The sequence below is a fragment of the Crotalus tigris genome, unplaced genomic scaffold (assembly GCF_016545835.1).
Source record: "Crotalus tigris isolate CLP2741 ecotype Arizona unplaced genomic scaffold, ASM1654583v1 scf7180000017969.2108049, whole genome shotgun sequence".
Classification (NCBI taxonomy): Eukaryota; Metazoa; Chordata; class Lepidosauria; order Squamata; family Viperidae; genus Crotalus; species Crotalus tigris.
The window spans coordinates 58484-130218 of record NW_024096751.1 but is presented as its reverse complement, the minus strand read 5'-3'; the positions used below and the strand labels follow the sequence as shown (position 1 = coordinate 130218).

At 43.6% G+C, this 71735-nt stretch overlaps 1 protein-coding gene across 6 annotated transcripts; it reads left to right on the top strand.

Moving 5' to 3' along the window:
• The first annotated feature begins 22877 nt into the window (after positions 1-22877).
• Positions 22878-55185, top strand: GATA2 (GATA binding protein 2). Of its 6 annotated transcripts, none has more exons than XM_039345642.1 (6): positions 22878-23019; positions 38841-39304; positions 40452-41075; positions 44158-44336; positions 50257-50382; positions 51479-55185. In XM_039345642.1, the coding sequence occupies exons 2-6, from the start codon at positions 39076-39078 to the stop codon at positions 51776-51778; spliced, it is 1458 nt and encodes a 485-aa protein (XP_039201576.1). In that variant the 5' UTR covers positions 22878-23019; positions 38841-39075; the 3' UTR covers positions 51779-55185. The 6 variants fall into 6 exon arrangements, with proteins under 6 accessions (XP_039201576.1, XP_039201575.1, XP_039201578.1 ...); XM_039345641.1 differs by lacking the exon at positions 22878-23019 and adding an exon at positions 27675-27879; XM_039345644.1 differs by lacking the exon at positions 22878-23019 and adding an exon at positions 31533-31736.
• Positions 55186-71735: the final 16550 nt, after the last annotated feature.

Here is a 71735-nt window from a genome sequence, read left to right as displayed (position 1 = left end):
ATTCCAGCTGTGTACCTAATGACTGGGATTGCCCAGGTGTTGATTGCCTTTATGGTATTTCCTCCATTGAGTTTGGACTTTAAGATCTTCTTCACTCTCTTGATGTATTCACCTCTAATCTTTTTCTTGACTTCAGTGTGCTTGATGTTGTCAGCTTGAAGGATACCCAAGTATTTGTAGTAATCTTCCTCATCCAGACTCTTAATGTTATTTTCATGGGGCATCTTGATTCCTTCAGTTTTCATTATTTTTCCTTGTTTGATAGTAAGTGTGGCACATTTGTCCAAGCCAAACTCCATAACACTATCTTGGCTATATATACGGACAGTGTTGAGCAGCGATTCTATTTCAGATGATGTTTTTCCATACAGCTTCAGATCATCCATGTAAAGGAGGTGGGATAGTCTAGCAGATGTTTTTGATGTTTGATAGCCATGTCCTGAGTTATTCAGTATTGTTGACAGAGGAAACAGTGCAATAACAAATAGTAATGGTGACAATGAATCTCCTTGAAATATTCCTCTCTTGATATTAACCTCTCCCAGTCTCTCACCATTGATCTGCAACTGTGTCTTCCACTGTGCCATCGATCTTTGCACAAATTTCCTGATGTTTCTACTGACTCCTGTTATTTCTAGGCACTTGATTATCCAGTCATGTGGCAGAGAGGAGTATTATTATTATTATTATTATTATTATTATTATTATTATTATATCCCCTCTTAACTGTTCTCTTTCAAGGCAAAACACACCCACCTCCTTCAGTCATTATTCCAATCATTATTTGTGTTGCTGTAGCCCAAACCTGCAGGACTGACCAATTTAATTTGAAAGCAACAGATCCAGGTTTTCTCTCACAAACACCAAGCATTCCGTAGCTTTACCATTTAGTCTAGCTATGTCTATTTAGTGTTTGTCTATTTAGTGTTTGTTTTCTAGGTGAAAATATTTGCACTTACATCTGTTAAATTTCATTCTTTCAACCCATTTCTCTAACCTCTTAAGATGATTTTGATTTCTGTCTTCTGTCTTTTTTTTCCTAAGGAGGCACCTAAAGCATTTGCACTGAGCTTTAATACATCTCAAAGGGGGGGGGACCCTATTTTTTTTATTAAGGAAATATGACAAGGAAAGGAAGCATGTATAGCAAGTTAGATATGGGAAAACTTCTGCACTGTGCAGATTATTTGTCAATGTGATATTCTTCTGGCAGGACAAAACAAAAGCCTCAAAAGCCTTGAAATATTTGTCACAGCATTTTTTTTATTTTTTTTATTTTACAAAAGTGGCAAAATTCTGTCTTTAGGATATTTGCAGCAAGGCCTTTTCAGAACGTCTGGATGAAATAACCTTTACTTTGACTTAATAAACTTTCAGTTTCTGAGCCTTCTTCTCATTGGTTTCTGGGTTTTTGAAGAAAATACTTCCCAGAATCCAGTTACAGTCTGGAGAGAAATGATTTCCTACAGAGGGGGAAATGAGGGAGGTGGAGGGAGGGAGAGAAAAAGAAAGAGGAAGAGAGAGAGAGAGACCCCACTAACCCAGTTTAGGGGTGCTTAGTGTTTTCCTTATCTTATAGAGCAACAAATTGCTTAAAACAGTCACATTCAAAATGAATGATAAAAATCTAATCCCATTTGAAACACTCCCAGGAGATTATACAGATCAGCTGTCTGTGAAATGAATTATAGTTCTGAAAACTCAGTAACTAAAGACAGAAGCAAATGAATCTTGATTGGCTCATGTTTTGTTTTAGGCTCCTTTCTCATCCCCTCTCCCTTCCTGGGATGTTTTTTTCCCCCTTTTAAAGTGGAACTGAAAAAGCCAGGGAAACATTGTCGGTTTCTTTAAGTGAGACAACTGAGTCTGGCCCAGGCACACACCTCAAATACACGCAAGAAACTGATTTGGAACGGAGTGGAGAAATTGCACACTCTCTCACAAACATAATACAGGGTTTCAAGCTTTTGTATCACAAGGACAAGGTGCTGGCAACATTACAAGCTGGAAGTTATTGTTGGCATGGAAAACTTCTCTGTTTGCAGAAAAGAAGGCTGGGTGATGGGGAAGGAAACATTCCATGAAATGGGTATCAAGGCAAAACTGCTTTCCCCTGAAGAAAAGGAAACATCAGGAAATGCCTGGTCTCAGAAATTCAGAGAGAAAGACAACTCACTTACCAAAAATAAAAGCCATAGTCGGTGACTATTGACTCTAGAGAGGAAGTGACAGCTCATGATTTCTTCAATACATCCAGGGACCCAAAAATGCCACAGTTCTTTGTTTCCTCAGCTTTTTTCCCCATTGAGGATTTTGCCTTGAAAATGTCAATTGTTGTGCCTTGGAGGGAGTTTAAAAAACCAGGATGAATCGGTCAAGAAAAAAAAAATACTATATATCTGGAAAGGGATTTTTTGTACACAGCTATTTTCCTATTTTGGAGAGCAGATCAAATCACTACTCTAATTTGGGCTGGACCTTGAAGTTTATATAGTACGTTTGGAAGTTAATTCTGGATTTCTCTGGGAAGATTGTGGGAGATGAATCTTCTGTCAGGAACCTAGAGTCATCCTCACTATTTCTGTGCTGGACAAGCCACTCTTCTGGCCTTTCTTTTTTCGTCTTTATGTGGCAAAGATACAGGCAGTCCTTGACTTACAACAGTTCGTTTAGTGACTGAAGTTACAAAGGCACTGAAAAAAGTGACATGACCATTTTTTAGACTTACGACTGTTGCAGAACCCCCACGAGGGTCACGTGATTAAAATTCAGCCACCTGGCAATTGCCTCATATTTATGACCTTTGCAGTATCTTGGGGTCATGTGATCACTTTTCGCAACTTTCTGACAAGCAAAGTTGGGAAGCTAGATTCACTTAACAACCTTGTTACTAACTTAATAACTGCTGTGATTCACTTAACAATTGTGGCAAGAAAGTTTGTGGAATGGGGGCAAACTCACTTAAGAAATGTTTCACTTCACAACGGAAATGTTGGGCTCAGTTGTCGTCATAAATTGGGGACTACCTGTATTCCCAGATTTTATCATTATCACCAGGCTGTGGCTTGATCTCAGTTCCCCACATGCAATCTGTTTTGGCCTCTCATGGGGATCTGCAAGGAACTAAATCTGCAAAGCACCCAGCACTGCAACCTTTTTCTGCCCTTTTGCTGTAGCCTTTATAATCAGGCAGGCTGAGATTCTGGAAGCTGCAGCACATCTGGAGGACCTAAAACTCAAGACATTTAAGACAATGCCAGGTAAATGTATTACCCCCCATCTCAATTTTATGTCACTTTTTCTTGGTAGCACAGGGCAGAGCTATGCCAAATTTAGGCAATGTCATCAAGTCAAATATATTCACTTCCTAGTTCCTTAGTTAAGCTCCTCTCTTTTGCTTCCAGTGTTGGGGTGCTGGCAAACTGTGAGGCAACTATGAGTCAATCAGTGATCCCTCCACCAATCAATGGCATTTAATTAGTATCTTACCCCGCCTACTTTGTCCGTGATATAATTTCATTCTGTGTTGATTCCTCAGGTGATTTTTCTCCAACATCCAGATAATGGATATATGAGGAGATGTAAGCCAACCTGTCACACTTCTGCCCTGTTTGTTTCATTTTCAATTCCTGTGAAATAATAACATTGCACCTTGTGACAAGATGCTAAGTGTAGGGAGACGTGGGCTGAATCCAGAGGAAAAGAGGTAGTGTAACTTTTGAATCCCTGCCATTAGTAAATTGACCTGCTTACAACTTCTCCAGAGCTTCACATTTCCAAAGGAGAATCTCTTCAACTGCAGATCAATGGACCACATCTCAGCTGAAACTGAATTTGTCCAATTGGCAAACAGAGACAATGGCATAAAGTCACAAAGGCACAGCCCAATTCAAGAACCGTGCAAATTCTTAAGCTAAATGCTTTATCTGTTCTGAGGGAAGAAGGAAGGGGGTGGCACCAGTCATTATAATATTGAGCTTTGCTTGGAACTTGTTCTAAATCCCATGTATCAGTTTTCAGTGTTAAAACAACAAACTTTGTAATAGGGGAAACTCACCCTATTTTGGTTCTAGCAAAAGTTCTGAAGTCATTTTGGGGCTTATGCTGAAAATATGCTAAAAGCTTTATTTAGTTTATTTATGTTTTGATATCTAATCTGCAGTGTGAAAAACAATCCACACTAACCAAATGCTTTATTACCAAAGGAACAACTTGAGAAGAGCTGTGTAAGAATATTATTCAGATAAGTACAAAGAAAATTGCAGCAACCCGTAATACAGAAAGAAAGAAAGAAAGAAAGAAAGAAAGGAAGGAAGGAAGGAAGGAAGGAAGGAAAAGAAAGAAAGAAAGAAAGAAAGAAAGAAAGAAAGAAAGAAAGAAAGAAAGAAAGAAAGAAAGAAAGAAAGAAAGAAAAACTGTCTGTGGAACATTTTCAATTACATATTCATCTTCATCTACAACATACATTCAAGGTCTATAACAGCCACTATGTAGAATAGGCAGGAAGGAAATTAGTAGAGTGTCTCTATGTGAACTCCAGCTAGCAGTCAGAAGACACAATGAAAACTCCTTAATCTGACAACACATGGACAAACTCAACCATAGTTTTAAATGGGAAGCTGTGAGCATCCCAGACCCAGTTAAATCCAAAAATGCTAGGAAATTTCCAGAAGCCTAACATTCAGACAAACCAGCCATCAATAGACACAGAGAGGAAAAACACACTTACACATCATTTAAAATAGACAATTAAAAAGTTAAGAAAGAAACAGAAAGATCTTATTTCTCTCCAACAACCAATGCCCAGGTAAACAGGGATTAACACCAGACAAACAATCGAGCAAGCAGAAAACATTATCCTAATCAAGAAACTACAGAGAAAATCACCCCCCCACTAATACTAACAAGGCAAGTTACTAAAGATATAAAGAGGGAGCAAACCCCATGTTCAATAGCACTGATGTTATCTAGGTGGGCAATGAAACATCTGCAAGCAAACAATCAAGCTCATGGACTTCACAGTTCAACCCTGTGCTACAAATATTATCTTCTATTGGTATCTGAAGCTGTAGCTGTGTCTGTGTCTCTATCTCTAGTTCTCTATCATCTATGTATCTATTGTAGTACTTTAACAAATACCACTTTAATCCCAGCTCATCCCAGACTACTGAAGCGTGGCCAGAATGATACATCAGCCTTATAGAAAGAAAAAGAGATGGCAAGACAGACATAGGCGGACATCAGTTGGCATATATTCATGGATATGCAAATTATTTAGAAATAATAATCAAGTGTAATTTTTAAAAAAAGATTATAGGGGGGAAAGTAGTGATTGTGTGATGTGTGTTCAATCTGCAATCTACATGCTGTTGATAAACAACTGGAATCTCTACCATCCCTTATTAAAAATCACTGATGTTTCATTAGACAGTCCTTAAAGTAGAAAGAGACTTCCAAATAGAAGTGTGTATGAAAATGGTATTCATGGCCTCCCTATGCACAACTTCTGATTCATGAAAATAAGTTGCTGTTGTTGGTCCTCTCACAGAAATACAAAACACGTTCTTAGGGCTTGGGTTTAGAGGTACAAAACTGGGGGCCCCAGAATCATCTGGAGCCCAAAATGTAAAAATGTTCTTCACTTAACACATGCATCCCACTACAACAGAATTTGCTATCACAAAATATTTATTTATTTATTATAACATAAAAAGCTCACATTTTTTAAAAAGAAAAATAAAGGCAGTTTGATTTCATTGGGCTTTCAGCTGTAACTAAGTGTGATTCCTGCCCATGGAAAGGTGACAGTATGGCAACAGTTTAATTTCTAATGAAAGGCTGTTTCTAGGTGTGATTTGTTATTGCTGGCTTATTATTACTAATATTTTTTATTATTTTATTTTGTTGTTGCATATATAATTTCAATTTGTTGTAATCTGCCAAGAGACTTTTGAGTTGGGTGGACTATAAAAATTGTAAATGAAATGTAGCAAGGGCCACCAGCTTGGATAGTTTAAAAATGAATTCATTTATACCAGGGGTAGGCAACCTCGACTCTTTTACGACTCGTGGACTTCAACTCCCAGAATTCCTGAGCCAGCATGGCTCAGCTTGGAAATCTCTCCATTTCCCTGCAGCATGGCTGGCTCAGGAATTCTGGGAGTTGAAGTCCATGAATCATAAAAGAGCCAAGGTTGCCTACCCCTGATTTATACCCTTATTTTGCAGTACTAATAAATCCACCACAGTTTCAAAAATCTCTGGGTTGTGTCCAGAAGCAGACCCACAATGAGACCAAAAAAAAAATGTAATAGTAAATAAATAAATCAGGACAATGTCAGAACCCGAAAATAATCACCAAAAAAAGCAAGACAGCCTTCAGATAAAACTCCCAGTGACTCCTCAGAGGCAACTGCAACCAAACATGCACTTAAATAACACTTTTTAACTCATTTTCAGAATTGTAGCAATGTGATTGCATATTTTGGAGGGGGCATGGAGAGTATTCCAAACTGGCAGGGAGAGATAATTTGGTCTAGGGCAGGGGTAGGCAACCTCGGCTCTTTTATGACTCATGGACTTCAACTCCCAGAATTCCTGAGCCAACCATGCTGAGGGGAAAGGGAGAGGTTTCCAAGCTGAGCCATGCTGGCTCAGGAATTCTGGGAGTTGAAGTCCATGAGTCATAAAAGAGCCGAGGTTGCCTACCCCTGGTCTAAGGGTTAAGGCACCAGGCTAGAAAGCTGAAGATTGTGAGTTCAAGTCTCTCATTAGCTCCGAAAGCCAACTGGGTGACTTTGGACCAGTAACTCTTCTCTTTCTCTCAGCAAAACCCACCTCACAGGGTTGCTGTGGTGGGGAAAATAGGAGGAGGAAGATATATTGGATATGTTCGTCACCGCAAGTTATTTGTAAAAACAATAAATAATCACGAGCCAGGCATTAAATGCCTGGATTGCAATCATATGACCGTAGGGATGCTGTGACAGCCAGAGTTCACCTCACAAGTTTGCTGTTGTAGGGAGGAGGAAGAGGTATTGGATATGTTCATCACCTTGAGTTATTTGTAAAAACAATAGAGGTGGGATACAAACAAACAAAAACAAAAATCCACAAGCTATTCTTGAGAAGGCCTGCCTTCTTACTGATGTTCTGTGGATCTCACAAATTTGCCTCTCTGGCAACTGGACCAGGTGGACAGATTCAATTTTAGGGAGGCATTTTGAATCCTTTTGCTGCACCATTTTGGCCTCTAAACATAATAGCAATAACACTTAGACTTATATACCGCTTCACAGAGCTTTACAGCCCTCTCTAAGCAGTTTACAGAGTCAGCATATTGCCCCCAACAATCTGGGTCCTCATTTTACCGACTTTGGAAGGATGGACAGCTGAGTCAACCTTGGTGAGAATCGAACTGCTGAATTTCTGGCAGTGGGCAGAATTAGCCTGCAGTACTGCATTCTAACCACTGCACCACCATGGCTCATAATAATCATAATAATCAACACTTAATTAACACTCTAAACATAATAGTCAGTGGAGCCTGGAAGCCTTCTGGCAATTAATGCAAAGATGAAATGTGATTCTACACTGGCAGGGCTCTCTTGCCAATAACTTTGGAACCAGATTCTGTACCAGTTTTCAGCTTCTGGGTTGTATCCACAGGCAGACCCACATGGAACATGTTGCAGTAATCTAGTCAAGTGGTAGTCAGGGCATGAGTATCAGCATTTCGCCATAGATCAGAACAGTACTTTGATACATGAACAGAATCTTGCATGTCTGAATACCCTTTTTTAAATCTACATGCGAACTAAGGAGGGTCAAGTCTGAGACACTTTCTTACATTTTTGTCTTGGATTCAAATTTCTTTTATTGGACCACTGTTCATCGTGTTCATCAAGTTTATTCCTTCTTCCCCTTACAATAAGTTTTTGAAGCCAGGGTTTCCCAATCCAGTGAAGCTGAAACTGGGATACTAGCTGAATTCAGTTAATGCATGGAAAATCAATGATTTTTAGGAAGAAGAGCTGCTACCAAAACAGTGGTCAGATAAGAGGGCTTGAGCCCCCACCAAGAAATTAATTTGTAAAGTAAAAAGTAGGAAAGTCATTTCCTACTTCACACAAAGATAAAATAAGGGAGGGGAAGCACATTCAGACTTGCAAAATTCTGTTACTGTAGCTGTTATCATAAAAATAGTCCTGGCCCATATGGCATTGTTTCTTAATCTGGGCTAATAGCAGGAGTGTGTTACATGCTGAACTAGCATTACTTTTGGTCTGAACCTGCACAACTCTTTTGATATTGTTAAAAGTGTTCCTTTAAAATTACTTTAGATGTAGGCAGAAAGCATGCTTTGGAACTGAAGGCTCTCTTCCTACAACAGTCTGAAGACTTACCTGATCCAGACAGACTCTTTACACTTCGCCCTTTTATTGATGTTTTTTTTGTTGTTGTTGTTCCTGGCATCTTCCCTAACAGTTCTCATGAAGCCAAGACAGAGTTGTTTCTTCATGCAGCTGCCTTGTAAAGAGATTGAAAAAAGGAAACAAGAAAAATAAACATCTCAAACAATGGAAGGACCTTTTTTAAAGTCAATAGTTACTGCTTGTTCGCTTTGAGTAACCGTTTAAATCATTAGCTGCTGGTGGCTGTTAGCAAAGCCCATTCTCCTTAGCTGTGTAATGGGTGACTAATGGGGTCAGCTCAGCACCCAGCCTAGCATTCCACAGGACAAAAGCCAGCCAGTGTTTTCTGGGATGGGTGGAAATGGCAAGGGAGCCCTGAACACAGAGAACACCAGATGATGGATTGGCCTGGCAAGGCTGATGTCTGATAAATTTATTGATGGAAAGGAAGGCTAGAGAAAAGCCTCATTTCAGAATGAAGCATCCTTTCCTCTCCCTTCTGCCACACTGTAGTCTTTAAAATGCTACCAGGCCCTTTGTTTTTTGTGGCAACAGACTACAATCTCCATCTCTCCGTGTGGAATGTGAGCTCATGATTTTAAAGTATTCTTACCTCAGTCTTCCTCAACCCTGCATCTTCACAATGTGATAGACTTCGGCTCCCATTATCCCCATTCAACTAGGGTAACCATTTTGGAAGGGAATTTTGAGCTTGGAAAATGCTGTTGAACAGGCAGAAACTTCTAATTAACACTTGCAACTGATTAGTGTAGGCCAGGGCTGAGGAATTCTGGGAGTTGAAGTCCACAAGTCATAAAAGGGCCAGGTTTGAAGACTCGTGGTGTAGGCTTTCAGTTTAGCCATGCTACTTGTTTGCTATTTTTTTTTTTTCACTTTGGGCCTTATTTCAATCAATGGCTGCAAAGATACACTGTAAGTCAAAGTTTGCTATTCATATATTACACTGTCAGGGCCTATGTTCCAAAGTTTTTCCCCTTCCTATTAAAGAAAATTGAGGTCCTACAATAAAATTAGTTGTCTACAAAGTTAGTGTCTAAAACATTACAAAATGAGAGTGCTCTCTAAACCCTTTCACACACTCATTTATGAGACTTATAGAAAGCAACTATCCTATGCATGTATGCACATCCCTGGGTAGACAAACCATTGCTTGCCACAGGCTCACTGATGGGATTCAGCCGGTTCGCACCACTTTGGCAGACCCGGTAGCTAATTTTTTTGTTGCCCAGGCCCAGAATGGACTTCCAGAAGCAGCATCCACACAGAGAACCGGTTGTTCACATCTTTGAATCCCACCACTGCACAGGCTCCAGGAATGATCTTGAAGGAAGAAAGAGTTATGATCTTTATGATTATTGAAAATTCACGGCCACTGAAATAGATGGCCACAGCTTGCCTACTGAGTTTATGCAAAATTAACACTAACTCTCCATGAATGGGTCCAAAGTCATGACTGGGGTGATGCCTGGTCTTGTTACCTGGGACTTTCTTGGGATGATGGACTCCAGTGAAATGGATAGTAAGCTGTCTTTCAGCTGTCCCCAGAGAGGGAACATTGGGAACCTGACATGGCAGGTCGTTTCTGGGAGACGGTCATTGCCTTGCTTTAAAAGGGGGTGTTACTGCAGGGCAATCTTGAAAGAGACTGTGGTACGTCATTCTGCAAGAGGCCCTTCCTGGATTTTTCTCTACTTGATAGTTATCACTCTGTCTTTAATCTTCAATTCTTATTTTTTTTTATTTTTCTTGTTGTCAGAGCACCCTAGAAGACCAGGATTATCAAGATAATGCACCCAACCTGGTTCTCTTGGGCCTGTCCACCGTCTTTGATACCATTGACCATGGTATTATTCTGTAATGCCTGCAATTGGTAGGGATCAGAGGGTCAGGTTTCTCATAGCGCCCCACCTTCGTAGTGGGCAGTTCTGAGTATTGGGGAGGGATAGAGCAAACAAGCAGTTGCCTATCTTTGAGGTGGCCTAGAATTTGGCCCTTTTTCCCATGGTCATTTATATGAAGCCATCTGTCAGTTTGGGGTAAGATAATAAGAGAGAGCCTACTTGTGGCTTCCCCACAATTTCATGAAAGAGATAAGTGAAGGCCCTGCTTTTCTGGGACAGCCTTTCATTAGAAATCAAACTGTTCCCATGCAGTATTGTTGCCTTTCTACAGATTATTAAAAACTAAGCTATTTTAAAGCTGTTTGGGATATGAAAGTATGCCAATTGTTGGTTGAATGTATGTGTAACAAGAGGTTGATTAGATTGTTCTGTTTTACTCTTCTTTGATGCAATACTTTTTCTGACTGCAGTGGGGACAAATCCATTTATCAATCAAACAGCGAGTCCACAGAGGAGCCTGGAATTCTATCTGAGCATTTGTTTCATCCAATCTAGTCTTAATTTCCGTCATTGGTAGGATTGTACAAAATCAAAGGCAGAAGTCTAGAATCTGGAGATGCCAACAACTAGTTCTTGATTAATTCAGCCAACTAGATATTCTAAAAATGGTAGAACTGCCTAATCAATACACAATATTCCCTGATAGTTTAATTTGTAAATTAAACAAGACCAGCTCATCTTCCACTGGTGTTGTCTGATGTCTTATTGTTTGGTTTGACTTAGCACAATGTATAAATATAATCCTGTTTACATGCCATTGTTAGTGCTATAGTGCTTTATGTAAAACTCAGGCTATTAGATATTGTTCAGCAAATCATGGTTAAAGCAAAATATGATCTAGCTGCTAGCACATTGTGTGAATCTATGACTGTTAAAAGTTATGAAGAAGAAACTCATAGATAATGATGACAATAACACTGACAATGATTGTACCTTCAAGTCATTGTTGGGTCCTTGTGACTGCCTAGACAAGTCTTTGCAGTTTTCTTGGCAAGCTATGTAGAAGTGGTTTGCCATTGTCTCTTTCCTAAGGTCAAGAGACAGTGACTGGCCCAAGCTCGCTTGATGCCTAAGGTGGAACTGGAACTCAAAGTTTCCTGGTTTCTAGTCTGATACATTGAACCAAACTGGCTCTCTAATGGTTTAGATATGATCTAATCCTTTCTTCTGTTAGGCAGATCCTCCCAGTTCTCTTTGCACAGGTCAAGGATCAGCCAGGGAAAGTTAAAGATAGTGGGCTAATAGCATCAGCTCCCTAGAGCCTCTATTCTGAGCAAATTAGCAGGCTCTCCTTCCATACTATCAAGAACAAACATGATGAGTTCTGTCATGGGATGTCCTCATCAACACTTTGGGCTGCTGTCCCTGTCTCTCCTTCAGCAAATTCTATGAAGAAGCATATGTAGCTTGTCCCAGTGTGATTGTAAAATGTAAGATCTATCTGACCCTCCAGCAAGGAAAAGGAACTCATGAGATGTGCCAGATATGTTGGTGCAAGATTATTCAGGCCTTCCTGGTTCAAATCCACTGTCTGGGAATGCTCTTGACAGTTAATTGACAGCTGGCATGTTTTTAAAACATTTTCCATTCTAAAATGCAGCATCCCATCAATGTCATCTCTCTAGTGGCCAGATGCCTCAGCTAAAAACACAAAATAACTGTGGAATCATATGTTTCTTAGAGCACTGGATCACTGAATTCATAACCCAGTGCCTCTTGTGTTTTTCTTTGTTGAATTTTATGATTTCTTCATGTTTCAGGGAAACTAGTCCAGCATGTCCTTTTATAATTGATTAGAAATTAACACAGCTCCATTCCAGCTAGCCAGGCCGATCCTTTCATGCTCTCACCCCAGAAGCTACTGAGCCAAACAAAAATATATGTGTTTATAGCTTCAACAGGGATGATTACAGCAAGCTTCCTGTTCCACCACAATTAAACAAACTGTGGCTTATAACAATATGTAAATTCCCCCAGCCAGTCCTTTCTACTGAGCTGTGTTCTGTTGCTCACACACATTTCCGAGACTGGTTCTATCCTGTCTTCCATCCTGTTCCTATGTGGCCCTCATACAAATCTACACTTAAAGGTTAGACCTCTTACAACAGTGATTCTCAACTTGTGGGTCGGGACCCCATTTGGGGTCAAACAACCATTTCACGGGGGTCGCCAAACAATGCAGTCCGCCATTTTTCCCCCTTTTCCTTAGCTGTGCTACTCCCTTTTATTCTATTGGCTTTTGAAAGCCAATAGAATAGGCTCTCTTGAATAGAGTCTAATTCTATTGGCTTTCAAAAGCCAATAGGAATTGTCCAGGCTGTCTCTGCCCTGATGAGCCTGCCAAAAGTCCCATTCTGCAAACGGTGCTGCACCAGTTGAGTAGTCCTCGACTTACGACTGGTTGAGTAGTCCTCGACTTACGACCGGTTGGGGGTCGCAGCATTAAAAAGGTTGAGAACCACTGTCTTACAATGAATGAAAGGTTTTGAAAGTAGAACATTATAGCTCTCAAAACTTTGGGTGTGAAGAGGCCAATACACCAGCAAATGCCTAAACAATACAACGAAGTACTTGTAGAACACTGCGATGTAGAGACTAATTTTTTTACCTCTGATATTAATAGTTTATCATAGAAAGAGAGAAAAACTGCAGTAGAAGATATGGATGTGCATATGGTGATGAAGAGCCATTTTTATTCCTATTCCTATTTTTTTTTTCTGCCATTATTATCACTCCCCAGTGTTTCGGCCTCAACTTGATTGGGTGAGTCCTCACCACAAGTCATCCTTAGGGTAACCTTGAATGCCAACATTTCTCCTTCAAACATGCTTTGAAGCAATTCCTCTTCAACTGCAACCCAGCCCAGATCAAAACAGCTGAGTGGCCCAAAAGAGGTTGTTGTATGGGAACACAGCATAGCACAAAAGTCATGTTTGGATGTGCCCTGCAGGTACTGCACTTTGCTGTGGGCATAGTTTAATCTGGGGGAAGCTACTAATCTGAAACCCTTTCCGTACTGTATTATCATGCTGAAACACTTAATGCATCTGGAAGGGGAAATTATTAGGCACAAGGGGAACAACCATACTAACGGGGTTAAAATTATTTTGATCAAATTTAAAATGAGTTTTCTCAGTTTTGACTTGGTGTCATCATCTTCTTTGGTGAACTCTGCTGCTCCGAAGGTAGCCCAAAGCATGCTAGTGAAAGGCCCTGTTTTTCTCATCCACCACCTGCCCCCAACACAAAGTGCAAGTGACAATAAGCCACACTTCAGAGGAATGATTTGTAAGCTGCTCAGAGTTATTGACTGAGATGAGAGGCTACAGAAATTGAATAAATAAAGAAACAGTTTTCTTCACATTCTTTAATCAAACCCAAATTGGAAAAGAAAACATTTTCTGGAGGTAACCCAGAGTGCGTGTGAACACACAACTCAGAATGAACTCTACATTTGTTATAACAGATTACTCTTTTTACAATTTAATATTTGTTTGTTTTAATTCTGGATTTTCTTACATTGGGGTCTTTGCAGATACTTACAGTAATTAATATAGCGTAGCACAGGAAAGTAAGCCACATCAAAATATTAATTGTTTAGATCACAACTGGTCAGCTGATTGAGGCATGCAGAATTGATACACATTCAGACGTGCTTCTTTGTCTGACATTAGAGCTGTTTAGTAGCCCTAGCATAGATTCTGACTGGAACACAGCTTGTTTATATATTTAGCCAAAATATTCACGACATTTATTCGTTGATCCTTTTGGAAATAGGAGTGCCAGAAACCGAACCCAGGACTGAACCCAAATTAGGATGCACACCGTGCATATATAGCTGCACGCTACTACCTGCTGAACCTCAGCTGTGGTACTGAAGAGATTGAATGTGCTTCTGGCCAATAAGAAGCCAAGGAAATTGTCCCTTTATGGTAAGACAGCTGCTGATTCTTCTGTACTGCCATTCTATTGGCCCAGAGCATGTTAAGAAGATGCTTACAGTGGCTTCAGAGGCAATGTTGAAGCAGTTCTTTGTGGCATCTAAAAGGCTTTTATCATACTGTCCAGTATCAAAGATATATCAGATTTAAGAAGAAACTTATGAGTTGATGCCTTGCTTCTTTGAGTAGAAGCCTACACCAGATTGAATACCTGCTCTCAGCGTTCGGTCTAGTCTTCGATGTCTTTCCATAGGTGCTGCCCTGTGGTCCAGATCCAAAGGAAAAGAGAGATCTGGAGCTGCAGAAATGGCAAGGGATTTGATTTAGGAGACAGAGGACTCTGTTATTCAAAGGTTTTGGACAGAGATTTGCAAGTTGCCTCTCAGAGATGTTGTAGGAGCATCCAGCAGGGATTATGCTAGACCAGGAGTAGGCAACCTTGGCTCTTTTATGACTCGTGGACTTCAACTCCCAGAATTCCTGAGCCAGCATAGCTAGCTCAGGAATTCTGGGAGTTGGTCCACGAGTCATAAAAGAGCCAAGGTTGCCTACCCCGTGCTAGACTGAGCACTGATCTGGACAAGTTGAGCTCCAAATTCTATTCTGATGATAAATTTAAAGTGGGAGGGCTCTAACAAACTCCTGAGAAGGAAGATAGGATATGCGGGAATTAATAAATGACGCATGATGGTGAACTTTTTTTTAAAAAAAATGTATATCTCACCTTTATTACTTTATAAGTAACTCAAGGAGACAAACAGACCTAATACTTCTTCTTAGTTTCCCCACAACAACAACAACCCTGTTAGGTGGGTTGGGTGAGAGCCCAAAGCCTCCCAGCCACCCACTCTGCCAAAGGCATGACCAGAACTTTCCATCTTCTGGTTTCTAGCCTAGCGCCTTAACCGCTAGACCAGACTGCCTCTCTTGTTTCCATAACACCTAGTGATAGTCACCAATCTTGGCAAATTTAAAAATGGTAGACTGATGCACGGTCCTTAATGGCTACTTCTTTAGATAGTTATGTGCCTCTCTGTGATTAGGATGGTTCTGACACACGTTCTTGGGGATAACAGACAGAAGGGTGCTCTTGTGCCCCTCTCCAGATTGGGGTCCCCCATGGCCATCTGGCTGATCACTTAGGACTGGAATGATGGTCCAGATGGGCCTTGAGACTGACCCCCCCCAAGATGAGAGTTGATTTATTTACTTAGAGCAACAACGACAGAAGCTTCCCAAGGTTCCTAAATACATCTAGCATAACTCAGAAGGTGCTTTTGAAAGAATCAAATCAGGATCAGGTTATCATCCAATCCCCCCCCAGTCCCCCAACCATGGTCTCTGGAATCTCAGGAAACAAGGAGATAACATGTCCTGGCAATAGAAATATTTTGTTTCTTTATATAAACATTTATATTCTGGGAGCCATTCAGGATGGTTATCAATGGTTGTAACCTATAACATTTGATTTGGATGCTTTGCATTATGTGGAGGTCTGAAACCTGAATGTAACAAAAACTTTTAAGTATATTCAAAATGTCAATTTTTCTGCTATATATTAAGGCATTTCCTACTCGATCTTGACTGATTTTAGGCAGCTTGGGACATATAATTAGTTCTTGGAAGGGAGACCACTAGGAAATCCTATCAGAGTGGACTATAATTAGAAGTGGAAAAAACATCCTCAAAGAAAGCAGGGTCAAACTGCTTCTGTTTTGTTGCCTTTTGGTAACAAAAGGAAAATCAAAACTGAACTTTCCATAAATCAAGATCAACTTGTGAAAGTCTTGGCCTTTTCTCCATAATAAAACTAAAATCCTTTTTAAAATAATAATGGTAATAAAAAATATAATTCAATGAATTTCCTGGTTAGCAAATGCACCATATCACTCCAAAGTGAACCGGTAGGCGGCGCTCCCCACTTGCAAATCAGACCAAAGCCAATTACATGTTCAATATCAGTGGAAATCATTGCTGTTGATAGAGATAAATGGGTAACACACCACCTATGTAACAATAGTTTTATTTAAGATGAACTTTTCATCAGCTGCTAATCATGATTTTTAATGCTTTGCTTTGCATTTTCTGTGGAGTAAAACCTCAGGAGAACCTACTCTTGTGTGGAAAATGAAAGGGCATTACAAAAAAAATGAATGTACATGGATTCTAAATATTTCAGGTTGTATGACTTTGTGTTTGACCTTAGCAGAAGATGAACTAATCCTGCAATATAATAGACTTTCATAGAGATATGGAAAATGGCTGCTTTTTTATCTCGGTTACCATGGGAACCATCAGGGAGAAGGCCTAGCTGAGATGCAATAGGAGGTTATTAAATGTGTGCTTGTGTATATTGGAAAAATACAGCTTTTTGTCATCCTGTGTCACTCATAGGTCTTTAATATGTAATGTTTAGGTTATTAATAAACGAACACAGGTCCATTTTTAGAGGGAACAACTGTGAATGTAGCTGTAAAAAATGTACAAGTTGAACATTTGCAAAAAAACTCTTTTAATAGGAGCCAAAGTAGGGGTTTTTTTTTTTCTAAATGTTGCCTTTTTTTTTTGCTCTGGTTTTCCTCCAGTGGTTCTACGGTAGTTTCTTCTAAATGGATTAAATGAAGAAACAGAGCATGTTCCATTACAACAAGAAGATGGTGGTGGTATTATTTTCACTGTTTTGCTTTTTAGGGCAGGATCTGCAAAGAATGTAACTCACACCCCTTCTTTCCTGGCCCTAAAGTTGTGGAAGGTTTATTCAAGCCTTCAGCAGGGTGGGATGGGGGTGTTGCTATGATCTCTGTTCTGAATCCGGAGGCGAACTTCTGGGGCAGATCTTCGTGAAACTAAGGTCCTGGGGTGCTCTTTAGATTCCCTTCTCTCTTTCAAATCTCTTTCCGTGTCACTTGGAAAGTACCGACCAGAGTTATCCAGCTGGAAAGGCCTGTTTTGGAGCTAGACAGGGCAGGTTTCCTTCTCCAGAAATCGGCAGGGGCCATCCGTCATCTTCCCCTTTCCCCTGAGGTCATCAGAGTGCCAAGGCCAGCAAGAAACATGAGTGCTCCTGATTTATGAAGTTAAGGCTCTCTGTCCTAGCACAAGAATCAAGGAGGCATAAAGGATGGTTTTCTAAAGAGGAGGTCACACATATCACCCCAATAGAACATGCTACACATTGAAGACATCTCTCCCACCAGGACACGTCAATAGTATCTGTTGGGGGGGGCGTCCATTGAACTTTGGTGGAGAGGAGGAGGCAAATTAAAGAACTTACATCCAGGCTTGAGAAGAGGCTGGACAGGTCTTCTCTTCCCAGGACTGGGGAGATGAGGGAAGAAACTGGGGAGGGGGGGACACAAAGGTATTTCAAGGGTTTGGGATGCATTGCCTTAAGAAAGGTTTGGAAACCCAATGGGGGTGAAGGGAGTGTCTCTCTCTTCCTAACCCGTTGGTAAACAGAAGGGAGCCCTCCTTAAAAAAACAAATCTAGTTGGACAGCAAGGAAAAGCTGGACATTGGTGCAATCTTGCTTTTTCAACCTTCTCTCAGCTGTGGTGCTGTGGTTTGTGGTCCAGCCTATCATGAGATAGACCAGTGTTTCTCAACCTTGACAATTTTAAGGCATGTGGACTTCAACTCCCAGAATTCCACAGCCAGCAGCGCTGGCTGTGGAATTCTGGGAGTTGAAGTCCACATGCCTTAAAATTGTCAAGGTTGAGAAACACTGAGGTAGACAGATCTTTCCGGAGCCACCCAAGAGGAATTGTTCTCACCGGGGCACCTGGGTCTGGAGAAAAGGGCATCCCTCACTTCAGATTTGGCCAAATCAACCCATCAGGGTAGAGTCGGAAGGGACCTTGGAGGTGTTCTAGTCCAACCCCCTGCTCAAGCAGGAGATCCTATACCATTTCAGACAGGTGGCTGTCCAGACTCTTCTTGAAAGCCTCCAGTGATGGAGCACCCACGATTTCTGAAGGCAAGCTGTTCCACTGGTTAATTCTCCTCACTGTTAGGAAGCTTCTCCTTAATTCCAGGTTGCTTCTCTCTTCGATCAGTTTCCAACCATTGTTTCTTGTCTTGCCCTCTGGTCCTTTGGAAAATAAATTGACTCCCTTTTCTTCGTGGCAGTCCTTCAGACACTGGAATGCTGCCGTCGCGTCCCCCTTAGTCCTTCTTTTCTCTAGACTAGCCAAACCCAAACCCTGCAACCGTTCTTGATGTGTTTTATTCCCCGGGCCTTCAACCATCTTAGTTGCTCTTCAAAGAGCCCTGGGGCTGCTCTGTAGATTGACTTGGTTGGCCAGGGTGGGAGGACACCAGGCCGCCCCCCCCCCTCCCGCGTCCAGCGAAGCAGCGGGAAAACTCCGAAGTTTCCCTGTTCCAGATAAAATAGTTGCGAGCGCACCGAAAACTTAGCCAGGTCCTTCCCCAGATCTCTCTCTCTCTCTCTCTCTCTCTCTCTCTCTCTCTCTCTCTCTCTCTCTCTCTCTCTCTCTCTCTCTCTCTCTCTCTCTTCTTCTTCTTCTTCTTCTTCTTCTTCTTCTTCTTCTTCTTCTTCTTCTTCTTCTTCTTCTTCTTCTTCTTCTTCTTCTTCTTCTTCTTCTTCTTCTTCTTCTTCTTCTTCTTCTTCTTCTTCGTGGAGCTAAGACAAACGCTCCTGAGGTCAGCCAACAGCCCGAAGTCCCTTTAAGCGAAAACGAACAATCTCTGCCGGTCTTCGTCCTCCTTGTTTTCTCCGACCCGGCTTGGCCCCTCGCAAACAGCCCCTTCCCTGCCCAGGCCGTCCGTCCCTCCGGGCCTTCCGAGGGTCTCCCAAGAGCTCCCTTTTCTCCGGTGGGGCGACCGGCGAGTAATCTGCCGACATCTGGTTCTTCCTTTTGCCTCGGGACCGCTTCGGGGCTCCTTGCTTTTAGCCAGACGCCCCCCCCCCTCAATCCTAACCAGCGCTTGACTTTGTTCGAGGGAACAGAGCTGGGGGGCTTCCCAGGAGAGGCTCGGCTCGCTGGTCGGAACCCCCCACAAGCCCCCATCCCCTACCCCTGGAAAGGGCAGTCCGCACGCCCGCTATTCATAAAAGCAAGGGAGCCCAGCAAAAAGGTGCCACCATCACCACCACCACCACCATCATCTTAATGCTATTGTTTTTGTTGTTTTTACTATTATTATTAGCATTACTACTCTTCTATTATTATTATTATTATTATTATTATTATTATTATTATTATTATTATTATGGATCATCGCACAGTCAGCCAGATGTTCAGACTGGATTTGGCATTTTGTCTACCTATTATTATTATTACTATTACTATTACTATTATTATTACTATTATTATTACTATTATTATTATTATTATTATTATTATTATTATTATTATTATTTCTTCTTCTTCTTCTTTCCTCGTGCCCGCCCTCCCGCCTATCTGCCGATCAAACGCGCCGGGATCTGCTCTGGTAAATGATGCATTAGATGCGGCGGCTGTATTTGTCGCGCGACTTCTGAAAGGGTCCCGATAATCTGGAGGCGAGAGATAAGAAGCAGCATTTATTCAGCGGCACTTTGGAACCAATTTCCAACCCCGCTCAACCCCATTCTCCTGCAGCCTCCAGGAGACCAGGAGATAAGGCTTGGACTATTCATTATCTTCACCGGGAACAAAGATTAGCTAGCAGAGATGAAAAATTACTCCCGGAGAGTAATAATCAGGGGGAGAACCTCGGGAGCTGCTGAGCTCAGATTCGCCAGGCTTCGGGGAGCCTTTTCTATATATATTAATGTGTGTCTGTGTGTATGTCTGTGTCTGTGTGTACATACGCACGCGCGCACACATGCAAACCCATATGTATATATATCTACCCCCCAATCGTTATTTAAACAGAAACAAAGCAGGGCCGAAAAGATCAGGGTGCCTTTAAAACAGCCCAAGAAGAAACAGAGACAAGGGCGCGCGGGGGGGGGGGACATCTTAAGGCATTCCGTGTGTGCATCATATTTTTCAGAATGTGGAATGCGATTGTTCCCCCGCGGGAAAAAAAAGAGAAAGAAACGGCTTAACAGCGTTTTCTTTTCTCTCTGGTCGCTCCCCCGGTTTTGTTTTTGTTTTTTTCTGAATTTCAAACCCGACGCCTTTAGCTGAAATCTCCAGTCAGGGGCAGCCAAGAAGACCAAAAAAGAACGGGAGCCCAGACCGGAGACTTGGGGAGTGTGTGTGTGTGTGTGTGTGTCTGTCTGTGTGTGTGTGTGTGTGTGTGTGTGTGTGTGTGTGTGTGATGAGTCAGAAAAGTGGAGAAGGAAAGTTGGGTGGTTATGAAATTGGGGATCAGGGTCTTTCCGGAAACACAAATAATGATGGTGATGATGATGATGATGATGATGGCGATGTTGGTCATTTGTGCCCGAGCGTGTGTCTACGGAGAGAAGGAAAGAGGGAGCCGCGTACACGTCCCCAACTCCCGCTGTCAGCAAAGGCTTCTCTCGCAGGTCCGCGGGTTCAAGCCCCGCCGCGTCTTAAGAAAATCCCCCTTTGACTCCTTGCTCCAGCTTGGCAAATAATTTCAAGGTGTTATTTTCCCTCCTTTTTTTCCGTTGAGAAAATATTCTGGCCTCAACCCTAAGCTTCCAGTTACCTGAAATCTCAAACGGAGGACTTTAAAACAGAACTTGGATAAATCTGGGTGCGTATCTCATCTGGGAGAAGCGAGTTCGGTAATGACACCAGTTTCTTAGGCTCGGGGCTGTTTCGGCCTGATAAGCATTATCTGTCGCCTATCAACGGGGCCCTTTCGCCTCTGGAGTACATCACAAAGGCGGGCAGAAATGCCAGCAAAATAGGAGATTTTCTTTTTTCTTTTTTTTTTTTTTTGCCGCCACCACTAACTGCTATTGCTTTCTGGCCTTTTAATTTCTTTTTTAATTTTATAACCCACCTACTGTACTATTCTTTCCCGTCAAACTCCCCCCTCCGCCTTTTCCTTCCCCGCCTTCCTGCTGTATTTTGCCGCCGGTACAAAGTTTTTTTTTGCTCCTTATTATGAATATCATTTTGGGATTTTCTTGCCGGGCTCCCGGGTTGTGCCGTCCTCGCAGTCCAGGGGAAGAGAGACAACCCTTAAAGTGGGACTTGGATAGCGAACGCCTCCCTCCTAGTACGGAGGAGCCAACAGCGGTGGGACTTTCCTTCCAAGTACAGAGTGTAGTTAAGGAAAGTCCGGGGTACTTTAGTCACCTAAGGAACTGCGCCGCATCTTCCCACTTCCCTTCCACCCTACTTCACAGGGTTGTTGTTTGGGAAAGAAAGAAAACGGAGATGACCACGCGTCGAGTTTGGGGCTCTTGGAGGAAACGACGGGACCAAGGCAGAAGAGATAAATAAAATGCAATAAATTCGAAATTGGCTGCCGTCTCGCAATGTTTGTGTGTGCGCGTGTGTGTGTGGGGTGGGGGTGTTGGGAGGAAGAGCAGGCGGCAAATAACAACAACTACAACCCTCCTCTAACATCTTTATAGCCCCACAAGAAATTAAGAGCACAGGAAGGATTTAGCCGGCTTTAAAAGTGAAGCGGCAGCGCCTTTGATTTCTAAACATTTCCCAACCTATTAGTTCCGGTTGACTCACCTAATGGACCAAGAATTTATGAATTTCAGGATTTCCCCCCCCCCCGCGCGCTGCTTTTTACTCAACAGCGGCGGGCGGGCCGGCGACTGCCTTTGTCACTGCCCCCCTTCTCCCCCCCCAACATCCCCCGCCGCATCTTTTCCATCTTAAGGCGGAAAAGGTACCACCACCACCACCATCAGGGTCCCCATCTTGGGGTTCACGGGGATGGAGGGAGGTCACGGGAGAAGGTGACCACAGGGATGAAGGGATTCGGGGGGGGCGCTTTTCTCCCCTCCCTCCCTCCCCCCCCAAAGAAGGAGATAATCCGTGGGGCGGAACGCGGAAGTCATTCCCTCCCCCCTCATTGAAATCGTTGGGAATTAAGGGGAAAACGGCTGGAGCGGGGGAGGGGGGAAGAAGGATAAACCGGAGGATGCAGTGGGAGGGCTCCCCGGACTCGCCCTCCCCACCCCCACCCCCCTCGCCGCCGCGTTAGCTTCCTCGGAAAACGGGCGCCTGGGTCTTCGGCTGCCTGGCTGGGCGCAGGCCCGCCCGGTGTCCTCCCACCCGCTCCTGGCAAATCTGAGAGTCAAGTCGCGTCGCCAGTGACAGGAAAGGCAACAAAAGGTGCCAGGCGCAGACAATGCGAGGGGCTTGTCGAGATATTGTAATGATGCAAATGAAGGCGAAGGGACGAGCTGCCTTATTATGTACATAAATACACCCCCCCCCGTGGCTCGCCACACCAGCCTCGAACGCGGGAGAGGGCGAGCAAGCGAGAGCCCCCGAGCTCGGCTGCCAGGTTGAAGGGGCTTGCCCCCCCCTTCCTCCTCCTCCGACCTGCCCTCAGCGGCCCGCTGTTTGCCCCCCCCCCCGGGCGGCTCCCCCTTTCTCCCCCCCCCTCCCCAGGAGCGTCAGGACGGAGGCGAGAGGGCGGCGGCGGCGGCGCCGGTCGAATCCAGATGTGCCAGCCGCGGAGCCCGGTCTGGTTGGCCCAGGAAGGCAGCGCCTGGTAGCAGAGAGCCGAGACTCTCCCGAGGGAAGAAACGGCCCGCGAACTAAGGAGCGCGACCTCTGGCGCGGGGAAAGGGCGAAAGAAAGGAAGCGGGAAAGAAAGGAAAAGGCAGAGGCGAGCGAAGGGAAGGTAAGGAGCCGAGGCGGAGAAAAGGCAGGGGCTTTTCTGCAGAGGCCACACCTAGAGGCGCACCTGGCAGACGCGGCCCGACTCCTTTGTTCCTCCTCCCGCCCGGCCCTTTCGGTCAAACAGGGGTACTGAAGGGGCGAGGGGACTCGCCCCCCCCCCCCGATGAAGGGCCGCCTTTCCTTAAAAGCCCTGCGGACAGTGTCTCGCGCGGGCAAAGGAGGCCGCTGGGATTCTTGGGCGTACGAGGGGGCCCTTTTTTGCCTGGGACGCAGACGGGACCTGGAGCGCTGCTGGTGGGACGGGAGAACTCCTGGCCTGGCCTGGCCTAGCTTGGCCTGCCCTGTTCCTTCTGTCGCTCACTCTCTTGTTGCTGTGGCCATTGTTTAAACCACTTCGGCGGGAAGGTTTGGGTTGAGGATCCGTCCAGCTTGCAATGAAACCTTGAAGGAGGGAGGGAGGGAGGGAGGGAGGGAGAGGGAAGGAGGGAGGGAGACGTGTGAATCCACGTGTGAATATGAGCTTGCATGTATGTCTGAGCGTTTGGGAGCAGACCTATGCATGTTGGGGGAGGGGTGTATGCATGTATATAGAATCCGAGAGGGATCCAAGGCGCATTTTTTTTTATAAATAGGAGACGGCTGGTTGGGAAGTAAAATACAGTACGGGATAGAGCCGCTTTGGTGGCTGAGGGGATAAAAAAGATCTCGAGTGGGCAAAGAGGAACGAGGCCGGTTAATGCCCCGCAGTTTGGCATTCTCTGTGCCTGCCACGATTAAAGAGGCCAAGATAAAAAGGCCTGGACTTTACAGGAGGGGACGGCTGGAGCTTCCGAGTGGCAACGCCTGACAACCAGAGGTGTGGCAGAACCCTCCTCTGTGTCGAGAGAGGTGCGCATTGTCTCTGTTGCCTCCACAGCCTTTTCACCTTCCGCCCCTGACAGAAGAAAACTTTTAAATCACTTCCATGTTGAGGATAAGCTTTCACTGGGGATTCTGATCATAATAAACAAACCAGAAACCCCGGTCTTGCCTTTGACCGGGACCAGTAAAGGAAACCTCCGAATAAGGAAGCGCACGATTCTTTCAGAAGTCTTCTCCTGGATTCCAGGTTCGGGGACGAGTACACACACACACACACACACACACACACACACACACACACACACAGCCGGGAGGCTTGCTATAGGGGATTGAGCCACAGCCAAGAGAGAACTGAAGAGGCCGGGCAAAGAAAAGTTTAAAAGTCTGCCGCAACACTCTTCCATTTCTACTCTTTCTCCCCACCTCACCCCCACCCACCCCCGGGCCAACACACAGACACACTTTCTTATTGTTCTGAGATTTGTGCATTTTAAAAAGACGCCGGGAGATTTTGCGGGTTTTCCTTCTCCCCTGGAAACCCCCCGCAGCTCTGAAGAGCTGCGGCTGGTATCCATTCTGCACCTGCCAGCTCAGAGGGGCTGCCCGGTCCCCAGTCCCGTGCAGAAGATTTGCACAACTTTGCATGTTTTAAAACTCTCCAACTCCAGGCTACAATCCTCCTCCTCCTCCTCCTCCTCCTCCTCCTCCTCCTCCTCCTCCTCCTCCTCCTCCTCCTCCTCCTCCTCCTCCTCCTCCTCCTCCTCCTCTTCCCTAGCTTTAAAAATATTTGTTTTTTCTTTCCCCACCGTCCACCATCTTCTGTTGGGGGATACACAAGAATGGGGGGAAATCTCCCCCCCCCCCCCACAAAAGCAGTCGAATCATTTCAGGCACGATTTCAATCAAAAGCTTAGAAGAGTTTAATTTAAAGAGGTTATTCTGAAGGATACAAAAAACTAAAAGCCCCAGCCTAATATTGAGCGAGGCTTGAAAATGTCCTATCTTTGTTCCAGTGACCACAACTATCTACAAAATCATTGCAGGTTCCTTTTTAAAACGAGTTTTCACATTATTTTCATGAGTAAAAAAAGTATAATTAGATTACAGTGTTTCTCAACCTTGACAATTTTAAGGCATGTGGACTTCAACTCCCAGAATTCCACAGCCAGCATTGCTGGCTGTGGAATTCTGGGAGTTGAAGTCCACATGCCTTAAAATTGTCAAGGTTGAGAAACACTGAATTACAAGATGGTAATAAGATACCACTTCTTTTTGTAAAAAAAAAAACCTAACAATAATGTGAGGCTTAGAATAAAAGCATTTCAAACAGGCAAAAATATTCACTTTTTTTTTTAAATGGAAGCTCTCCTGATGTATCAGAACTGGTCTTCTCTTTGTTTTATCTCGACTTCATCAATATGGCAACACCCCATGTTTAATTGAGCCTGGATTCATAAAATGCTGTCCGTTAAATTTAGATTTAGCAAGCATTTTAAAAGTATTTATGGAGAAATACCACTGGCACAATAGACAGCGCTGTATAATCATAAGAAGAAAGACCCCATCCCTTCAACATTTCATATATCCACATCCGTTATTGCCTGAACCAATAATGTTTATTTAAACTGCAAAATGTCAGAATTTCTTTCCTGGAGGAAAATATTCTGGCTCTTCCTTGAGACCGACCGATTTTCTCCTCGTGTCCAGCTCGGTTCTTCTTCTTCTTCTTCTTCTTCTTCTTCTTCTTCTTCTTCTTCTTCTTCTTCTTCTTCTTCTTCTTCTTCTTCTTCTTCTTCTTCTTCTTCTTTCTTCTTCTTCTTCTTCTTCTTCTTCTTCTTCTTCTTCTTCTTCTTCTTCTTCTTCTTCTTTCTTCTTCTTCTTCTTCTTCTTCTTCTTCTTCTTCTTCTTCTTCTTCTTCTTCTTCTTCTTCTTCTTCTTCTTCTTCTTCTTCTTCTTCTTCTTCTTCTTCTTCTTCTTCTTCTTCTTCTTCTAGAGAGAGAGAGAGAGAGAGAGAGAGAGAGAGGGAACGAAGAGAACAGGAGCACGTTCGAGCCAAACATTATAAGAATAATTCGGGACTTTAAATCTCCCGTGCTGCTCTTGGCGAGGAAATTGGTTTCGGTTCCGAAACTCAGAGGCATGTGTGGGCTCGAATTTAGCAAAGGCAGCGTTCTCCCCCCCCCCCCCCGGTGAGAGTTAAAATCTGAAGCACGCGGCTGACAAGCCAAATGTATCTTTCGATTCAGAAACTGCCGCAAAGCCAGCCGGAGACACGTCAGAACTCGGCTGGAAGGAGACGGGGGGGGGCGGCGGGGGGGGAGGGGACGCGCGACTTAGTGGCTGACAAATTGCGCGTCCTCGAAAATGTATTTGGAGGCTGTCAGGTGCATCTTTGGCCAAACACTTTGAAAGAGAGCGAGCGAGAAAGGCGAACAGGTAGGACTTTTACACGCTCAGCAAACGAGCACCGGGCTCCAAAGGATCTCCCACTTGATAAAAAAGGGACCGAGCGAGAAGACAGGAGACTGAAGAGGCTCAAAGGAGCTTTTGCTACTTGCCCTTTCTTGCCTTATTAGCCGGGAACGTTGAAATATATGAAGAACTCCAGAATTCCGCTAGGTCGTTTTATACCTCTGATAGCAAACATATTTAAAGGCTTGGCTGCATGGGGGTAAGAAAAGAAGAGAAGGGTGGCGACCTCAACCACAATAATCTCTAGCCTTCCCAGTTCTTCAGAGTTCTTCAGAGCCAACCCTTCAGGTCGTCAGGGGAGAGACGGGGTGGGTTGTCTTGGGACTTAAGGAGGAAGTTTGGGAAGGCTAAGGGCCTGGCTCTGGAAGGAGAGGGCTTAAGCCAAAAATTTGGGCAGGCCCCCCGGGGGGGGGGCTTTTCATTTCCTCTCTGACTGGAAAGGGCAGCACCGCCGTTTCCCCCCACTCTGCCCTGGAAGGGACAAGCGACACTCCTGGGGCGAGTGAAGTAAGGGGACCCCCTCCCTTTGGGCACTTCCTACGTGGCGCTTCCCCCACTCTTCGCCGGGTCTCGGTTCCCCTTCAAGGGACAAAGCAACGAACGATCCGCAGCTACAGAATAAAATAAAATAAAAAAATTCCGGTCTCCCACTAGTCTAGTGGAAAGGAGTTCGGAGCGAAGGCCTCAGCAGCGCGCCTTTACTAGAAAGCAACTCAGCTGGGTTATACTGGGACGTTTACTTTGGAGTAAGCACAGCTTAGGATTTCCCGCTAGGCCTGCGGTTCCAGGCGCAGCAGTCCCTAGGACAACGGCTTCTGAGTAAGCCGTCGAGGTTTTCGTTCCATGAAATGAAGGGGGGGGGGGGGAGAGAGAGAGAGGAAAGAGACCGGAATGCATTTTCGGGGAACGAGAGCAAAGCGGAGGGGACTCCGAATTCCCCCCTCCCCCGCCCCACGGTTCTCTTGTGCCCCTGCCCCGTTCCGGGGGGGGGAGTCGGTCACCGCGATCCTTTCCAGGAGAAGGGCGGCTGATTGCAACGCTGCCTCTGGAGGAGCGCAAAGGCTCTTTTTAGCAGCCCTGGCTGCTGCAGCTGCAAATGAGTTCTGGGGGGGGGGGGACTGCTTGCTGGATTGCTAACCCGGAAGACAAGAGCGGGGAGGAAGAAGTGTGTGTGTGTGTGTGTGTGTGTGTGTTGTGTTTGTTTCTGTATCTGTGCGTGTGTGTATGCGCGCGCGCGCGTGCGTTTCTGACGCTAGTTGTACGTGATTCTATTTCTGTACCTGCCTCTGCCCGTTTGTTGGAACAGTGCGAGGGGTAGTCGCCGCCGCCGCCGCCGCCGCTGGCTGAGCCGGCCCCCTCCGCTCTCCAGACCAGGCAGCCAGTCTCTCTCGGCTGCCACTCCTCCCGGCCGCTCCCCCTCCCAACCCCTCTCCCTTTGCCCGCGGCTGGCATTGGAGGAGCTGCCTGTTGTCGCTGCTGCCGCCGCCGCAGGGATCGGGCGCCAGGAGGGAGACCACCCTCGGTTGCGGTGAGTAGCCGGGCTGCCTTTGCTCTGCCCCCTAAGAGGAGTCGCTCTGCCAGGTCTTCGGCTGGGCCGTCTGGCGGGTCCGGTGCAAATCCTGTCGGGTTCTTGGTCGGGGTTTATTTCTCCTTCCCCTCCTCCCCCCCCCCGTTACTTCCTGACCCCCATCTTTCTGTTGACTTTCTCCGGGCTAGAGGCGAGCTTGCAAAGGCTCCGGAGTAGAAGCAAGTAGTAAGGGGAGGCACGCGGTTTTGCGTCAAAGAAAGAGCTGAGCGCCTGGCCTTTGAAGTTTGCAACCGGGACCCGCCCTAGACGAGCTGGACCCAGCGAAGCGGCCGCTCCGAGGGTGTCCCTCTTCCCCGGGAGAAACCGAAGCGGAAGGGCGACCGAGCTGGGTCGATATTTTCAGGGTGCGAGAAAGGCGGTGGTGGGGAGAGAGACCCCTTTCGTTTCGCTTTGGCAAAGGAAGGAGTGTGTGTGTGTGGGGGGGGAGAGAGAGCCTTATAAAGAGGAGGCCGAGCGGGGCAGGCTGGAGCGGGCGAGAGAATGAACTTAATCTCAGGCGTGTGGCTGGCGGGAAGTTTGATACCCAAAAGCAGGAGAGAGAGAAAACTCTTGAAGCGAGTGTTAGTGACAGGAGCCGCAGGTGACAGGACATCTAAGGGGGGGGGGCGCGTTTCGGAGAGCGAATAGCGCAGACAACCCTGTCTTAATCGGAGGACTTCCCAACGACACGCCTGGCTTGTGGTTCTACAGTAGCCTCTTTCCGGTTCATTGTTTTTTAAAACGGGATAAATTGGGGGAGGAGAAAGTATCTAGGAAAGTCTCTGTGTGTGTGTGTGTGTGTGTGTGTGTGTGTGGGAGAGAGAGAGAGAAAGAGTCAGAGTGAATATAAACAAACCGTTCTTTGCTATGTCTGTTTAGGCGCCCGATTACAGGCACAGGTGTCTTTGTAGCACAAAAAAAATACAACTGAACCGTTGCTAACGTGTCTTGTCGGCACAAAGATGGAGGAGAACGATCTCCAATATACTCGATGTCCGAGAAAATATAACAATCAAAACAAAAGTTTCCGCTCGGAGGAGAGAAATGAATGGGGGAGCAATTTGCAATAAATTATGAGGTTGGTCATATATATTAAAAGGAAACGCGGGTTGTTGTTTTTTTCAAAAGCATAAACCTGAATTTAGAAAAAAATGCGAACTTTCTGTTTCTCGTTAATTTTCTAAGAGCGGCTCTGATCTCGGTATTTCCCTTCCACAAATCATAAGTCTGGGGAGGAAGCCTTTCGTTTCCCAGGAACGAACTATAAACTTACCCACCCCCTCCTTTTTCTTCAGTCCAGAGTACGCGCCTACATACTATTGTAAAAAAAAAATAAATCCTAATCCCCGTGCATTTTAGGGGAAACCATCCGCAGCTTCAGCCCGTCCTCATTCTTCCCTCGGCTAACCTTTCCGTTTTGAGCCCAGAAAGGGAGCTTTGGCGGGGGATGGCGCAGGCTGAGCCCTCGGCGCAGGGAGCCGCCGGGAATTGGAGCCGGCTGGCTGCTACCGCGCCGCACTCCTCTGCCCGCTCAAGCAGCTTCTCCCCCGAGAGGCGTTTAATGAAACGAACAGAATGGGTGTTTAACCAGCCGTGGGAAGCGGCCTGCAGCTCGGTCCCAGAGAATGAGCTCTGACTGAGCGCGGGTTTCAGCGACCAGGGAACTAATTCAATCAGAGGCCGCAACGCGCCGCGTTCACGGACCAGAAGACATCCCGCTCGGCGGCTTCCTTGTTCGGAGTTGGCTGCACGGAGGAGGCATTGAAAAAAGGGAGATTGTCCCCCCCCCCGACGTACCCCGCCCTCCCAAGAAGCGGGACTCCTCGCAGCGAAGAGTTCAGAAACCAGAGCGGCCAAGAGCCCTGGGGGCGCCCGGGTCGGGGACTGGAAGAAGGCGTTTAAATGGAAGAAAGTGCGCCTTCCCTGGTTGCGAGGAAGCGAGAAGCCGGATCTCCACTGCACAGGAGCCGGGCCGACCCGGCGCGATCCTGGAAGGCGCCCTTGGCTCCTTTCGCTGCTCGGGAGAAGCGGAGGGAGCCCCCTCCTCTCTCCTGCCGGCCTGGACACGCAGAAGGAGCCGGCCTGCAAAAGGAGAGGGACTCGGCTCGCCAATGCGCTGGACTTAGTAGAAGCAGGGCTGGGGATCTGATCCCGGAGCCAGGAAGCAGCCGAGGCGCCAGGGCCCGCGTCCTAACCTCGGAGGCTCGGAGAGAACCGCGGCTCTGCTGCTGCTCCGAGGATTAGTAAGCCCTTCGCCGGTGGGCCGGAGAGTTGAAAAGCTCAAGAAGGTTCCCCAGAGAAATTGGAGGGGGGCGCCTCCATTGCTTGTGGTTTTTTTTTTTTTTTAAAAAAGGAAAGGGCAGCTGCTACTAGCAACAATATCGATGGTGGTGGTGATGATGGTGATGGTGATAATGATGATGATGGTAATGGTATTCACTGTAACAAGAACAGCAACAGTAACCCAACTGGGTTACTGTTGCTGTTCTTGTTACAATGAATACCATTACCATCAATGATGAAAGCTGGAAGAGGGAGTGTGGGGAGCCCTGTGAGATTCGTGGTTGGGGTTGGAAATGGGGTAGGGTGTTTTTGGTTCTCCCCCCCCCCCTTTTAATCTGCCTGTACATGTTTGCAGCGGGAGACCCTTTCCTTCCCCGGCGGGTGCCCAGTTTTGTCAGGGCGAGGGGGGCACTAATTCAGCGCCGATCAAGAACTGGCTGTAGGGTAACCTGACCCGCAGCTTCAGGGGAGTTTCCTGGGCAGTCTTAGGGTCTCTCTCTCTCCCCCCCCTTTCCATAAATCAGCCACCTTGATTAATCTTTACAATTTGTCTTTTAAAACAAACAAAGGCGAATTATCAGCTCGTTAACTGAGATTTTATCACTTGTCTAAAACAAACCTTCCCCTTTCCACACAGAAAGCTCCGGCCTGTTGTTGCCTGTGGGGAAACGTGATAATTAAAAAAAAAATATGATTTCAATTGATAATGGCTACGAATGTATTAATGTCAGTGTTAACCGAACGGTGCTGTTAGCCAAAGGGATGCCACAGTGACATTTCCTTTTATCCCATCAGATTTCAGGGATAATCGCGACATGCTTGCTGGAATGTTGGTGATATCTGATGCAAAACGCTGCGGCTCGCTTGGTAATTAAAATCTTGCTGCTCTGTTGGCCTCTGAATCTCGCGGCGGTTGTTTAACCTGGAAGCGGGCAGGAGAAAGATGCCCCAACCAAAATGTTTAAACTTTTTGCTTGGGCTTTATTGTCAGGGAGTTCTTAAAAACAGTGCTTTTTTTTTCCTCTTTCGCACGCTTTTATTTTAAATAACGTTCTGTTACACGCATTATGAAAAGAAGGAAATTTATTAAAAGGACTCTCTCTCTCTCTCTCTCTCTCTCTCTCTCTCTCTCTCTCTCTCTCTCTCTCTCTCTCTCTCTCTCCCCCCCCCCAAGTCTGGCAGAGGTAATGGGTGAGTTTTCTTGAGTAGTTACTCTCTCGCTAAATTGCCCACAACCTTTGACTCGGGTTGGCTTCGTTTTGTCCCCGATGCCAAGGCAACCAGTCTCAGGTAGTGCTGGGATCTCCCCCCCCCCCCAGCACCTCCTTTCCGGACTCCGTTTGGTAGATCCGAGTCTGCCGTTTCCGAATACCTCTTTTCCTGGTTGCTGCTGCATTGTTTCGATCCCAAGCGCGCGCTCCGGCGCGGGCGCCAATTCCCACCTCAACGTGTGTGGGTCTTCGTGCGCGCTAGCGCGAGCACGGGAACTGTTAAGTTCGGACGAGAAGCAGAAGCTTGGTGGGAAAACCAGAAAGGTTGGTTTGGAAGGGGCCAGGGGAAAGCCAGCAGCCTCCGGGCCCGGGAGCGGCTTGCTCGCCTTGCAGCCTGGGGCTGGCGGGGATGTGCTGAGGTCCAGCGGCACCTTTGTCCCCAGGCGTCCAATGACCCTGAAGGACAAGAGGCGCCTTCTAGACTCCAGACCTCCCCTCTGCCGGGCAGGATCCGCTGCAAGAATGCCGCTCGCCTTCTCGGTTTCCAGCCGTGGGAAAAGAGGAGTGGCCTGGTCCGGCTTCGTGGGTTCCTCGCAGCCCCGGTTCGGCCTCCGTGCTTTTGCCGCAGAAGGATTCGTGGGTCGGTGCCCTTGCCACGCCGGCTTTCTCCTGCCCGGAGGTTGGCGGCTGCTCTCTGCTTTGAAGCGAGGTCTTTCCTGGGAATAACACGCAAAGAGGGAGGGGGGGAGCTGGGGGCAGCGGAGGAGGAGGCTGGAAAGGAATTCAAAGAGGCAGCCTCCCAGTTCCAGCACGGGTCCCCTCCCTCTCTCCCTTCCCCCCCTCCCCCGGCACTTGCCCTTCTCCCCGCAGCGACCCGGGGCGGGATGCCCGCTAGGAAGCTGGAGGGCAGGGGAAGGTGGGGGGCGGGAGGTCGGAGCGGTCGCCCGAGTGCGCCTTCCCGGCTGCCTCGTTTTTAGAATCTGGAATTGTTTTGTCTGGGTGGGAAGGTGAGAAGGGTGAGCGAGCGGGAGAAGGGTGGCTGAGGGTTCAGATCCCCGGCTGCTATGGGGAGAAGGAAGGCAGACGAAGGGCGACGTAGTAGCGTTTGGGGGGCTTATTATTAACAAGTTCATTTCCGGGCGAATTTGGCAGCGGCGGGTGACGTCAGAGCCCAGGCGTCTCCCTGACTGGGGCCGCCCAGTTGGGAGAACTAGACTCCTATTGCCCAGTTACTGGCTGTCAATCCTCCCTTTCCCCTCCCTTCGGAAAGGTGGGCTTTTCTCGCTCCCATAATGCGGAGTCCAAAGGCAGAAAAGAAGTGAATGACCCGCCCTTCGTTGCTGCGTGGGGAAAGGTCCACGGAGGAGGCTAACCCTGACTGTGGTGGTGTTTTGCCCCTTATTTGCCCCGTCCCCACATCTTTGGCCATAAAGTGAAGGTTTAGGAAAACTAGCTTTACCCCACCTCTTCCCCACCATCTCATCCCATCCCATCCCCCATCTGTCGTGGGAATGCGGGATTTCATACATTCAACAGGTATTTGTGATTTTAACCTAGCTTAATCCTATCCCCGCAAATAGGGGGTCATGCACCCTGATCCTAGCCTCCCCAAATTCTCTTCCTCGGAAAGCCTTTTCTTACTTTCCATACAAAAAGGAATTGACACCTCAAGGTTTATTTAGGAAGGGCGCTGCCTGCCGATCAGCGCCGCCGATTCGGACAACGCAGGCCATACGTTAAAGCTACACCGTTTTAGATTAGCGTGTGCAACCGACCATATCGCCATATAAGGAGAGATTCCATTTCGTTCTTGTTCAAGATCACCTAGAAGTGTATTTGGAAAGTTATACCCAGAGAGAGAAAGGAAGGGTGTGGGAATCGGGGAGGAGAGGGGGGGAGAGAAGGAAACATTTGACCACCGTTTCCATGTTGTCCAGTGGGCAAAGCTGCAAGCTTTCCAGATGCACAAGACTCTTTGGAGAGAGGAGGAGAAACGGGGAAGAAAAGAGTCTTGCCTGAGTTGAAAGTTTACAGAGTGTCTCCCCCGCTACTCCAACAGCGTTTGAAGGAGTTGAAAGATTTTTTTGTTTGCCTGCCTGCGTCACTCTCCTGCTCATTTTATCTTATAGATTATAATTCGTACTGACACTCGTTTCATTTACACCAATGAGTTTATATAAAATGGATTGTGTCTCCTTTAGTGCCCCCAAATAAAAGGCGCCATAGCTGCCTTCTGTTTATAGGAATATCCAGGGAAGAGAAGGGCAAAGAAGGAGGGGGGAGGGGCTTCAAGTAATAGCCTGGAGGCCACTATCAGGGCTATCATAAATCCCATCCTTTGGGCTTATTGCTAATACTGAATATCACTTCTGATACTGTGTGTATAGTTTCTTCCCTGTTATATTTGGGTGGCTATGTGTTGATTCTTGTTTCATTTAAACCAACCAAGCATCTATTTTAAAAAATAACCCTCGACCCCGGAGACATTTGGTCCACAAATGGTAAAACTTGAACTTTTCTTAGGGTACAAGTGGCTAAAAAAGCGAATGTATTAATTTGGTCCATAAGTAAAAAACTGATTGGGTTCTGTGTAGTTTACCTGGTGCTTTCCAGCTCTTAAAAAAGAGGCTGGAAAGAGTCATTTGGCACAAGGGTGTTGCATTTTGGATGAGTTTGCAGTGAGCTCTTCACAACTCTTATCAAAAGGTAGTGGTTTCTTTTTCAAAAATTGGCTAATGCCCAGGGTGACAAAGGAAGAAAACTGTGTGGGGCATTTCTGGCAGATTTGGAATTAATTCAAACCACCAGTTTCTTAATCTCCTTCTGGGAGAAAAGTTGCAATCCTGAGGTAATCTTGGTTTTCTGGAGCATAAATGTATCTAAAATTGCTTCATGTAATCCCTCATTTACAACGATGAAGATGCCTGATTTGCCATAATTAATCTTTTAGTCTTTAAAAGGTGCCACAGGCTCCATTGTTGTAAAATATACTACACTCCTTTCCTAAAAGAACGAAAGATGGCCAGATAGGCAGAACCCTTGTTTCTAGGTCATTGAAAAGGCTTACTCTGGAAAGAAAGAAACGATTTTGAGCTGAGAAATACTTGGTATTCCCAGGAAGATCATTCACATAGAACATTTCGGTGTGCCTGTGCCTTTGCTCCTATGCGTGTGTTACTTGCCTGGGTACCTTCTACTGAGGCCCCAGAGATGAAAGTACTCTGGTTCTATAGGGTGGTATTACACCGAGTTACTCTTCCGTTCCCAACTGGATCTTCCACTCAGCCTTTCCATGTCGTTCTCCCTACAGGTGGGAGGACCTGGGTCGCCGCTGTGGGTGAGTTCCGATTGATCGGATCGCCTTTAGGATTCCGAAGGACGGGCGGGAGGCGAGATGAAGTCAGAAAGGCCTACAAAGGCCTCTTCAAATCTCCGCCTAGCCCAGGGCCTGCGTGCTTTCCGGAACAGGAAAGGGGGCAAAAGGGCCAAATACAAAGAAAGGAATCCTCAACTAAAGAAAAAGTGCGCGGGGCCGGGGGGGGAGGGGAGGAGAGCTAGGAATGTTTTGCGTTCAGAAGAAGCTGAGATCGGCTTCCACAAGAGTATCTTCGCTTGCTCTGCAAATCAACCCCCTTCGTGGCCACCCTTCGCGCCGGTTTAGCTTCGGATGTAGCACCAAGCCCGCCTCACTTTAGGAATAAGGAGGGGATCCAAAGAGAGAGGCTAGCGAGGAGCGAGAAGGGGGCTAACGAAGAGAGTTGATTTTGCTGTCAGAAGTTCTGCCAGCACTTAACTGAAATGGGTTAAATCCTGCCCTGATTGCGCAAGGGAAGGCAGAGGCAAACGACCACAACGGAAAGGAAAAAGGGACATTAAGCACCCTGATTAGGGATTAAGCTCTGTTGAATTTACTCAGAAGCACATAGGATTGGGCTGCGCGAAAGTGAAAGGAAAAACCTGGGGTACAGCTAATGGGAAAAGGGAAAAAAAGTTAGTTACCGTGAATCTCCGTGATCTACACACACCCTTTATTATCTACCCACCCACACATTGCCGGGTGGGAGAGATCTCCGTACAGGCTACATTCGCTGCCTATTAGGAGTTCTCGCTCCCCACAATCTGCAACGGTGGGCTATGGGCTATGGGGTTTTCTCCTGGGTATGTATGTACTCAGAGGGGGGGGGGGATTTGTGTAGCAAAACACCTGGCGATCTCCTCTGAGGCGATAAACCGACGCTAAAATATGCACGGGAGAAGCCAGAGGATCCCCCAATAATCTGGCAACAAGTTGCAGGCTTGAGTGGCAGCCGCGTACGTGCGCGAACGGCCTCTTCAGAAACACAACTTTTGAAAGGGGAACAGACGGAAGTAGTAGGCTGTCATTAAAATGGAATCGCGTGAATATAACAATGGATATATTAAAAATAACCTCCGTCCGGTAAAGAGTGAGAGTTCCTGGAGGTTCCAAATTTTGCACAACTCAGAAAGACCTGCCCGGCGTCCCCAGGGCTCTGCGTGGAAGAGATCAAACCCCAACCCCCCCCCCCCAGAGCGAGATAAATCCTCTAGACCACCCGTCAGTCTCGCTGCCCATTGGCACTAAGGGTTTAGCAAGCAGGTCTCTCACGGAGGACGGAGGGCTGGGGGAAGAATTCGTGCTTCCTTCACTAGGAGAAGGCGCGAAGGGGGATCCGATCTCCACTGCACAGGAGCCGGGCCGACCAGGCGCGATCCTGGCACGCGCCCTTTGCTCCTTTCGCTGCTCGGGAGAAGCGGAGGGAGCCCCCTCCTCTCTCCTGCCGGCCTGGACACGCAGAAGGAGCCGGCCTGCAAAAGGAGAGGGACTCGGCTCGCCAATGCGCTGGACTTAGTAGAAGCAGGGCTGGGGATCTGATCCCGGAGCCAGGAAGCAGCCGAGGCGCCAGGGCCCGCGTCCTAACCTCGGAGGCTCGGAGAGAACCGCGGCTCTGCTGCTGCTCCGAGGATTAGTAAGCCCTTCGCCGGTGGGCCGGAGAGTTGGAAAGCTCAAGAAGGTTCCCCAGAGAAACTGGAGGGGGGCGCCTCCATTGCTTGTGGTTTTGTTTTTTTTAAAAGACTTTTAAGTACCAAGCTTTTTTTTTTTAAAGAAAACCCGACTTAAGTCATAATAAATGGCTTAATGTAAAAATGCCGCCCAATAATCGTCGTCCTTAAGTGGGTAATTGATTTGAAGGTGTGTGTGGGGGGGGGGAGGGAGAAATTATTTTGAAACAGGTTTTTCGCCAATCGGTTGTTTGGTTGTGTTTCGAAGCGATCCTTTCCTGGGTTTGTGTTACCCCTTGGAAGGCGCCGAGCGAAGGCGGCGGAGGTCGGCCGCCAGGTCTTCCTAGCCACCCAACTGGCGGCTGTTAGGAGCCGTTTATTTAAGCTGAACGTCCCCATAGCTTCAAGCCAACAGAAGATTTCGAGGGTTTTAAAACACAAGGTCGCTAAGAGTGTATCTTCAAGTAGTTAAAGCACGTGTAGAATTTAAAAAAAGGAGGGCCCATTCTGTTAAACCGCTTTCCGTCAGTATAAGAAGAGAAAAATGAAATAATATAGGGGTGATTTTTCTTTTTTTGGACCTGGATATGTCCTGATTTCTTTGACCTTACTGAATGCAAGGAATTCTAGACCAGCTATTCCAGTTGGTTTTGTGTTTGTTTATATAAAGGCTGTTTTCTGAAAGGTTTGTGCTTTCAAAGTAACTCTGTTCTTTCTGTTTGAATCAAAATATTAAGGTTTTTTTAAAATTCAGAATTATACTTATTTATACCCAAGATTCATACCTATAATTACTTGTGTTGTATTTGGTTTTCTACTATAAAGTTATTTGCTGTTTCAAATAAGTTGAGGCGTTTCTTGTAATCAATGCTAGCCTACCGCTTCGGAAGAAAAATACACTTCAACAAACACAATGAACTAACTACAACTAGGAGAGAGAAAAAACTGGGCATGAACAATTATGATCCCAAAGTTAAAGATATTCACACATAAGCACTGACTTCAAGTTTCAGTTGTGTGTTTTCATGAATTACCCAACAGAAGTGTTTGATTTAAATCAAGCACATAAATATTCGCATTTTAAAATGTTGGGTCGATAGGATTTTTTTTTTTGCGTGTGTGTGTGTGTGTGTGTGTGTGTGTGTATCTAACAAATATTCTGTTTTTGCAAACCTGGGGATATTTCGTAAGCCCCCCTGTTCACCATCCTTTTGCACTGCCTCCCAACACCTGGTGAAATATCTTTGCTCAAAGTCTTAACCTCAAGCCACTTGGGGTTATTTAGTGCCCGCTGCGGACTTTCAAATTTCGATGTGGGCCGGGCACTCGAGTTGGTGAAATCCTGGTGTTTTTGTTTTGTTTTGGAGGTTTTTTGCGGGTTTTTTTTTTTTTAAAGAAGCTCCTCCGATAGAGGAGAGACTTGGAGTGGGGCTATCTCCAAAGTTATCGCGGAGTGAAGTCGAAAAGACCATGGAGGGTGTGTGCGCGGGCGGGGGCGGGGGCGGGGGAAAAAAGGGGGGGCGAGCGTCTTTCTCTTTGGCGGGTTCAGCACTTTTTAGCTGTTTGGAGCAAACGAGGGAATGGATTTTCCGGGGCCAATCGCAAGGCGAGACTAGACGCCGAGCTGCTGATTGGCTGGACGGAGGTTCTTAGCCTGTGCGTAGCCCCTAGTTCATGTCTACTGAACTGAGTCCAGCTGGCGCCAGAGCTGACACAGGATGCTTTGGGGATGTTACAAAAAAGGCCAGAATAAGTGGAGCTTGCCATCTGAGTAAGAGCCTCCATCCAATCCTCCTCTCTCGCGCTTTTTTTTTTTTTTTTTGCATTTCCATCCTCCAAACAATCATCCGTCACCCCATTCCCTCCTCCTCCTCCTCCTCCTCCTCCCCCCCGTCCCGGTTTACAACCTAAAGAAACTTTTCCAACATTTGGAGTTCGATTCAGTCTGCTTGGAAGATCTCCTTTGTAAGTATGTCGACGAGCTGAATGCGGGGTTGGTGTGGGGAGGAGAGAGCGCGACGCCTGGTTTTGTTTTGCAGAAATAGAAAAGCTTTCCAGTTTCCTTCACCCCCTTTCTACGAGTTTAGGACCTCTTGGGAAATGTCAGTCCGAGCCCCATTGTAGACAAATGTAGATCAAAAGACCTGCCTTCTATCTCGCCTTGTTGTGGTTAAAGGAGGTCGTTCTGGCCGTATTACGAACGGGGAGGGCAGCCTGATGAGGATGCGAAGGCCGGGAGGGGGGATAGAGTGCAGTGGACGCCACGGGATCGTTTTCGCTGGGCTCTGTGCCCGCCTCCCCCTCTTCCGCGTTTCCCCCGAGTAGAGCAGCCTCTGCCGCGGTCTCTTCAGACTGTAACGCCTTCCAAAGGGCCGCCGTGTACTCATCGTTCCCTCCTTCTTACAGGTGGTGATCCCGAGTGTGTGGCGACCGGAACCTCTCTCCGCAGCTTCTCGCCTTCAAAGAGAGACACCTTTGCTTCTTTTTTTTTTTTTTCCTTCCTCCCCCCCCTCCTTCCAAGGCCACCTCGCTACTTCTGAGATCTCTGCGATTTTAAGCCAAACGAAACTAAGGCAAAACGGTTTGGGGGGGTTGGAGGGAGGCGGGGGGCTAGGGGCGGAGTGGGAAGAAACCCACCGACATGGAGGTAGCTACGGACCAGCCACGCTGGATGGCCCATCACGCCGTGCTGAATGGGCAGCACCCGGAGAGTCATCACCCGGGACTGGCTCACAACTACATGGAACCGGCGCAGCTCCTACCTCCGGACGAAGTGGACGTCTTTTTTAACCACCTGGACTCCCAGGGCAACCCGTATTACGCCAACTCAGCCCACGCGAGAGCCAGAGTTTCCTACAGCCAGGCACACGGTAAATTTTGCCTCCCCGTTGCCCCCTTTCCTCGCTTCCCGTTTTCTGCCTCGGCCTCCTGCTGATCTCGGTGGAGACGCGGCCGGAAGGTTTCTGGCAAAGCAGCAATAAGAGAAGGAGGGTGGGGGGGGGGGGAGGGGTGAGCCAGGGTGGGCTTAATCCTAGAAAAGCCTTAGCTGGCCAGTTTGGGTGCTGTTTTTAATTGATGGCGGGGGTGGGGTGGGTGAGACTAGAAAAGGGAAGCGACGTCCTTGTGCGTGGAGGAAGAGAGGGTTATTAAATGAATTTCGCAGCCCACAAGACAGGCCCGTTTTCCGGATACGAAGACTTAACGTAATTTGAAACACTTTTAAACGTTTACCCTTTGTCAGTGTCCGTATAAGAACGCTGGGGGTGCAAATAGCTGGAGACTAGGTTTTTCTTTTTCTTTTTTTTTTTTTTTTTTTGCAAAATAGGAAAACAATTCGGGCACCCGAGTATTCATATGCCTGTAAAGCTCTCTGGGAAGCAGCAGCAAGCGGGGAAAAACGCCTGCCCTTCGCTTGTCAGCTTACTCCGGTTGACATTTTACTTCCCTCCACGTTCCAGCTAATTTTGACATCCGATCGTGGAGCAGGGGGGCGATGTAAGACGCCTGCCCGGCGCTGCTTTCCGTCATTTACGCTTGGTGGGTAGGGTAGGGGGTCCCAGCTAGACTGGGAGGGGAGGGGGAGGAAAAAGCAATGGGCAAGTATACACATTTGCTTGCTTTTCTCCTTAACCCCCCCCCCCGATTTCCCGAGGAGGCCCCAGCTGCCTTTTTAAGCCCTTTTTGCCTGTTTTGCTTGAGAGACCGCAAAGAACGGGGGCCGCGTTTCAGCTGGCTCCCCTCCGCGGGTTCCAGAAACGCATCTGAGCCCCTGCCCTCCTCCAATTCGGACCCGTGGTGGTGGTGGTTTGGGAACCGATCTTCACGTTGGCGGGTGTGGGACGGAGGAGAGGTTCAGAGGGGTGGGAGAGTCTGCTTGTCCACCAAGCCCTGCCCCAGCAGGAGGGGGATCTGGGGGGGGGGGGAGGGGGCGAGAGCGGGGAGATCGCATTGGAACCCCGGCCGTTCTGGCCTGGCTGACTGGCGCCTTTTCCTCCTCCTCCTCCTCCTCCTCCCCAGCCCGTCTGACCGGCGGCCAAATGTGCCGGCCTCACTTGCTCCACAGCCCCGGCCTGCCTTGGCTGGACAGCGGCAAAGCGGCGCTCTCGGCGGCTCACCACCACAACCCCTGGACGGTGAACCCATTCACCAAGGGGCCCTTGCACCCTTCGGCGGCCGGCGCGCCGCCCGGCGCCCTCTCGGTCTACCCGGGAGGCGGCAGCTCCGCCTCGAGCGCCGCCTCGGCCTCTTCGCTCACGCCGGCCTCGCACTCGGCCTCGCACCTCTTCGGCTTCCCGCCGACGCCGCCCAAGGAAGTCTCGCCGGACCCCAACGCGGGCAGCAGCGCCGCCTCGCCGGCCTCGGCTTCGGCCGGCAGCAGCAGGCAGGACGACAAGGAGCCCCTGAAGTACCAGGTGGCCCTGGCGGACGGCATGAAGATGGAGAGCGCCAGCCCGCTGCGCAGCAGCCTGGCCGCTTCCATGGGCGCGCAGCCCTCCACGCACCACCCGATCCCCACCTACCCTTCCTACGTGCCCGCCGCCCACGACTACGGCGGCAGCCTCTTCCACCCGGGCAGCTTCCTCGGGGGCCCCGCCTCGAGCTTCACCCCAAAGCAGAGGAGCAAAGCCAGGTCCTGCTCAGGTAAGACCGCTCGCCCCCTCTCCTCCCCCCTTTCCTGAATAAGCTCGTCCGCCCTTTGGGTTGGGGGTGGGGGCACAGAGGTCGGGTCTCTCTCTCTCTGTGTGTGTGTGTGTGTGTTTGTGTGTGTGAGTGTAAGAGCTGCTCTCTTGTACGGTGGCAATTATTTAATTAACCCACGTATCAGAGAAGCGTTGGAAACCTTTTTTGGGGGGGGGCATCTTGAACCCTTTGCTGCTTGTCTTGCCGTCTCTTGGATAAGCGTGGCATAAATGTTGTTAAGTGTATTAAATCCCCCTGTTACAAATAACAGCCGTTATATTGTTAAGAATAGTTGCAGTAATAGAAGGATGGGGTCTGAGAAGGAGTTGTTCTTCCTTGTGAAATGCAGGAGTCTTTCCGGGGGTTTATTCTGTTTAGATAATTCACCAAGTAAGAATTATACAGTATTTAAGCGGGTAAAAATTTGTACGAGTATTTAAGAAGAGCAACAATTTTGATTTAAATGTTTTAGGCATTATAGCATAGATCATGTTTCTTCCCAAATTAAAAATACTAGTCCTCTCCCCAAATATATTTGACTAATGAGGTAGTTAATTTTTTAAACACACCCTAACTGCAATCTTAGCAGAACTTAAATGAATACTTAAGTCCTATTATTTATTCAGCCCTAGTTTAATAATTCCAAATAAACGAATCACCACTTTGATCCTGCAACTGTAATAAAATCCAAGAAGATAACAATCATCATTGCAACTATCTCTGGGCTTCAGGAGTTGGATCATTTCTTAAAAAAAACCCAAAAACCTCTACTCAAGGTGTAGTTAAATATGTTAAAGGGTAAGGCTTAAAAAGGCTTTTGTGTGTCACTGGCCAGTTTTAAATTTTCTGAATCAGATTTGAATGGATTTCCATATTCCTACATTTTAGTGAGAACATGTAACAAAATTAAGTTATCAGCAGTCTTTCTGAGAGCACAAGGGCATTTCCGGTTTATCTTTCATAATTTTAGTTTTTGTTAATTAGTTGGCAAGCCAGGTCTCTCTTTTTGTTCCAGCCATTGATCTCCATAGAATTCACTCATTGCTGGGCCCAAAAGCTGCCATAATCCATTAAAAAAAAAAAGATACGCAAAGTCTATAGATCTGAATTATGCAAATAAGAATTTATATTGGTAAACCTCTTAATGCAACCCCATGAAAGTCTGGGGCAGTTGAATTCATTGGAAACCCCTGATATGCCTTATATTCTTTTGAGCGGGATCTCCATTACTGAAAATTTTAGTTAATTTATTACCTGGTTAATAAAGATGAACTTTATTGTAATTTTTTGTTAACTTACAATAAAGTTCCTCTTCATTAAACAAGGGACTTCATAAATACTCAGCTGTTAAGAATTGAAATTTACGAAGTCATTTTCTTAAAACCTCTACAGAACTTTGCTTCCTCCAAATCATATGAAAGGCAAAGTTCAAATATAGTTTACATAGGAGTGCAGGCTTCCAAAGAACCTTTTAAATGATAACTTAAATGAATCCAATAAAACTGGAGGAATCTACAGTAATATGTGTTAGTTAACTCCAGTTCATCTATTTGTTAAACCTGCAACTTATTAGCCTGTCATTACCTTTACAGATTTGAAGCCAAAGATGCTCTTATTACTTTTATTTCTTTTTAGAAAGACATTCAGTGTGATAAATAACACTCACATGAAACCAAGCATAGACTATTTTTATATTAATGCAACATTGTTGTAGTGGCTTTATCAGTAAAGATGAAATTTACCGTGATATCGAAGAAAAACAAAACAAGATATGTTTGCCCCTCTTTTCAACCTGGCTAGCAATTCAGAAACATGGCTACTTTTAGGAACAATGCAAGAAAAGTGCAGTACTTTTTGTTGCTTCTCTGTTCGGATCATCCTCTTTAAAGAAATTCTGGAATTTTGTGTCAGAAGTAAAATATATTTGGGTGTTGTTTTTTTTCAGTTTTTTTTTTTTTTAATTTGGCTATTTTTATAAATTGCTCTCCATTGCAATAGGAATCACTGGGAAATTTGGTTTCAACCTTCCTCCCACAACTTCTGTCCTCCTTTGCCACATCTACAACTGTTTATTAGATGCAAGTTTTCCTACGATCCTGACTTGTAGATGAAACTGGGGAGAGTTCGTGACCATTTAATGTTTTTGTAGCAAAAGCAAGACTCACGACAAGGCGACTCCTGCAGCTTCCTGCTTAAGGAGGGACAAAAGCTAGGAACTTCTGGCTTCCCAGAGGTCCCTCATTTTTCACTCCAAGCCAGGGCTGTTTAAAAAACCACCCACTCCATAGATTAAAGGAGACACAGACACAGCTGAACTTAGTATGGCCAGCTCAAGTTACTGCCAAAGTGTATTTCCTCTGCATTAAATACTGTATGATTTGCATAAGCTCTACTCAAAGAATTTCCTTGCCCTCAAACAAATGAACTTTTAGTTAATATTCTTGCCCCCACCCCCTCCTCCTTTTAAAAAAGAACAAGCAGCCATGTTTAAGTATTTTGAGCCAGATCAATCTTAAGCCGATAACAAAGAGAATGCATAATAAATTAGATTTTGGATATGAGGGTATATGGAATGCCCAGAAACAAAAAGTTAATTGTGCTTCATTCTAAAGGGTGCAACATTTATAAGGAAAGGAAAGAAAAAAGAATCGGGCAAGCCAGAGAAAGAGAATTTTTCTCTAACTCCAAAACATTAATGAACAAAGATTCTGTATTCTTGTTTCAGTTCCAATATTACTTCTCAGATGTTGGAGAGAAGAGGGAGGAAAGAACAGCTTATGACTCTACATTTTGGAACAGAGTCTGTTTTCTCATGTGGCAGCTGTAATAAAAATACCCCTGCCTAGGTTAGACAGCATTATTGCTTGAAAATAAATGCTTGAAAAACTACATGTCCCTACCGTTATTGTACGTACTGTAAATGTTGTGTCACTGACCTGTCTTTTTCCTTCCCTTTTAAATAAATTGAATAATGTGCTGTTTTGATATCTGGAATCTACCTAAATGGACAATGCAAAAAGCTTTTGTGAATTTGTTTTTAAAGAAAGAAATCCGGTTTCTTCGTGTTTCCATTTAGAAGGCAGAGAGTGTGTCAACTGTGGAGCTACTGCCACCCCTCTCTGGAGAAGAGACGGTACTGGGCATTACCTGTGTAACGCCTGCGGGCTGTACCACAAAATGAACGGTCAAAACCGACCTCTCATTAAACCTAAGCGGAGACTGGTAGGTGCCTGTTTCTCTATCAGGTTCGGGGCAAAATGGTTTCATGGGACCACACAATGCCTATGAAGGAAGAGGGTACAATCTAACCCATCTGTGGGGTTCGGTGCTGGCATGGAAGCCAGATACGGTCTGCACATGAAGGCTGTGTGACGGAGAGGTCACAGAATAGCCTAGGAACAAATGACTAGTCATTTACATGCCAGGATATAAAACAGTGGCTATTTCATATGGGGATATGTGTATGTATTTGTATACCCTTAGTGTGCTCTTGACTACAGCTTTAGAAGTCCTGTGATTTGTTGCCCATACAATGGATCTTGTCAAGTAGGCTGCTGGTACAGACTTACATTGCCTCCCATGTGTATATTCTGTCTGTCTGTATCTTTGCAGCACATTCCTGTCTGTTTGAGAGTATGTGCCCAATTAAATCGGCCTACTTCTTCCTGTGCATTATTCTGCCTCTTTTATCCAGAAAAGACAGCTTCAATTCATTTGACCTCTTGGACAGGTCAGATGTATGCTCAAACTGAAAGAATCACTCTTGCCTGCCCTCCCAGCTGAAAAGTACAAAAAGTGACCCGAAGCAGAAAGTATTTAAAAAATATATAAAAATAATAGATGAGTCAAAGCTGTTTCTGTCTGTTCAGTCATTATTTGGATAATTTTGTAGTCAGAGATTCCATGGTAAAACTAACATTAGCCTTCTTTAGAAGCGATCCTCTGATTGCCCTTTTCAAAGGCTGATTATTTTTCCATGGAGTCACCTATACTTTGTATTTTCATTTCGGGGTTGTTGATTTTTTAATTTTTGAAAAAAATTCTGAGCTCCTGGTAGTAGTTTCCTATCCGGATATCTGTATTGTGAAGATAAGGAAACTTTGTGTATCTGTTTCCTGGCTCTAAAAGCTTTAAAGAGTTTCTATAGGCAGGCTATGCTATTCAGGCAGTCTGTTTTGAAATTGCAAATATGCTCTGCTGTACAAATATTTGTTTAAAAAAGGAGAAAACACACACACACACACACACACACACACACACACACACACACGGAACAATGTGATTTGGGGGGACCAAAAATGCCCTTGCTCTTTGTCAGGAGGCATTTTTCCAGAATGATTATAAGGCTGAAGGAACAGTTCTAATGATCTAATGCTGGGACAGGATGCAGAGGATTTTTGAGGGTTAGAACTTCAAGCGGGTGATTGTCTTAATGACTTACTTTTCTTCTGAAGTGATTGACAGAACTAGAAAAATGTTGAGACAACAGGGAAATGTTATTGTCTCTGACAGGGCAAACTCCATGCTAGACTAAATGAGACAGGGTGTAGAGTTAAGGGCCAGTGTCTAGTAGGACACTGGAATAAGGAATAAGCAATCCCAAGTATGCAAACATAGCTCTCTCTTTTTTCCACAAATATGGCTTTTTAGCAGGTGAGTGGCTAGAGGTGTGTATGCGTGTGTTAATTGTTGGATCAGGAAGAAGGCAAATTTAACATTCAAAACAAATCAGTATAGTTATCATTCTCTTGTCTACTGAAAAATAAGATGCATTTTAAAACCTGATTTTATCTTATTGCATCTTGAAACAAGAAAAAATTGGAAGTCTGAATAGAAAGGGGACGATTTATATACCTTGTCCTAAGCCTATAGCCTGATAAGAGAATTAGCCTATTCTAGCAAGCGCCTCATTGCATCAATTGATGCACTGGTTGGCATCTCTTAATCCAGTGTTCCCAACTTTGGCCACTTGAAAATGTGTGGGCTTCAACTCCCAGAATTCCCTAGCCAGCCATGTTGAAGTCCATACAACTTCAAATGGCCAGGGTTGGGAAACACAATTTTAGAAGTTCCTGGCAGCAGTAATCTTTTGTGAGGTTCCAACAAAAAAAGGAAGCATTCTTGACTAGTTTAGGTATCCCCTTTTCTTAGACCTTGTTGCATTTCCAGTGGATCAGTTTAGTAAGAGTTCTCTGGTTTACAATCTTGCAGATTGGCACTAGCTGTAGATCAGTGGTACAGCACATTTTTTTTTCATGCAGAGAGTTGGAAGTTCAATTCTTGGTAACTTAAAAAAAAAAATAGATGCATAGGAGAAATTTTTCTCAGGGCCAAATTAGTATTTAGAGTAGACTAAACTATATGGATAAAACAGATGCAATTTGTTTTAAGGCAGTTTTTTACAAACAGCATCAGAAAACTGATGCTTAGCAAAATAATATAATTGTGGCTTCTCCAGTGTAAATTCCTGGTCCCATTTAAAAAAAAAATAAAATAGCATTCTTTCTTCTCCCATGTTGTTGTTTTATATGCCGATTAATTCCAGTTAGTCTTATGTAGGAGAATTGTCAGAAGGATTGTCTGTTATTCTCTCAGTCAACCTTAAAGGTATTTTAAATTCTGCTACTTGACATAGATGCCACATTCAGCTATACTGAATTTTTAAAGGGTCAGCTATATTCTACATCCTTTTAATGTGTGTTCTAGTTATAGTCGTTGATTTTCCTTTCTTACTATTGAAGTGTATGATTCTATTATATAAAGTTGTACACAGCCTGCTTTAGTGTGAGTCTCACTGAAACCAGTGGGATATCAGTAATAGTATCCATTGAAGTAGAGGAATATCTTTATAAATTTCTTCTTATTCTTGAATTTGTAAAAGAAAATTGTGCAAGATTCATGAAAAATTGAATGTGCAAAGTAGATAATTTTTATAATATATTATAATGGGAGGGAAAGTATTAATATGTGGTATACATAGTAAAATTAGCCTCTCTTAACTGCCTTGTGCTTCCAGATTTTTTAAACTACAATTTCCATTATTCTCCAACATGATCACCATTTTTAGACTAGTCTTAATTGTCTTGTAGTGGAGGTTGGACAGAATATTAGTATAATGTATTAACAACGCCTGTTTTATGCGACTCCAAATTTAGATCCACATTTATCTGTGGATGCTTCACTTTGCTACCCCCCAGGCTCTCTTCCCTGTTCTTCATTCTGAGATTTTTGAAAAATATTAATATTTTAAAATGCACAATTCTCATGCTTTAACGCCATCTTTATTTTCAAGAATGCGTCTAAGTCTCAGATAAAAAAGATGGCTTGTTGCATCATTGATGGTCTGTTTGGGAGTAATCCTAGCTGCTCGGGAAAAGGAGATAATAAACAGAAGAGGAATTTTGAGAAATGGAACTTGCAGATAGGATTAGTTGTATTCTGGTGATTTGGTGCCTTATATTTGATGTTTTCCCCTTTGAAGTGAATCAGTGAAGTTTTCTGAACCAAATCACCAAAATTCTCACCTCTTATGATAATGCCCTCACCATTTTCTCAAGGCTAGAAGGAACCCACCAACCTCTAAACTTGACAGTCTAAACTAAACGATGAGAAATTTGGTCTGATTTACATTTTCAATAAATCAGGGTTATATAGCCGCTGTGGTATTATTGTGTGGCTGCTTCCAAAATCAACACAGAAATTAATTTGATTTTAAAAGGCCTCTCTCACAGACTAAATATTTTATGTGGAGAAAAAACATCTATATTTCCACATACGGCCTCAAAGAGGGGACAAAAATATTTCCTGAAACAGAAACCCTTTCTTACCAAAGATTCGTTTGCAAAAGAATTTTCTTCTACTCTTAAAAACTTCTGAAATGACACTATTGTTTTCAGGGTTATGGGTCACTCTGCCAAGTACCAATTTAAGGAGGGAAAGGTATTTTGTCTGAATGTAAACCTTACTTTCATGTACAAAATCAGCCCCCCCCCAAGCAAAAATGAATGCAATTCCTATTGGAATTCATCTTGCCATATATTAGTACAGCAATGTATTATTAGTACAGTAGTATTATTAGTATTATTATTTAAGCTGCTCAAAACTTCAGCCTGAATACAAAGATTTATAGAACAAATGAGCTAATCAATAGATGCTACTGTTAGGCTGGTATTTGTTTGCTGAAGTGTAGTAAATTCATGAGGGCCAGTTTCATTTACTTCTTTTAACGTACGAAGAGACAGTTATCTGTTATATATTAAAGTGAATGCTGTAGTACAGCGGTACCAGCATCATCTTTACAAATATGGTAGTTATGTGGAAGAAAATATACTGAACGCTTTTTCAGTGCAGCATTATAGATCCCTATTATTGCAATCGAGTTGCTGAGGCAGAGTGTTATGTACCGGAACAAGTAGCCTAAATATTCCAAATCCTTAAATTGCAAGTTATTAAAATTAAATAATTAAATTTGTCTTTGAAGGTATTAAAGCACTTTGGTCCTTATTAATCAGAAATGGGGCATTTACATAGAGTTTAATTTACCTTGTTTTTATGAGTGATGGTGAAAATACACTCGCTAATTAAAAGTCTGATATTTGTAATGTCTTGGCATTTGAATATGCCATAAGAATAGCAAACAAATAAATGCAGAGGGGAGTTAGAGGCAATAAGACAGTGCAACATATTAATGTAATTAAGGTTTTGTATCCAGTAATTAATTTAAGGATTCCTGACTGGATAGAGGAACCTCATGATCACACCCAGCAGTCATGTAGATGTTCAACAGATGGGGCAAGAATACCAAGCCCTGAGGCACTGCACAAATGAGGAACTATAGGCTTGACCTCTCCCCATCAATGTTGACTACAGAAAAAGAGGAAAACCACTATAATGCTGTGCCCCCACTCCCAAACCCCAGGGTTGGGATTGTTAGGTCCAGTGACAGCCTCTTATGGGAATATATTACCACCTCCTTCAAAGCCAAAAGAACAATACCCTCTGTCACCATCTCATGAAGCCAACTGCAGGTCACCTCCTGGGCAGAAAGCTCAGAGGACCTGGATCTCAAACCCAAGTGGCTTTGCTTCCAGTTCTGAGGAATTGCCCATTACTTCAGGAGGCAGAGATTCAAATTTATGCTGGATAAAGACCGTGCCCTAGGCTTCTCAGTCCAACTCTGAGTGTGTCTGAGACTTTATCTTCTGGATGGTTTGAATTTTCTTCACAGTGACCCTGTAGGTTTTCTTGAGGCTCTCCCTCATATAAAGCAAGATTGACATTTTTATGCCCAAAGTTTCTTAGTTAAGGGAATTACAGTATATTCACCCATGCTTAGCTTTGTGTTCTGGTCCTTTAAGCAATTTTCGCCTACTCCAGTTCTGAGACTGGAAGTGAGGCCGGCTGGGAGAAAATGAGTTAAAATGATGAAGTGGAATAAGAAAAGGGAAGAGTAGTGTGTGAGTAGTTATCTGTATATTGTTTAGCTAATTGGCCTACATGTTCATTCTTTTCCAACTTGCCCTCTTCATGTGTGATATAATAGTTTTAAGAAGTTGAATTAGAATTCTGGGAATTGTAGACCCAATATACCTGAAGGATATCAGAGGTGGAGAAAGCCAATGAAAAGAATAACCCTCTACAAGCCTGACACATAACTAGTATGAAGGTGGCTGACAGGCTCTGTCTCCTGATTTTTAGATGTGTTCTCACTTAGAGAACCTTAACTTTCTCTGATTTCTGACATAACCTTGGGGTTCTTCATGCATAGCTATAATTTACTATTCATTGGCTAGTTGACTTCCCCTGCCCATGTGCAAAGGATGAGAGGACAACTGCTTGGAAGGGGAGTGGGGAGACAGGGTTTCCTAAATGCCTAAAGCTATCCAACACTGGCAAAGAAATGGGGGCAATAATAAGCACTCATCCCCTCTGATTTTGAGTTGGGAGTGGAATTCAAATTATCCACACATTGAGTTTCCATGTATGTTTGAATGACAAAGCCACAAAGCAAGATAAAAAAGACAGAACTTTAAGAGAGGACGATTGAATATTTCATATCTAATTTAAAACTAATGCATCAGTTAAAACTGAAAGAACATCTTCTCCAATATATATATATATATATATTTTCATCTTTAATTAGTCAGCAGCTAGGAGAGCAGGAACCTGCTGCGCTAACTGCCAAACCACCACCACCACTTTATGGCGACGTAATGCCAATGGGGATCCAGTTTGTAATGCCTGTGGACTGTATTACAAATTGCACAATGTGAGTATTTTCTTGCCTTGTGTCTTCTGTTGCTTGCTTAGCTGAGATTGATGCCTTAACTGCCTGCTGTCCACTAGCCTTTGCATTCATTGCAAAGGAACATTTTGAAAAAAAAAAAACACCCTTCTTTAATGTTCCCTGGGGAAGTCATAATCATTCTTTGTTGGCATAGTGATGCTGGGTTCAATAACATTATAATGTGTTAGCTTGGCTTCTAAAGCCCAGATAATCTAGGCAAAGGGAGTTATAACTCACAGTTATTGCTAAAGCATATTCATTTCTGTTCTACTATACCCAAGAAATGAAAAGGATATTTAACACACATTTATATAATGAATGGTTTTTATGTAAGCTGGTGCTTCAAAACAAAACAACAATTAAAATTAATCTTAAAAATCCAGGCTAGGTTCAAGGAGAAAATATTGAATCTACATGAGCATATATATAGGACAAGGTGAAGGAGTTTTAAAACTCCAGGTATGAAGTCAATGTAGAAATGTGTGCAGAATATTCTGTGTGTATACAGACAGAGGTAGAGATTCATATGCAGATATGAAAGCCAATTTGGTGTAGTAGTCACAGACACTGGATTAAAAATTGATAGATTATAAATTGTAATCTAGCTTTAGGTATTGAAGCCACGTGGTGGTTTTGGAGTCAGTCACATGCTCAGCCCTATGAAGGCAGCAATGGCAAATCACTTCCAAAAATATTGCCAAAAACCCCTGCATAAACCTGTCCATATAGTTGCCAGGAGTCAAGATTGACTTGAAAGTGTATGTACACCCCATACACGCACAATATTTTAGGATCCAGAGTCAATTGATTGTTAAAAGAGCCAGGTTAAGGAAAGGAAGAGTGAAAGCAACCAGATTATATTGAGATTGGGGTGGTTTCATCCAATAAATTTATAATTTATAAAACACAAGTTGCTGGGAGAACAAAAGTGAAAAATATATAATGCTGGATCAGGGGGAGGAGGGCACGAAAGGACTGTTTCTCAGGGAAGGTTTAGGGGGGCTGTTCAAATATTTTTCTTTGTGCACAAAAAAAGATCACTTTGCTTGCAGGAGCCTGATTTTCTCATTTCTTTCAGGTGAACAGGCCCCTGACCATGAAGAAGGAAGGGATTCAGACCAGAAATAGGAAAATGTCCAACAAATCCAAGAAGAGCAAGAAAGGCTCTGAATGTTTTGAGGAACTGTCTAAATGCATGCAGGAGAAGTCCTCACCTTTCAGTGCTGCTGCCCTGGCTAGTCACATGACACCAATGGGCCACTTGCCACCCTTCAGCCACTCTGGACATATGCTCCCAACTCCCACCCCCATTCATCCCTCTTCCAGCATCTCATTTGGGCATCCACATCCATCCAGTATGGTCACAGCTATGGGATAGAGTTTAATGACTCTCACAGACTTCCAGCATTGCCTAAGATGACAGGAAGGAAAGACTTTGCCCGGGGAAAGAGAATATAAGGAAGAAAGAAAAGAAAAGTAAAAGGGGATCTTGTTCCAGTAGAATTCAACGCCTAGTGCTAAATGGAAACTTTGCAATGATGGGTCTTCTGCAGAAATGCTTAATGGTGCCTGTTATGCACTTTGCTCCCTCAGGTAAAAAAGGAGAAAGAGGAACTCATCTGTTTGATACGATACCTGCTTGCCCCAGTGGAAAGGAAGGGGTGGCCAAAGTGCTGAAAGAAACTAGAGCCAACTTTCCTTTCTCTTTGTTCATTACTGTGAATATTGTAAAGAGATTAGCCATCTCCTGAAGCAGAGGAAGTACAGTAGTAGCCACCCCTTGCTGGATTTCTACCATGGATTGTGTTTTGTGGGGAGGAAAAATGGACAACTTTATTAAAAAAAAAAATCTACTTTTTAAGAAACCAGTCACACACACACACACAAAAATAAGTATTTATTTTGCTCTTGTGGTCCAGAAAGAGCTTCAAAACTCTTGCATGAATTTATGGATCTTTTATTTTATTTTTATTTTGTTTAAAGAAACATGCAACCTAGTAGAAAACAGTTTTTCTAATTATTATTTTTATTGCTTAACCACCACATTTTTGTTTTTCTTCATTGCTGTTAGATTTTTTTTTTTTTTTAAAGAAATCTACTAGGAAGGGGATGTGTGTGAGAGAGGGAAGCGCTTGGCTTTAACATTGGTTACAATGGTCTCAGGCATGGATTATTCAGACATAATTTCTGCAGTCTCTTTCTCAGTGTGAATATCTTGATGTAAAAGTGCGGCATTCTACAAGAGAGCAGATACACTGGACAAATGGCTAAAAGGTTTTCCATAGGGAACAATCTTGCTGTGGCTGAAGAATAAAATAAAGGGAATCTGGATGTCTTTCTCATCATACTTCTTTTAAGAATGTGTGTGGACAGCTAGTGGGTTGATACAGGGCATTCCCACCTCAAACCATTTAGCCTGTCTCAAGGGCTTCTTCTTTGCTCTTTTGATTGCAAGTCAGCATAGACCACCAAGTAGCTTCTCATAACTTATTTCACTGTCTTAGCCTAGTATCTGCAGCTTGTTGTCCTCTCCCCAGTTAGGCTATAGTTACTATGTCCTCAACCAATATGACTTATGACCATTCTGTTGGATAGCAGGGACATCCCAAGACATCTCTCTATTGAATGCAGAGGAACTAAATGAATCAATAGGTGGACCTTAACAATAATGTGGGGCTCCCAACTCTTCAGCTCCTTCCATGGCTCAGTCTGTTGTGTTGAAAATCTGGGTTAACATCTTGCATTAGAACTCCCAACTTCTCTTCCAAGGCATTTCTCCCATTAGGTTTATTACCCGTATTATGCACAGACAGATGAACAAGTTAATGAACTGCCATACACAGACCAACCAACTCAGTGGTGGCCATTGCAGCAGCTATATTCTATAGCAGTTGTCTTGTGCAGCTTTTCCTTTTTCCGTCTGTAAGATTGTTTAATGGGAGGTGCCAAGTATTGAATCTATGACACCTTTGACATACAAAACACCTATGCTACTAGGTAACGGTCACCCTTTCTTTAGGACAATGGTTCTTAATCTTTAAACAGAACTTTTACATTTGTAGACCAGCTCCCAAAACTTGGTTTGTAGACCAACTCCCAGAATTCCCCAGTCAACTGGCTGGCTGGGAAATTCTAGGAATCGAAGACCATATATCTTAAAGTGCCAAGGTTGAGAAACACTGCTCTAGAGGACTATATGGTTAGATTAAACACATAATTTCATTTCATGGCAGAAGGAAAACCCTTTAAGACAAACAGCTTAAAAGGAATGCTCATGGTGGTTCAGTTTAATCTGTTTTCCAAAGAAATTTCTCCAAGAGACATAAACATATAGTTCATCTCATACTATCTTATTAACATTTTGGCCAAGCAAAGATGGAATTGGCCACCTGTAGGCACAGATGTTGTGACAAATGATCTGCTTGACTTGAGGTGAAAAACAAGTAAATGAAGATCTGCAAGACAGGGGGAAACAATGATATTTTCAACTCTTCTGACAGATCAGATGTAGCAACATCAAGGGAAAGTGATCTGCTCATGGGGAAAATGGGGTATATGGTTTCCTATAGCATATATATATATATAGGTAGATAGATAGATTTGTTTTTAAAGAAAATCACAAGTGTTCAGAAACAAAGTTGTCTCCCATTCTGAAACCATACTGTACGTAAACAGCTGAAAATAAAGCTCTTGCCAGTGTGAAATGTATTCTATTGATTGTTATGATCTGATGACTTTCATGATCACAAGGTCCAATATAACATATGATGTACATATGTAGCTATATTTCTGATGAAAAAAATGACCCCAATTAACTAAGGGGATTGATAATGTAAATCGCATAAAGCTAATTCTGTGGCAAGTTTTTAATTGTATTTTTTTCATTTTTTTTTTTTCAAGTCAAGCCCAACTTGTATCTTTAACTGCAAAAGTCTGCTTAAAACAAAAATCCAAGTGTACATTGTTTCTGCTTCCTCCTAAGTCTGTAACTCAGTTTTTGGTACAAAGGACCAAGCATTCCAAGCAAATGCCTTTTCTCACTATTTTGGTTTCTGTAGGCATAATGTAGTTGCACTTTGTGAAGAAATAGAAATGACAGAATGCCCCCCCCACCAGAAAAAAAGCCCCACAAGAAACCCCTAAACCAAAACCTTAAAGAAATCCCACCTGGGATAAATATTAATTTCTGTTAGCCAAGATGCAAATTATTTACCCCTTTTCCTTGATTTGGGTGCATGTGTGTGTGTGTGTATGTGAGGAAAGGGAATTTTTAACGTATATGGTACAGTTATCCATTTTTTGTAGTAACCGGTTCAGATTCTGTGAGGGTCAGAAGTGGGTGGGAGTGTCTGGGTGAGAGAATGAGGGAGAAGATAATGCTAGGAGACAAATCCACCCAGTACCACTGCTGCCCTGTCAAAGGCGAGGCCTACTCAGGCCCTCCTTTTAGGAAGACTGAGGCTGCACATCACAAATGCTTGCTGGACCAAGTCCAAGGTTGACAAAGTGCAATAGATTGTCAGTCACTGCAGCATAAAAGAACCACAGTCAGGATTTAAATTATTTTGTAGTTTTATCAGCATAAAGATTTGGCAGTATTTTCTGGTTTTTTTTAAAAAAAATTGGCTTAATTTTTGGATTAGTGAACTAAGTTATTGTTAATTATGTACAACATGTTTATATATTGTCTGTAAAAAATGTATGCATCCCTCATATTCCTTCAAGGTGAATACTGCTAAGAATAATAATAATAATAATAAAAAAGATTACCCCCTTTTTGTGAAAGCAATTCTTGTTCTACTTCATGGATCCTGGATGCTCCTGTGCTTATTCAGGATGACCTTGCTTTCGTGATGCAGTAGCATTGGTGTAATGGAGATGGGTGTGGGGAGAAAGGTAGAATATGGAAAGTTATAGATGGAATAGAAATGGACGAAGTTCTAGAACAAGGTTAAAGTTTAAAAAAGCAGTTTATGTCTGGAAAATGTCCCTGTGCAATGAAGATACATTAAACCTTCTTCAATATAGTTCCTAAGCTGATACTCAAGAATCCAAGTTAGGGATTGTCTTGCTAACTGGCTCAGGCTGTTTTATCTTGAAGAAGGTGGATCAAAAGATCCATGGTACTAAATTGAGATGACCTAGGTAAGATGCCATCTTAAAGATTAGTGCATATTTCTGGGCTTACCATGTAGTCCCTTGGTTCTGGTGATCTTTCACCTCTGTTCTGAATGGCAGTGATTCTGGAACATTTTTTAAAAAGTGTTTTTAAAGTATTGAGAAAAATACAGTTGTAACTGTGCCTAGCAATTTTTATTGTTTCGTAAGAGGTGGAGGAGCATGGTACAGAGACGAAGGACTTCTGTGAGTGCTAGAATTTGATTTTATTATATGTGTTTAATTTATTAACTAAGTTTATAAGGTTGCCCAACTCCAACATGTGACTCCGGTCAGCATACAGCACAAAAATAAATGATAAAATAACAACGAGAACACTGCATGAGTAAAAATGTGGCACTTTACTTCCTCCAGCGCTCAGTCTAGTGTAATTAGTTAAAAATGGTTGGAAACCTATGATTGACTAGTACATATGCCTATTAACTTGAAAGAATTCTGGGGTTTAATATTTAGACAATTACTATATTCATAATAAAACATGAGTTTAAAGTTTCAAAAAATGAGATTCCAAGTCCTTTAATAAAGGAACATTGTATATAGACTAAGTAAAGAAATAATCAAGCATTTCTCCTCGCATAAGAAAACCACATACATTATAGAGTATGATTCCTCAAATCCAATGAGCCACAAACAAACAAAGCAGGCTGATTTGGAAGCCAGGGAATTTTAAAAAATGCTCTGAGAACCACCAGCCCAGGAATTGCTAGTAGCTGATTTTTGTATTAAGCCATTCGGTTATAATTTCAGTATTTTAAGATTTGTTTCTCTTTATAATTTGAGTTTCACTTGCATGGTTTCTGTCAGATATAAATTCCAGGTAGACAACCATTTTAATCTAATACATATTCTGATTAGTGTAGTTTTACATTTGCATTTTAGAACAATTCCTATTTCTCTGAAAACACACTTAGCTAACATTCAAATGCTCTAATTGTGGATTGGGTAGTAATGTAATTTAGAATTTGGCAGTTCTACCAAGAACATGAGCTTTCACAATGCAACATATTTCATCCTATTTGTGTCTATTGGATGAAATCCAAAGAAACAGGATGAGCTGGAACTTAATCACAGTCTTAAGCATTTATGGCTTTTTTGTCCTAATGGGGATTTCAGTTGTTCCAGATTTCTTTGGACTGAATCTTAAATATTGGTGATGCCAATAAGGAGGGTCCAATCTTACCTCTTGCCTCCATGGTGACTTAATCCAGTGTGTGTAAATAATTCCAGTTTTCCCAAAAGCTATTACAGAGTAGCAAGAAATCAGGTAATGATACAGACTAAGGTATATAAAGAACACACTTAGATATTTTGTAAAAAGTGCTTTCAGAGGTAGGGAACTCTAGAACAGTGTTTTTCAACCTTGACAATTTTAAGGCATGTGGACTTCAACTCCCAGAATTCCACAGCCAGCAAAGCTGGCTGTGGAATTCTGGGAGTTGAAGTCCACATGCCTTAAAATTGTCAAGGTTGAGAAACACTGCTCTAGAAGCATGTTTCTTCTCTTGGGGACTGATTTTGTTTGGGCTATTCCTCTTGAAACTTCCTACTTTCAAGTTAGCAAAACAAATGTTAGTTTTTCTCTTAGGAATAGCAAAAGTTTCTTAGCGGATAAGTTTCTTTACAGTACAATTATAACTCTATCTTCAGCAATATAACGTAATAAATTCAATGCCTTTTGCCTTTAGGAAAGTGTATATAGTAGCCTTCCCAAGGCTAGAAGTGAGGTTTGACATGCATGCCCAACTCCATTTTGGATTAATGTTTGCTAGGATGAAATTTAAGGTAGTATTTGTTCTCTAAGACACAGATCTGCTTTCATTTGGCAGTGCTATCTTCTGAAACATAGAGGCAGTAACTAAATACCAGCACAACATAATTTTCCTTCATAAACTTTACCACAACTGACATCTACCTCTAGGAATTCAAATAACTCTGAATGCTAGGTCAGGGGGGATAACTTTAAGGCAAGCTTTATTTCGTTATTATTGCATTTACAGAAAGAAAAAGAAATCCAGCTTCTCTGTCATACTAAAGTGACCAGTTCCAGCTGAAACCAATCCTAGTTACTTTGTTTTTCCTAAGAAATGTGTGGATAATGCACTGTACATATGTACACATATAGGCCTGTTTTTATCACTCTCATCCTCACATATTTACTTTTTTCCTCCTTTCAAAAGAAACAGAAAGAAGGAAAAACAAAGATAAATCAGGGAAATAAAAAATAGAGGTAGAGTCAGAGGAGAGGAGGGTAGAAAAGAAAGAAATTTCTGTATGTATTGGCTGAGTATCTGCAGAGACAGGAAGACAAAATGAAGCTTCTGCCTCATTAAAAGTAAAAAATGCTTGAAGTTCTAGTACAGAAAATATTCTTCCAGCATGAACTCTTTCACATGTTATTTTTAGGGAGATCGAATCTCCCCCTCAGTAGTGTCAACTTCGGTTCTGCAAAAGCAAGACAATTCTCCAGTTCAAAGACAATTATTGAATAAATTCTTCCATCTTCTTTTCTTTTGCATGTGAAATGGTAAGTGCTGTCAATATATCATTAGTTTTTCCTTGTTAGCACCATAGCTAGATAAATTAAATCAGCTTGCCACTATATAGACTTACCATTTTTAAAAAATCAAGCCATCTTTATACAATCTGACTTTTGTGTTTGAATATATTTCTTATTGAGGATGATTTATGATTATGTGTCATGAAGTTCTTGTTGACTCTTAGCAATCACACAGATATTCTCCGTGATATCTGTCCCTACCCGGGTCCTTCAGCTCTTCCAACTGTGCTCTTATAGGTACTATAACAGAGTCCATCCACCTCTTCTCTTTTTTTCAACTTTCCTAGTGTATAGGGCCTTCTCCGGAAAGCTAGTTCATGGTATAATGTATCCAAATAGGATAGTTTGAACCTGGTCATTTGCATCTCAAGTGAAAACTCTAGATAGGTTTATTTGATGGCACATTGATTTGTTTTCTTGGACAGCAAGACAATTTGTCAGCAGGAATCTGCATTGCTTTCTTATTGATTCGAGGTGGATAATTTTATTTATTTATATTCATACACTGCTTTTCTGCATTTAAAAGAGGCAAGGATGAAAAATACAAGACTACAGTAAAATTAAACATCAAACACTTTGCAAACAGCTGATAAAACTAAGCAGTCTGGAGATAAGGTTCATAAACTGAGAGAGAGTATAAAGGCTGGAAAGAAAGAGAAACAGGTTTTTGCTCATTATCTCAAAGGTATAATAAAAGGTAGATTCTCACTTGAGACAAACTTGACTCCTGATAACTTTGTTTTCCTAGCAATGCTATCCAAGTGATTTGCCATTTACACTCTCTGAATGTTTTATCTATTTTCTAATTTAGAGCAAATCCAGTCTCTTTTTCTCTTTTGGGGGAGGGAATTTGGCTATGCTTGAGCAATATTATATCTGTTTTGTTCTTATCAGAGTCACTTCATAGCCAACGGTGGCAATTAAAATATTGAAATATTGAGTCAGAAGGATGGAGAAGGCCTCACATCATCAGTCTTAGGCCAAAAGGAATGGATCCAAAGAAGGGTTGTGTGAAAGTATTCTACAAGGAGGAAGAGGTGGAACTGATTATGCCTTGTGAAGAGAAAACTGAGATTCTACATCAGACATGTCAAACTTGCGATGTCACGTGACGTCGCACAACATATCAGGCTGGTTTTGCCATTGCTGGCAATGGGGTGGGCGCGGCTTCCATGTGAAGCATCTGGCCCGCGGGCCGGCAGTTTCACACCCCTGTTCTATATGATGGTAATTTTCAAGCATTTTTTCACAGTTCGTCCCTAAGTCACACTGAAGCAAAACTATGACCAGTTTTCTATCATTTTCTATCATTTATAGAGCCGAGGTGGTGCAGCAGTTAGAGTGCAGTACTGCAGGCCACTTTAGCTGACTGTGTTCAGCAGGTCAGCGGTTCAAATCTCACCGGCTCAAGGTTGACTCAGCCTTCCATCCTTCCGGGTAGGTAAAATGAGGACCCAGATTGTTGGGGGCAATGTAAATATATATATACATTGCTTACTGGTGTACACCGCTTAGAGAGTGCTTGCACTTAAAGCGGTATATAAGTCTCATAAATAAATAAATAAATAAATAAATAAATAAATAAATAAGTAAATAAGTAAATAAATAAATAAATTTGATCATTGTGAGCTGCCCAGAGTTGTTGAAAGTTTAATGCATTCTTATTATCTCTAATGTACTACTGTAATGATAATCTTAGGTTACATGAAGGCAGGGTCTGGTTGAGTGTTTAAAAAAAATTAAGTGGCAAGTGCAAAACACTAAGAGTAGTTCAACAGTGGAACTAATTATGAAGGGTTGTTTTTAAACCAAAGTTGGATTATCATCTGTAAGAGACCGTTTACCACAGGTAGTCCTCAACTTACGACCATTCATTTAGTGATCGTTCTCAGTTACAATGGCGCTGAAAAAAGTCACCTATGCCCACTTACAATTTTTGCAGCATCCTCACGTTCATGTGATTAAAATTCAAGCACTTTGCAAGTAGCATGCATTAATGACAGCTGCACTCTCCCAGGGTCATGTGTAATTGCTCCAGCTGGATTCAATGACCACATGATTCGTTTAACAACTGGCAGTGATTTGTTTAACAACTGTGGCAAAAAGTTTCATAAAATGGGGCACACTTAACAACTGTCTTGCTTAGCAATAGAAATGTCTCCATTGTGATCATAAGTTGAGGACCCCCTGTATGGAATTTTGCATAGATCTTCCAAATCTATGGATTCTATGATTTGGATTTACTGTATAATTTTTGAGACCCAGAATCTTTAGGCTGCTACAAGCCTACTTTCTTTTCAACTCACTTTCTCCATAAAAATAGTTTCTGCCTGTTCAGAATCCTTATATTATTTGCCTTGTTTTAAGCTATGCCTAAATGATCATGACTCAAAGACCACATCAAACTCCTAAAATATTAGATTAGATTAGATTAAAATATTAGCATTTCATGTCAAAACCCAGGAAAATGATTCGGAATATTTTTAAAAGCCCATCCTTTTGGATTTTGTTTTGTTTTGACTGCTGTGTTTGCTTATTTTAACATAACAAAGATGCCTGATAAAATAATAGCTTAATATTTCTTATTTTTTATGGAAAATGTCATTGTTTATCTGCCGGGGTCTGAAATAATGCTTTTTCTTTGGTGGTAAATGCATGCAAAGTTCTTAAATTAATTGGGTGGCCTATAAATAGTTATATCAGGATTTTGTTTTTTTTATTTCCTTGCCAATCATATATCATCTCTATCTCGAAAACTAGAAAAAAGATGGTAAAGAACCCACACAGTGTTAAGCATATAAATCAAGGGCAAATATCTGGATCTCCTTCCCTCTTTCCATTTCTTTTATTAATTTTCCATTGGTGAAAGATATCAGATTTTGTTAGTCCCCCTGATTTTTTTTTTTTTAAGTGTAGGCTTGGCAAGAGTCATGCTCACTTCCTGTGAACCATAACCCTGACCTGGGGAGTGAGAAAGGAATGCAGATATTTCTTTCTTGCACTTCCCTTTCAGGGCATTATGAAGGAGCCGGGGACCAATTAGTGCTGACCTCAAGGGGAAGCTTTGGGGAGAGAGTAAAATAAGACTGTAAGGATACTTTCAGAAAAGCAGTTAAGAGGGTGAAGCCACCAATGTGTAATTTGTGCATGGGTACATAAATATGTATTGTTTGTTTGTTTGTTTATCTGTTTAATTAATTCAATTTCTATATTTCTGTTATTATTATCATCATTAATTCAATTTCTATATTTCTACTATTATCATCATTCTGAATCAGTTCGGACCTTTATGAGACCTGATAAAGGCCTCTTCACTGAAAATTAGGGACTGTAAGCTACCACACTAGTCCAATGTAGGTTAGTAGCTAAATATTAGTTTGACTTTCCACTTTAGGGCTGAGAGAGAAACTGGCTGGCCCAAAGTTACCAAATGGCTTCTATGCCTAAAGGACAACTGGAACCTGTGACTGCCTAATCAGCTTAACCACTACCTATCACATAAGCTGTCATCTATCTATCTATCTATCTATCTATCTATCTATCTATCTATCTATCTATCATCTATCTATCTATCTATCTATCTATCTATCTATCTATCTATCTATCTATCTATCTATCTATCTATCTATCTATTACTTACCTACCTACCTACCTACTCGTGTTTTCCCCAAAATAAGACCAAGTCTTATATTAATTTTTGCTCCAAAAGACGCATTAGAGCTTACTTTCTGGTTAGATCTTATTTTGCGGGAAAATACATCTGTCTGGTACAAAATGCATCTGACTGGCTGACAATCTTAACTGGGGCTTATGTCTGGGGTGGGGCTTTTTCAGTGTCCTGAAAAATCATGCTAGGGCTTATTTTCCGGCTCGGTCTTATTTTGGGGAAAATACGGTCTCTCTCTCTCTCTCTCTCTCTCTCTCTCTCTCTCTCTCTCTCTCTCTCTCTCTCTCTCTCTCTCTCTCTCTCTCTGTGTGTGTGTGTGTGTGTCTCATCTATCTAATCATCTCTCTCTCTCTATCCATCCATCCATCCATCCATCCATCCATCCATCCATCCATCATCTATCACTGTTATGTCATTTCAAGATAATTCCAAAGAGACCCATTTCACCCCTTTGACTGTAGATCTTTTCACAGGTGACCTAATGCTGATCTCCCTGTGTCCTCACAAGCTGCAGGTTTTGAGAAGGTGAACTGAGTAACTCTCAATTCAGCTCCTCCTCCAAAGAAAATGCTCTCAAACACTTTAGCAGTCATTTCCAGGGCAAATACCTGTATTTTTTTCACTAGAAAGAAATCTGACCTTTTTTTTTTATCTCCTGGCTCCTCAGATCTCTCTCTTTTTTCACCTCACCCCTCCCCATTCTGTAGGTTTAATTGGACTGGTGGCTTTTCTGCCTTCTTGGTTTGCCGCTGATCTCTTTCTCCCCTCTTAGTGAAAGATAAGGCATTGAAGAAAGGGAGGGGGGCTGCATGGAGTGCTGATTTTCCTATTCCCGCATTGTGTACCCAGATGGCATTTCTTTTCTCCCCCTTCCACACAGCTCCAGAGAGAGAAGTACATGTAAAAGAGCTGTGGTGGTGCAGTGGTTAGAATGCAGTATTGCAGGCTCATTCTGCTGACTACTAGCAGTTCTATTTTCATTGGCTCAATGTTGACTCAGTCCTCCATCCTTCTGAGATTGGTAAAATGAGGACCCAGATTGTTGGGGACAATATGCTGATTCTGTAAACTGCTTAGAGAGGGTTGTGAAGCGGTATATAAGTCTAAATGCTAGTGCTACTTGCATGATAAGGGAAATGGGGCAAAGCCAGTGTCCTGCATGACAGACAATTCAGAGAGCTATCACATCTCTCAAGAGAATGCACACATAGGCTTGGTTAATCTAAAGGCTGTCTTCAGATTAGCCTTTTGGGATCATAAAGAGCCGTGGAACTCACTTAAGAGCCAACACAGGGAACAGGCTGAAGTATAGGACTGGGTGAGGACATTCCAGGTTCAAGTTTCCCCTCAATGGATCATTTTGGCTAGTTAATATTAGTTGGTCCAACCCATGGATGTCAAACTCAATCACGTCACGTGACATATAGTGATGTATCGCAACATTTTTTGCCTTTGCAGAGCCGGGGTGGGTATGGCCTGCACCTGATGCATCCAGCCCACCCCAGGTCTAACTTATTTTACAAGGGCATTGCTTTGGAGTCCTGGAGATCTGCTATACATGTAATAAACAGATGTAGAAGTAAATGACTATAGAAAGGGGTCCAGTTGCAGTTTCCTGAGAAAGAGGCTGCTTTTATTGTGGTAAGTGTGTTGAATCCTCCTCCACTTGATTCTTCTCTTTGTTTCAGAAGATGTGGAGCTGGATATCCTAAGAGTCACTTGATGGGTGGCTATATAAAACTGAAGGATAAATAAATAAAATTCTCTGGGTGTGCATTTATGCACACATGCATCAGTGCTGCATAGCACCTATGGGGCTAGGATACTTGTGGGTCTAAGTGATTTGTGTTCATCCCACCAGATCTGATAGGATGGGCAAGAATGCTCCAGGTCCCTTTTGTGATTCCAGGTCTTCTCCTGGGACCTAGGTGTGAGTCTTTTGGTCACAATGCTCACTTTGTGGAACAAACTTCTTTTGAGGTTCAGATGCTCTAATCTGCCTGGACTTTGAGAAAATCTGGAGAATCTAGCTTTTGCCTTGGGCATTAGGATCTCAGAGGAGCTTGCTTTGAGGTTTTGTCAAGGAATTTTTACCTGGCATCTTCTATTGTCTTGAGATTTTCCATTTTTAATTAGCTGCCCTGAGTTAAATCCCAAAGTGCTTAATTCAATAATTAAACATTCCAAGATTTTTTTTAGAATTCTTAAAAAATTCTGCCTTTATTATATTCATAAATAACTCAGGATGGAGAACATACCTAATACTTCTCTTCCTCTTTTTTCCACAACAATTACCCTGTGAAGCGAACTGGACTGAGAGAGAGTGACTGGCTCAAAGTCACCCAGCTGACTTTCATGCCCAGCCTGGTTCCTTAATCACTAGACCAAATTGGTCCCAAACCAAACTTGTTGGTTTATTTCTGTGTTTCCAGATTGTTTTAGAACAGTGGTTCTCAACCTGTGGGTCGGGACCCCATTTGGGGTTCAACGACCATTTCACGGGGGTCGCCAAACAATGCAGTCTGCCATTTTTTCCCCCCTTTTCCTTAGCTGTGCTACTCCCTTTTATTCTATTGGCTTTTGAAAGCCAATAGAATAGACTCTCTTGAATAGAGTCTAATTCTATTGGCTTTCAAAAGCCAGTAGGAATTGTCCAGGCTGTCTCCGCCCTGCTGAGCCCGCCAAAAGTCCCATTCTGCAAACAGTGCTGCACCAGTTGAGTAGTCCTCGACTTACGACCGGTTGAGTAGTCCTCGACTTATGACAGGTTGGGGTCGCAGCATTAAAAAGGTTGAGAACCACTGTTTTAGAACAAATCAGCAAATACAGGGTGTCTTTCTAAGACTAAAATTAAAAGCACCCTTAACCAATATATAGGATAAGCAGAAAGATAGGATAAACAGAAGATAAGAAGTGATGCTTTTTTTTAAAGTAACTGTGTAACAAGTACCTGTTTGTTGCAAATAATTATCCTCCAGCCATTATAAACTGTAGGGCTGTTTAATTCTTTGAAAATTGGTAGACAGAATATGCCCAAGGGTAACTATGTCATGTCAATGTGGTTTGAAATCAGGAATGACTCATCAAGTGGCATTATACTTTGTTTCAACCTAAACTGAAATAGTGGGGGGAAATTTAAAGTAAAACGAATATATATTCCATATATCCAAGACCTTTCAACCCTTTATGAGAATTATCACAATTTGGGTGCATCTAAACTGGGTACAAATTTTGGGGTATATGGATTTTGGCCTAGAGGTTACAGCACTAGGATAGAAACCAGGAGTTTGTAAGCTCTAGTCCTGCCTTAGCCATGAAAGCCAGCAGGATGACTTTGGGCCAGTCCTTCTCTCTCAGCCCAATTCACCTCAAAGGGTTATTGTTGTAGGGACAATAGGAGGAGGAAGATGTGTTGGATTTGTTTGCTATCTTGAGTTTATTTCTAAAAATAATAGAGACAGGGAATGAATGAATGAATATTTTACCTCAGAAAAAATTATGTTGTTTTTAATATTTATAAACTTAATTTATTTTAAATTTTCTAACTTCAAATTCCAATTTAAAGAAGTGCATTTGGGTCAATATAAAAGGGGGGGGATGACATTGCCATAGGTGTATACTACAGACTGCCCAACCAAACAGAGGAAATAGATGAACTTTTTGCTAGTCAGCTAACTAAGGTATGTAGGAAGCACATCACTATAGTAATGGGGGACTATAACTACCCTGACATCAACTGGGAGACAAACTCTGTGCCAAGTGGAAGATCAAACAGATTCCTGACAAACTTAGCAGACAATTTTGTCTCCCAAAAAGTAGAGAAGAGGACTAGGGGATTAGCCATTTTGGATCTAATTCTCACTAACAGAGACAAAATGATAGAAGGTGTTGAAGGCACAGGAACCTTGGGAGGAAGTGATCAGGCAATATTGTAATTCAACGTTATGGAAGCACAAGCAATAGAACACAGTCAAACTAGAGTCTTGGACTTTAAGAGAGCTAATTTCAATAAACTTAGAGAGGGCTTGGGAAGGATTCCATGGATGAGAATCTCAAGGGGAAAACAACTCAAGAAGCTTGGGAAATTTTGAAAAGTGAGATAATAAAAGCTCAGTCTAGCACAATACCAACAAAGAAGAAAAATAACAGCTCTCAAAAGAAACCACCATGGTTGCATAAAGACCTTTCTGATAAATTGAAAGATAAAAAGGACAAGTATAGAAAGTGGAAAGAGTGGCACATAACTAAGGCAGAATATCAGCAAATAGCCCGAGCTTGCAAAGATGAAGTGAGGAAAGCTAAGGCTCAAAATGAACTAAGGCTTGTGACCAAAGTCAAAAATAACAAAAAAAGGTTCTTTCAACATGTAAAAAACAAGAAAAAAGTGAAGGAAATGATTGGTCCATTAGTGGGGGAAAGTGGCAACAAGGTGACAAGCAACAGGGAGAAAGCAGAACTATTTAACTCGTTTTTTGCATCTGTCTTTACACAAAGGGAAAAAACAGACCAACCTATCAAAAATAGTGCCATAAAAAACAGAATAGAAACACAAGTTAAGATAGGCAAGAAAATGGTAAGTGAGCACCTGTCCAGCCTAGATGAGTTCAAATCATCAGGACCAGATGGATTACACCCAAAGGTTCTCAAGGAACTGGCAGATGTGATCTCAGAACCACTGAACTATATTTTTCAAAGATCCTGGAGCACTGGGGAACTACCAGAGGACTGGAAAAGAGCTGATGTAGTTCCCATCTTCAAAAAAGGGAAAAAAGGGATCCAGGAAATTACAGACCTATCAGCCTGACCTCAATACCTGGGAAGATTCTGGAAAAGATAATCAAACAACGAATCAGCGAACACCTACAGGCAAACAAAGTCATTACTAAAAGCCAACATGGGTTTGTCAAAAACAGATCATGCCAGATAAATCTTATTGCATTCTTTGACCAAGTGACAAAATTAATGGACCAGAGGAATGCTGTGGATATAATTTACTTGGACTTCAGTAAGACATTTGATACAGTAGATCACAACCTACTACTCGATAAGATAGAAAAATGTGGGTTAGACAGCATCACCACCAGATGGATTCGTAGCTGGCTGACTGGCCATACTCAGCATGTGGTCCCTCAATGGAACCGCATCTACATGGAGGGAAGTGTGTAGTGGGGTGCCCCAGAGCTCTGTTCTGGGCCCAGTGTTCTTCAACATCTTCATCAACTATTTGGACAAAGGGATAGATGGGGAACTCATCACATTTGCAGACAACACCAAGCTGGCAGAAATAGCCAACACTCCAGAAGACAGGCTTAAGATACAGGAAGATCTGGACAGACTTGAACACTGAGCGCTATCCAACAAAATGAAATTCAATGGTGAAAAAAGTAAGGTTCTACATTTAGGCAAGAAAAACCAAATGTACAGGTATAGTATAGGGGGTGCCTTGCTCAACAGTAGTAACTGTGAGAGGGATCTAGTGGAGTCCTAGTGGATAATCACTTAAATATGAGCCAGCAGTGTGCTGCAGCTGCCAAAAAAGCCATCTCAGTGCTAGGCTGCATTAACGGAGGGATAGAATCAAGATCACATGAAGTATTAATACCACTTTACCATGCCTTGGTAAGGCCACACTTGAAATACTGCATCCAGTTTTGGTCACCACGATGTAAAAAAGATGTTGAGACTCTAGAAAGAGTACAGAGAAGAGCAACAAAGATGATTAGGAGACTGGAGACTAACGCATATAAGGAAAGGCTGCTGGAATTGGGTATTTCTAGTTTAATGAAGAGAAGGACGAGGGGGGACATGATAGCAGTGTTCCAATATCTCAGGGGCTGCCACAAAGAAGAGGGAGTCAAGCTATTTTCCAAAGCGCCTGAAGGCAGGACAAGAAGCAAAGGATGGAAACTAATCAAGGAGAGAAGCAACCTAGAACTAAGGAGAAACTTCCTGGCAGTTAGAACAATTAATCAGTGGAACAACCTGCCTCTAGAAGCGGTGAATGCTCCAACACTGGAGGTTTTTAAGAAGAGACTGGACAGCCATTTGTCCGAAATGGTATAGGGTTTCCTCCCTGAACAGGGGGTTGGACTAGATGACCTCCAAGGTCCCGTCCAACTTTATTATTATTATTAAGGATCATCGCACAGTCAGCCAGATGTTCAGACTGGATTTGGCATTTTGTCTACCTATCGAGTCCTTACCAAGAACCTGGGATAGGCAGATGTGGATGATGTTATAAATACCTTTTCTTCCAGTAGTTCTGCAGCTGCTGGCCCTAGTTGCTTAACCAACAGTCCTGAGTCCTATAACCCATTTTTCACCAGATATCCAGGAACTCCAACATCTAGCACGGACCTTGTTAACCTGGGCGACATCCGAGCCAGTATGGCATTTTGAAATTTACGTCTATTATGATGATGATGATGATGATGATGATGTCTGCTTTAAGAATGACATACAAATACTTTATACATGGTTTAAAGTTAAATATCAAACCTCATATGTATCACATTTATTTAGGTTTGCATCTGGTTAACAATGCTTTTTCTATTACATTTATAGCCTGTTTTCCCTATGTATAAGATAAATTACAGGCAACCCTTAGAAGTAATACAGTAAAAAGTCTAAACCTGTTTTCACCTCATTTATACTATATCTGACAGAACGTCCTAACCGCGCTTCGCAAAAGCCAGGAAACAGGAACGTTGCAGTATCCAACAAGTTTTATTCACTATGTTGAAAACGAAGTTAGCACTGGAAGGGACCTCCATCCAGTGCGCTAAATACATTACATCACCACGCCCAGAGAACACACCCCAATCAACAGTCAATTAGTCAATTAGATTCTACCCGTACCGCGCCCAATAACCCCCCGTGATAGACCTCCACTCTCACCGTGCCCCAAGCCAGCTAGCAGGTATATCTGAATATCACATGGAGTCCAAGTGTTCGTTCACACCGTTCTCATCCTGAAAGTCACAATAATCCCAACAGAGTTACTCTTCTTTCGTATTATCACCCACGCCTTGTCAGACCCAGCGACCCAAGCCATAACAATAACAAAATCATGGTTCCTTAATTCGGCTCCTCTCGCTCTCTATCGCTGCATAGGAGCTGTCCGGGCGTGTTCTGTCGACGTCAGATGGTCATATGACTTGCTTGGCTGCCACTGCGGAAGCTACATCGCTTTGCTGGCGATGTAGCTCACGAAGCCACCGGACTCGGCTGGGCACACATGGAACCTCAACTGAAACATGCCAACCTTTGGAAGGTAGGTATCACGCTGGGTCTGACATTCGGCCCCCCTCACCACAGGGCCCCCTGGAGTAAAAAATAGGAGATTGATTAAACCTGCCGATGTACATATACAATAAACTTCCTAACCACCCCCTGGTTTGTGTGGTAGTGTCCTGTGATACCTGCGGATTAGATCAGGAGCAGATATATCCTCTTTCCATACCCAGGATGCTTCGGACAGAGGATATCCCTTCCATAATATCAGGTAATAAAGTCTACCCCCCCATTCGCGAATCAAGTATGTCTTGTATCTCATACCGCCCTGGCGTGACAGGTCCCGGGCATTTCTCATGGGGTGGTCCTCCCACGGGTTTTAACAAACCCACGTGGAAAACCGGATGTATCTTACCAAGCAGTTTCGGTAAGCGGAGCTTCACCGTCACAGGATTGATAATCTGGAGTATGCAAAATGGTCCGATGTATTTTGGTGCTAGTTTTCTGCATGGCACCTGTAACTTAATATACTTAGTTGACAGATACACTAGGTCACCTACTCGTAATTGAATCGGTATTCTACGACCTTTATCTGCCTGGTATTTTGCTACCTGTGCTGCCTGCTCCAAAGCTTGCTGTACTGTACTCCATACCTTACTCACGTGGGACAACCACTCATTTGGTTGACAGGCCTGGGCTTCCTGGGACTTACATTCTGGTAGTGGAACAATGTCATGTCCATAGACCACTTGGAATGGGGTTAGACCAGTACTTTTATGTACCGCATTATTATATGCAATCTCTGCAAATGGTACAAAATCTACCCAATTCGACTGTTGGTATGACACGTAACATCGTAGATATCGCTCTATAGCCGCATTGGCCCGCTCTGCTGCCCCATTGGTACATGGGTGATATGCAGAACTAAGTCCTTGTGTGGTACCAATAAATTTCAGAAATCGCCGCCAGAAATGAGCTGTAAATTGGACACCCCGGTCTGAAATAATTCGGCGAGGCGCTCCATGCAATCGGTAAACCTGTTGTACAAACATTTTTGCTAATTTCCTCGCTGATGGCAGTCCCTTACACGGTATGAAATGGGCTTGCTTTGAAAGTAAATCGACCACTGTCCATATAACCGTATATTCTTTTACATTTGGTAAATCAACGATAAAGTCCATCCCAATGTCCTGCCATGGCCGAGTTGGATTGGACACTGGTTATAGTAAACCCATCGGTTTTTTAGGAACTGCCTTTGCCTGTGCGCAGATGTGACACCCTTTCACATACGTTTCGATATCCTTCCTCAAACTTGGCCACCAGAACTGACGACTTGCTAAATGTAATGTCTTCAAAAACCCGAAATGGCCTGCTAATTTGGAATCGTGGCACCGGTGGTACACCCGGTCCCGTAACTCCTGTGGGATATATAATCTATCACCATACCAGGCCAAACCATTTCGGTAGGTCAACAACCCGGGATTAGCCAATAACCAAGAGTCATTCAACAGAGCTGACTTTACTTCATCCTTGAATGCTGTCGTCTTCGCGCAGGCATCTGCCCGTATGGGCCGAACGTTGTAAGGAGGCATAATAGCCTGGACCACCTCTTCCCTCTTGCTGTCATATTGCGGTAGATGGGAGAGTGCGTCCGCCAAGAAATTCTTCCCTCCTGGGACAACTTTAAGATGGAACCTAAAGCGTTGGAAATATTGTGCCCAACGAACATGTTTGGGAGCTAATCTCCTCGGTGTTTGGAGAACCGTTAAATTCTGATGATCTGTCCACACTTCGAAGGGATGCTGTGCGCCCTCCAACAAATGGCGCCAGGTACACAGGGCCCATTTTACTGCAAATGACTCCTTCTCCCACACCGCCCAGCGTCTCTCCGTATCAGTGAATTTCTTGGAGGTATAGGCGCACGGTTGTAGAGTACCTTGGTCATTACGTTGCAACAAGACCGCTCCGACAGCTACGTCACTCGCATCGGCCTGTACAACAAATGGCCGTCCTGGATCCGGATGTACTAATACAGGTTCTTGAGCGAATAATTTTTTTAAGGACTCAAATGCCCGTTGACAGGCCACAGTCCAGTCCAAAGATTGTCCCGGACGGGGTTTCCCTGCAGTATGCTTGGTACGTAATAGTTGGGTCAATGGCAGTGCCACATCAGCAAAAGAGGGAATAAATTGCCGGTAGAAATTAGCAAACCCCAAGAACCGTTGTAACTGGCGACGGGTCCTCGGGGCTTGCCACTCTAATACACTTCGTACTTTACCGGGATCCATCTCTACACCGGCTGCAGAAACTCGGAATCCCAGATATTCAATGTGCTCCTTGTGAAATTCGCACTTCGATAGCTTACAATACAATTGAGCGTCTAACAGTTTTTTCAACACAGTCCGCATCAACTTTACGTGCTCCTCCAGTGTTTGCGAATAAATCAGTATATCATCCAGATACACTAGTACACCCCGGTATAAATGATCATGCAGAACTTCGTTGATAAGCTGCATAAAGACAGCTGGGGCCCCTTGTAACCCGAAAGGCATCACTTTAAATTGATAGCTGCCTAACGGGCAATTAAACGCTGTCTTCCACTCGTCCCCTTCCCTAATTCTTACCCTATAATACGCTTCACGGAGATCTAACTTCGTAAAGATCTTTCCAGCAGCTAAATGGGTAAGAAGATCTTTCATC

Bases quoted from the DNA above. Each gene is read 5' to 3' on its own strand.
- GATA2 (XM_039345642.1), top strand. From the start codon at position 39,076: ATGGAGGTAGCTACGGACCAGCCACGCTGGATGGCCCATCACGCCGTG. The intron at 41,076-44,157 runs GTAAGACCGCTC...TTGTTTTTAAAG, and splicing joins CAAAGCCAGGTCCTGCTCAG to AAAGAAATCCGGTTTCTTCG. The intron at 50,383-51,478 runs GTGAGTATTTTC...CATTTCTTTCAG, and splicing joins TGTATTACAAATTGCACAAT to GTGAACAGGCCCCTGACCAT.